The sequence below is a fragment of the Ananas comosus genome, linkage group 6, assembly GCF_001540865.1.
Source record: "Ananas comosus cultivar F153 linkage group 6, ASM154086v1, whole genome shotgun sequence".
Taxonomy (NCBI): Eukaryota; Viridiplantae; Streptophyta; class Magnoliopsida; order Poales; family Bromeliaceae; genus Ananas; species Ananas comosus.
Genome location: NC_033626.1, coordinates 12,702,668 through 12,767,611, shown reverse-complemented (window position 1 = coordinate 12,767,611; position 64,944 = coordinate 12,702,668). Strand labels below are relative to the sequence as shown.

Sequence of the window (64,944 nt, the reverse complement as noted above, 5' to 3'; positions counted from 1 at the left end):
TATATATATATATATATATTCGAGCTTTTCGAGCCTAATTCGAACGAGCCGAGTAATACTCAAGCTCGGCTTGAAATGAATTTCGAGCCTTTTATTTTGTTCAAGCTCGGCTCATTTAATTTCGAGTCGAGCTCGAGCGAGCCGAATATCGAGCCAAACACGAGTCGAACGCGAGCCGGCTCGCTCGTTTGCCAGCCCTACTGTTCAAAGTGTGTGTTGGGTTCGCATTTTCGAAGAAAGGTAATGAAACTGTGAAACTTTGTTTCGTGGCCCCGTATGAGGCGTAGTATCATATTTACGTAATATCATCAATAATAAATTAATTATATATTTTTAAAAAAATAATTTTATTAGATTTAGTTTGAAATTGCGCGGAGATTGCGTTACGTACGGTAAGAAACAACATAAAAAAATACGATATTTGTTTCAGTACGTAATATTATGTTTCGTATATTGTAGTTACGATACATTTTCTACAGTTCCATCGGAGAACGTAAAAATATATCTCTATATATTTTTTCTCAATTCTATTTTATCTTATAATGTTAAATAAAACTCAATAGTAAACTAAGCCTTAGTTGAAAATATCACATCAAATAATATAACTGGTGTATTTTTTTTGTTTTTTTTCTGATGAGACCTGCAACCTCGGAATTTTTTTTTTTAATTTCTTTCTTTTCTTCCTGTGTAGGGTACTTGTCAAGGTGTTTGTCTCTATCGAAAGTCAATGGTCGGAGAAAAGAAATATTAATGTATGTAGTCTAATGTGAAATGTTAGAAAAAAAAAAAAAAACATTTTGATCCCTTTAATATCAATATATTAGTAAAGATTAGCATATATATATATAGGTTACTTAACAATGTTGAATAATAAATTATCTGGTATAGTGATTTGCTGTCCCAAATATTATTCAGGATGTCATGAGTTCGTATTACTGCAGTCAAACTCAACATATCTTCCAGAACTAACAGTTTTAGGAGCCGTTTGATTAAATATAATTATATAAATTGTGTACAAAGAGAGCTTGCAAGTAGCTGATATTACATGAGTTATAATTATGTGTGCCTTGTTTAATTGGTTAGAGTAGGAATTGTAATTATCAATAACTTATTTGAGTTAAATGTTGTAAAATTATATCACTTTATATATAGAGTGGTGGCATTATCTGGAATATATAAAAAAAAAAGGTTTAAATGGTGATTAGATTGATAAGCTGTATTTTGATGGGCTACTATCGCTAGTAAATAACTCGATTTACTTTCAATAATAAAGCTTTCCAACTGATGATAGGCACTGTTGAATATAATTTAAATTATTTAAATTATATGACTACCAAATTTCATACTTTTTCTATATTACTTGCCGAATGATCAAAGAGTCACAAAATTTATAATTTTAATGGCTACTTGCTCATTTAACGATATAGAAGAGTCCAAATTAGCTGAATTTTTGCTACAAAATTTTTTAAACTATTTAAGATAAGATCTTGACTGTAGATCTTGAATACAAAAACTGTATCATATTTATTTTCAACCATTTATTTTCACACGTGATGGACAATAGAATAATATTAAAAAAAAGTATGAAATTTGATTTGTTAAATGATTTAGACCATACTCAACAGTACTTTATCATCGATTTGAAAGCTCTACTATCGAAAATAAATCGGTAGCAAACCAAGTTGTTTATTACCGATAGTATTCTAGTAAAACCATAGTTAGTTAATTCGCGAATTATTTGCGAATTATTCGCGAATTTTTGGAAATCCGAATTAAACGGCCATTTTCGAATTTTTGGAAAAAATTCGGAAAAAAAGGGAATTTTTTGACGAAAAATACGTGTTCGCGTATTATACGGCGGGCCGAATTATTCGGCCCAAAAAAACGGACCAAGCCTGCAGCCCGCAACCCGCGCGCCTGCCCGCGCGCCTGCCCGCACCGCCCGCGCCTGCCCGGGCTCCCGCATGGGCTCTTGGGCCGGTTGGCCCAAAACAGTAAAATACAAAGAAAAAAAATAAAAATCTTTCCAAATACCTTGCCTAGATCAAAAAAAAAAAAAAAAGAAAAAAATTCTTTTCGAATTTTTACTTAATTAGCTTATTTTGTAGCTATTTATTCTTTATATTTTTAAAAGATATGAATATTTATGCTAATAGCATAAATCTTGAGAAAAAAAATTTATTTAATTGCCGAATTTTTATTCGAATTTTTAATTAGTAAACGTATAATATCCGTATAAATCAGTATCCGAATAATTGAAACTCCGTTTTTTTAGCCGCATTTTTCAACGAATTTAAAAATTCGAAGACGAATTTTATCCGAAATTATATCCATACCGAATTTTGCCGAATCCGAATTAACTAACTATGAGTAAAACTCTAGATAAACAATATTTTACTTAAATTTTCTTTTTAATTGCAATAAAATGTGGTAATTGGGCTGTGATCACTTTTGATATAATTCTAACTATTGTGGGCCTCTCTTGCAATTTCAAATTTGATGATAACTAAAATTTGCTATTAAGTATAGGTAACCAAACAACCCAATATATCACTCTTAAAATCACTATATTATTTTTAAGATTTTTTATATTTTCTATAGAAAAAAGTAAATAATATTCTATCAGCTTTACTCGATAAGTAATATGAACTGGACAACGAGTGAGGCAGCAAGGCTCGAAGTGATTGAACGACAAAGGAAAAGAGACAGAAAAGGAGAAACTATAGAAAAGAAAAAAAAAAAAAAAAAAAAGTTCATGATGACAACAAGTTCAGGATCAAAAGTAAAAACTTTAGTAAGGTAGAAACCTCAAATTCTCTCTTCTATCTTGTACACCTCAAATTCTCTCTGAATCATGAAGGATCATTAAGCTTATTCTTGATTTAGGAGAGGCATTTATTCATGCTACTTTAACCAAAAAAGAGCTAATAACCTCGTTGTCATAAATTGCGAAAGAAAAAGAGGAGCAAAGAAACACAAATCTACAGAAACAGCTCCCTAAGTACATCAACAGGTGCCATTGCACACAAGAATACAACTTCCCACAACTAAAGTTTCTTACTTAATTTTGGCAGGTTGGATCAATCACACTTCTGGCTTTGGCAGAGTTGCTCATTTTTATGCTCTTCCTTTTAGCTGCAACGTTGAGCGGCGCGGCATGTGCTGGATCGGTTGCTGCATAATTCATTATTTCGACCGCTGCTTCAGCAACAATCATTGCTTTAATGATAGCAAAGAGTGCGTTAAACTATCAGAGAAAGATCTTCAAGTCCATGCGATTCTTTATTTCAACTACAAACTATAAAAAGAAGTACAAAGTAGACACCCGACCACTGGTACTGTAGAAGCAGAAAGGATGTTATATAACAACAAGCATGAAGGTGAAGTAAATTGTTCGAGTGATGATCGTTTCACATAACATGGTATTAATAATGGTGTTTTCAGAAACCTACATGGCTTGTGAAGAAATTCGGAAATTTTCAGTTTCTAAACCTAAATGACTTGTGAGATTACCCTGACATCTGCTGCAGGATGGATTGGATTCTTTTGGATTGTTTGGTCATCCGCCACGAAGAGTATGGACCGTGCTAAACAATCAATCACTCTTACAAGTTCAGCTACTATATCTTATTTTGCCGCTTGGCGGGCACAACATGATCCAAACTCGAATTTGGCAAGCTAAAGTCAAATTGAATTTCTGCTTGCTTACATGAGCCTTTGCACAAATATATTTTTGTTGTCCATTTTGGTGAGAAATGCCTTTGTTTGTAACCACTTCCTTCTTACCATCTCTATGATACGACAGAAATTGTTAAAGATCAACACCACATAGAAAAAAAAATTAATTCCTTCAACAGCAAAAGTCTGCAGCAAAAATTGGCGAAGTTCGCTGTAAAGAAATGTTCACCGCAGCCCGCGTTACTGCAAATGATAATTTCACAGGAACATATTTAATAGCTAATAATTGAAGATCAACACCGTATATACTGTAAATTCGAGGATCCGTTTCCTATGCTTGTGGTAACTATAAAAGCAAGGGTAATTTCTGATGTGTTGATGCTAACTATTCAGTTGTTCTACTAAGTAGGCCATACACTATGGCAATCTATAGCATTTCGTACCCATTAAAAGCTCAATGATAAAAGGAAGAAAGAAAACAAAAACAAAAATAGTCTTATAGTCATCACTTGGATATGCTTTGCGACATGGTAAACAGGCATGGGAACAGAAATCAAGTTTGGTAACAGGCACGACAGGCAGCTGCAGAATCCCATACATGATATATGATATCATAACGTAAAAGCTCAAAGACTAGCATAGATAAAAAGATTTTCTCCAAAGAGCGAAAGACACATCAAGACCGTTAGCACGATGTACACAAAAGTTCCGCTTAAGACAATTCATAAGATAAACCATTCAAAGTCGACAAGGATACTAAGTCATGTCTTCTCTGGATAATATGACGTTTAGAACTTAAACTGTACACTGCATATGTTTGAAGAGAAGATGAAGCACCAAGCAACTCGATTCCTTGTGTCAACCAGAGCTCGCAAAACCTAGAAAAATAGCATCATTTGATTCATAAAATCATATAGTAGAACAAGAATATTATTCCTATATTATTACTATTCATCTATTCACGAGTCATGGAAGCATTCAGTGGGATTAAAATACCTAATCAACTTCTGATTTGATTTCCTCATGTTGAGCACTTGAGATTGATGAAGAATCATTGCTCTCAAAAACCCGAGCAGTAGAGCCATTAGATTCCGATCCATCAATAGGGTCATTAGGCACCACATTCATTTCCTTAGAATCATGTGAGTGCAGATTACGTATGACACGGTTACTTGGAGCCACATTAAGTGATTGAGATTGACCAGGCACCATACTCCGAACAACATCAGACTCGCCAAATTTCGTAATTGGTGCTGATGTACCATTAGCTTCCATTTCCACACTTGTAGAGAAATCAGGACTTAAAATTGGTGTGGAATGAAGTTTAACTTCTGCATCGTCGCGCCACAATGATGGCTGTAATACGAAAATTACAAAATTCTTAGGTCATAACTAGCAGCATATGTAAATTTGTGTTTGCCACATAATGGCACTAGGGTCTATTGAAACTTCCAATTTTATATTATATATAAAACTGACTTACACTACGCTGAAGTCTTGTCAATGTAGATATTAGTAGTTTGTCTCCCACAAGTACTCTTATGTTTTTGACTAACTGCTCCCGAGTAATTATTTTCCTCTGGAAAAAAAACCAGTAAATATATGTATACTACACAAGGTGTTCAAATAAAAAAATTTTGCTAAACAACACCTTAAACTCTTCATAATGGTGAAACAGTAGTTCTCTTGCTATAGGTGAGATACTATTTTCAATTTCTGCAAAGAGTACTGTGAATGGCATCCATGGTGAGGAAGGTCCTTTTGGTGATTCACACTTTACCTGTGCACAAGATAGTTTAGTAAAATATAAGACAACTGTTACCTGTACGAGATACCTAAAATCCTTTTTCAGGACAAAAGCACAATAAAGCAGCAATTCAACTGCAAGTTGAACTTCTGTGAGAAGCCGCTTTTCCGTTTTCCGGCTGCAATTGCTGAACAAGCATCTCAGTAAGCAGATAATCACTCATACAAGCCAAAATATATGTTATCCAACAAGAGAGAAGCATAAAATTAAGTAAAAAAATTGTTAAGGCATCACATAAACTATAACACATTTTGAAATGGTTATCTGACTTCTAAAAATATTGATTTTACTACCAAGACTTTAAACTGTTTAATCTGATGAAGTCTGTCAGAACTTAATATTTGTAAATTTTTCTGACAGAATATTTATGTAATCTAACAAAATATTTCGGTCACTTGATCAAAAAATATATTACTTTTTTCAGGGAAACCATGAAGTTTTGACAGATCTTGACAAAATTTCTAAAATAAAAGAGCTGAAGATCAGTAAAACTAAAATTTTCAATCTCAGGTATCATTTCAAGTTGTGCTATAGTTCAAGCTATCTAAAGATGATTTTAGCTAAGGAGAATAACAAAGATGTTGCCTCACAGGACGAGTTTCTTGTCTGATTTTTGTTGGTGGCACATGAAATGGCACATCCTTCAAGCCAAGCAAATATTCTGAAAATGAAATTCCCAAGAAGAGCAAATTATTAATCACATCACGACATAATGTAAACCCAAGTGGCTCTATTATTTCTTTATTTACCTTGAATGGTTGGTGATAGCTTAAAACTCACGACATATTCTGGATGAATATGTGTGTTTAAGTAGGATGACCACACCACATAGCGCTTTGGGTTTAAGCAATCATCCACACCAGAATCATATTCGTTACTACTAGGATATTTCTGCTGTGAGCCGGGAGACACTTGTTCCATGTTGCCCAGAATCACTCGGCATAACAGCATGTAATGTGTTCCTTTTTCGTCAACATCACAAAGATTCACACTGCACGTAAGTGGTCAGCATTAGACAGCTTATGCTGGAAAACAAAGCATATCAAATACATTTCTTCGCAAAACCGTAGGGACACCCCCACCCACTCAATTATGGTCATGTCGAAACAGGTGCTTTAACCTCTCTTCTTCTTTTTTTCCTTTTCATTTTGGACCTCTGCACTACAGTGTTATTTGATTTCAAAATACAAAAAACAAAATCCATGAGATTCTTTAGTTTATAGAATATTCCATCAAAATTAACAATGTTCATGGATAAAAATAAAAAAAGTGAAGTTCACCGACCTGTTTCCAAATTACCATAATTTGGGGGATTCACTTTTGCCATATTTCTATAACTTATTCTCCCACACTATGTAGAAAAAGTCAGATATTATAATTTGACAAATTCAGAGGGGAAAATACGGATAATAGAGACTAAAAGCTCTGCAACAAAAATACACATAGTGAAACTGCAGTAGTATAAGGAACCTGGCAAAGGCTCGATTTTCAGGCGTGAGATAGACGCCCTCACCCATGGGCTTCGCACCCAGGCCAAAACCGTGAATTAAAATTTCAGCAATATCTTGCTTTGTTGAACCAAGCCATCCATACCGTACGTTAGCATCCCCTCTCTCCCCAATCTTTAACCTAACCTGTCTCTCAAAAGCCGCAAGTCTATTTTGCCCAACATTATCGCTTGGAGAATAACGATGAATATTTAGTATGTTATTCGACATTGCAAACTGTCCCATTCCAGAGAGGAAAAGCTTCTGCACAAAGAGAAAGCTCTCACTGTCCTTCTCCACAAGCGTAATTTTTGTGCGTAAAATTTCTGCTGTAGAAACTCGTTTAGAAACCGAAACCCCAGTTTCCATAACAACTTGCTTTACAACTTCAGGCGGAGAACCAACTACACGTTCCAATTTGGTCGACCCCTCAGCTTCCTCGTCAACAAAGAAAGAGGGAAAGAAGCACTTGTTATTCTCGTCGATCCATGCAACTGAACGCAGTTTCTTGGTTCTCAGATTTATCAAAGTCATCGACAAGAAATCAATAACAAGCTCCTGACCATCCAGTTTGACCACATTGCCTGATTTATCCTTTCTAAATCCTTCAACGAGAGTCTGCATCACTGGCTCAGGAAAATCTGACCACTCACAACGATTGTAGAACATAATGCGGCGTGGCAGCCCACTGTTTAAAAAGTTACAGCAGTTGTCGACATGTCTAGGCTGAACAAAGCGGCAGTGGCAACTGTGGGCCCGCGAACAGAATGAGGGCCCACATCCTACCTCAATACGAGCAGTTTTATAAGCTTTTGAGGGACAACATTCAGTTAGCTTGCGCTTCAGTCTGCAAGCACGGGATTCATTGGGCGACGCCATTTGGCAGACAGCTCGGTAGGTAGTTATAATTGGCAGGAGAAGAAGAAAAGGAAAAATGAAAGAAACGCAAATCCTACTATATTACAGAATTTACAGATTTCCCTCGATTTGCCACTCAAAGCAGAGGATAAAAACCCTGCCAATGCCAACAGTTAATTGAAACCTCAGATATTAGAGAAATATAATATGGAAAACAATGGAAAGATCGAAAGATTAACAGTTGGCCAATTATTTCTCATTATAAGTCTGAAAGGAAGATGATAATACGAGAAATGCACAGAACAACATGCAGGAAAAGGCACCACCAGATCTGAACCTTTTAGCAAAGTTTCAGTTAAGTGCTCAACCTTTTTCTTGGAACAGAATTTTATAGCAGGATATCTGAAATAAATCAGCGAAGGTGTTATATGATCTGTATTGGATGTTTGCTGTAGTAACCTCTGCAATTTATGTTGAAACAATCTTGCACAATTTTCTGGTTGTCTAATCCACTAATTACATACTTAACTAGTTGACCTATATCTTTATGAGGGCCCTCTCTGTAGCACACCTTTTATGTGCCTCAATGCCGATATGTGGAATAGTCCCCACACTTTGGGAATTTTTCATTTTTGTCCAAAGCTTTAAAATTGGATACCTAGTATCTGAATCCTATCATTCCATTCCTTTTGTCGAACTTCTCAGTTAAAATGGGACAGCAATTCAAACAATCACCATGCAACTGCATTTAAGCAGCCACTCAGTATCTACTTGCATTTTAGACGAGTTCGACAAACCGCACTAAGATTGCAATAGAATAAACAATTAAAAACCTAAATGCAAAGATATGAAAACAAGAAAAAACAAAATTAGGGGAAGAAACAAAAAACTTTCGAAACCAAAAGAATTGGATACCAAAAATTAGAACTGAAATTTTAGATAACAGCTATATATGCTAAAGATAAGTCATCAAAGATGAACATAATAGGCGTCTCCTCCCAAATGACTCAAGTCACTATTGGAGCTGTACCCACAACAAAAATCTAAACTTGCCTAACTCCAAATAATCTGATTAACTAAGTATCTGATCAAGTAGAAGATATGTGAAAGTATTTTCCATAGCATATACTACTTGAAAACCATTTGCAGCTGCCATCCGTATACAATTTGTTGCTCCCAAAGCTTCCAAGCATCCTCATATAAATAAAATCCTCAAATTACGCTAAAAATGACCCCAATTTAAAATTTAAAAATGACGAGATAAACAAGGCTCGAATTAAAAAAAAAAAAAAAATTAAGACTCGTGACAAAAATCCCCAAAAAATCTCAACAAGTAGAAGGATTGAAACAGAAATAAAACACTCGCCAACTTTTTTTTAAGGAACGAACTAAATCTGATTAAAAAAAATTTAAAATTTCCAATAAAACCAACTGGCTCTCTCATCTCGAAAAATTCTCGACTTGGTTCTATCAAGCTAACTTAGCGAACCCTGTGATAAGGATTCCTCAGAACAAGTCATCCATTTACCAAGTATTTAGCATGCATTTAAAAAATAAAAAAATTGGAAAAAAAAAAAGGTAATTGAACGGACCATGCCTTACAGAGTGAAAATAAAGCCAATCAAACAATACAAAGATGGGAAACTAAGTAAAATATTCGAAACGCTGAGAAGAGTACGAGAAACAGAGCGAGAACTGATACGACCAAATCAAACAAAACCCGTCATTGAATTCAAACACAGACAAAGGAACATAAGTAAAAAACCTAGAAATCCAAAGTTCGCAAGGAACAGCAAATTTGAACTCAAAGAAAAAAAGGATTAGAAAAGGGATTGGAGAGGCTTACGAGTCTTATAGCGAAGGGAATGGGAACCGACAAGCCAAACGACGACGACCGCACAAGAAAGAAGTTCGCAGAGGCTAAAGATTCGGCCTTTATCATGCTCTGAGGCACGCGCGCGATGCTCGATAGTGGGTTCATCTCCGATTCGAAGAGGTTGGGAAAGGATGAGATCGGAGAATCGGGGGTGGAAGAAGAGATCAGATAGGGAAAGAACGTTGATTTGCACGGAGAGGGGAGTCGACTCCACCTGGCCGTGCGGGAGCCCTAGGCTGGCCCTCCTTTGATAGCGAGTTGGACGCCGAGTTTTGGAACTGGGCCTTTGGCGGTGGAAATTACAACGGGCCCACAGTAACCATCATGGAGGCCCATTGTTTATATAACAAGCAAAAGTGAAAGACAAATGTCAAAAATAATTAACCCAAAAATAAGAAGGTTCTCACCCACGTTTTTTAGCATTAGGCAACCAAATTATAAGGGGAAGGGAAAAAAAAAGTTTCTTAAATTTTATTTGACACGTCCCAAACAAGTGATTCAGCATAGAGAACGTATTCTCAAATTAAGCCAATTTAATGATTTAACATAGGCAATGTATTCCAAATGAAGCCTCCGAGGTGTTCTCAAACTTAAATCAACTACTTTTCACAGTGAAGTTGTAAACAATAAACAAAAATTATATATTTCTTGTTCTCTTTCTGAAATTGTTTAAGAAGATGAGATAAATATTTACAGCGTAAAACAAATTGATGACCGGATTTCTACAACCTGTTGTTAAATCTAGTTAACAGGAATCTCCTCGCCTCAACGGAATCTCTATTGAAGTATTAAACTACTGATTGTAAAACTATAATTCTAACAAGCTCGGCAGAAAATCTCTAAATTTGCCTAGTCACCAAACAAAGTATAAAAACGATTACAGCTATAAACAGGAATTGAATTACAGTAGCAAGTAGTACAACCGAAATTAACAAAACAGATGTCGCCAATATCCCAGTCCCACAAACATGAAAACAAAAAAAATAAATAAAAAAATAACTCAAATGGCATTTGGATGATAGAAACTCTATATGCTTCAAAATGACTGTAAGAAGACAACAAAAACTGATGAATGAAAATGTAATAAGAAATATTACATCAACAGAGTCGGGGGGCATAATTACAATAAAGAGACCAAAAACAAGAGCAAGAAAGTTTTTTTTTTAAAAAAAAAAAAAGAAAATCTGCGGCCTGCTAGACTACCAGGCATATATAGATCCTCCATTGGCACCCCAAGGAGCTGGGGGTAAAAAAAGATCTACATACTCCTATCAACAAAAATAGGGCTCCTATGGGTACACAGTTAATATGGTTTCTCGTTAAAGACCTATTCTGCAAAATACTAAAACATCTCATCAAAGCACCAAGAGCAGAAAAATGAATGTGGTGCACCCGAAATTAATATAGGATATATGGGATGCCGATCAGCATGCCCTAGTATCTCTGTGGCGGTGGGGGCGGTAATCGATTAGGCGTCCGACGGCTGCTAGAATTTGGGCCAGAGCTAGGATCACCATTTTGGGCCGGATCACTATAGCGACGGCCATGGCCATTTGCGCTGCTGGACCTCGACTGACGGGAGTTGGAATGGTCTATAGGCCCATTTGCTGCCGCATCAAACGCGGACCTCCAATCATCACCAGACCGACCAGGGGTTCTTGGGCTTGGGCTACTTTCTGCAATAAAAAATGAAAAATAATAACAAAATAAAATTTGCGATCAATCAACAACCTTGAAGAGTACTATTTTTGTAATATGTTCAAAATGCATCAACTTGTAGCCATAATAAAGAGTATTAGACGGTAAATTGACTTCGTCGTAGTTTCGACACAGATTTTGCCAAATCACCTCAAGCAGAGAAGGGCTAGTTGTCATGGAACAAGAGGGTTTGGTATTTCAAAGTCAGCTCAACAACAAAAATGGCAAAACTAAAAACGTAGGTCAAATAAAAAATGCCAATAAAAAGTCTTAGGATGTACTGCATTGCATCAAGTCAGCTTAAGACAAAGGTAAAATGCAAGAAAAGTTAAATGAACATGGCTTAACAGAAAAACGAATACAATGCAGTACATCAAGAAAGGAATGCCAATCAAAACCAGGACAAAATCACATAGCATACTAAGTTACTAACACGCGCTATTTCCTAATTTCAAAGCTATGACACTATTCACACTGTTGCTTATTTGAACAGTTCGGGTTGTTAGTTTGGAATGTTGTACTAGATAAAGAAATTTCATTAATGGCTAGGTCAAATTCACATAACAGACCCACAAAACAAACTTCTAGTAGATCATGAACAGGTGGCCAAATATGGGCATTTCACCTATCAAGCAGGAAAAAAGAAACAACGTTCAGCTCACCAGCTTCAGTGCTACCATTGGACCAACTAGAAGCAGCTGCTGCACGGTTGTCGTGGATGCCAAGCTGGCGAGTGAGTTTTGAGAGGAGAGACGACTGCTTTTGGAATCGTTCCCGCCGACGCTTAACATTCTGGTCCTCTAGAAGTAGTTCTTCAATCCTTGCAGTGCTTTGACCACTAATCATAAGGCAAAAGTAAAACTATGATTAAGATAATTTGGTTGTAAAGCCCTATCGTCTAAAATATATGTATATCAGAAAGTGTCCTTAATTGCATTTTGGAGCTTAGACTAATGAAATATGCTGCTACAAGACAACAAACTCCAGTGCATAAGCAAGTCAATAGGGGCCAGAAATAGATAATTCAAGACCACGGAAAGGTGGTTGGCCCTTTATCACCTCCTAATTTTCTCCAACAACCTTCCTGAATCAGATTAGGAAAGTTTCGCGTAGTAAAGGTGAAAGATTATTAATGGAAAATTGGATGCCAAAGACTGCAATTAACAAATAAATGTGGGTAACCAACTCTTGTTATATTTACTTCATTCAATTCAGTCGTTCAACTGCAACTATGAAGGACTACTACAGTAAATATATCAAGGAACCAGCATATTACTATAGAGAAGCCCCACACCAACATCAAACCAAAGCAGAAAGTAAAGCCTTTTCAGATGTGATGTCACCTATTACCAACCTTACTGAGCTGTAAAGTTGATTTAGCATGTCCTCCTTTGCTTTTTCGACTTGACAAAGCACAACAGCCTGCTTGAACAACAAATGAGTATTTTATTAATAACATCACAAACAAGAAGAAAATAGTCATAGCTTTATTTCTATTATGAACCTTCGGAATATTAGCGGCGAGACTGTTCAAAACAGCTTCAACATAACCACGAACTTCTTGAGACATCCACCTCAGCTCTTCTTCAGGATCAGCAGGTCTTCTAACCATTGTGTCCTAGTGGAAAAATATGCATAAATTAATCAAATATCTAACGATAACTAAGATGGTTTTAATGTGTCCAAAAGAGAAGCAATGGCACAATAATGAGTTATTCCATTTCAGTTCAAGAAGCATTAAGAGGGAAAGAGAGATAAAAGTGGCTCGATAGACATAAGGACACAATATCATTTAGTTTAACAGGAGACCTTGCCAAAGATAGCTGAATAGTGGACAAAAAATTGTCTGCCATTATATGGATCATAACTAATTTATACCCATAAAGTTTAGCAGCACCAGTTACAGGCAGGATGCCAGACATGCTATGTAACTAGGCATGTATAATTGCATGCATGCACTGAGAAAACAAAAAAAAGAAGTGGTAAATGGCACTTTCTACAGACAGCAGCCTAATCTTCATGAGGTTCCTCATAGAGAAGATTTAAGGATGAAGAATATAGGGGAAGAAAGATCAAACAAAGGAGAACAAGGTGACAGTCAAAACAGATGAAGACAAACTGAAAACAAATGCACACCAAAATTCAAAATTCTAAAGGTTTTAAAGCCCCTTTAGACATCTAATAAAGAAAAGCAGCATAAAGTTCCTAACAGAAACAACTAGTGTCAGGCTTGAACTCACAAGGGAACCATCTGAAAGGCTTTGCCTTACGGATGGACCACCTTCAGAAGCATTTGTGCCCTTAGCAGGAGGTCCCTTAGATTGAATAACACTTCTGATCTTATTCACCCACTCAACTTTGTCAGCCATACTCTCAGCCTTCAGTAATACCGCACTGTGAGCTGCCAAGTAAAAAGTAAATGTGCTTACAAGGGACAAAAATAAAGGAAAATGCTAAGAGTGACTCATAAGTTCGAAAATGTGAAGGAGACTCACCTTTTAGAACAGTTTTATATGCAACCTTGTTAGTTAACTTAAAGACAAGGCTTGAGGATTTCCCAGAATCTGGTCCATTTGCCTTCTTTGATTCCTTCGAACTTTTGGGAGGATCTCCCTCGTCTGAAATTTCCTCGATATTACACTCCTAGAGAACACATGATATATGCAAAAAGAGACCGGCAACACATCAATCTTATGGCCAACAATTAAAATGTCTCAAATTCAAAATCATTTATATTTGCTTGCTTTGAAACAATTTTGTAGCATAGTTAGAACTGTTCAAAATAAAATAGAAGACATACTTGAATGATCATAACGAAAAGCTCATCTAAACATAACCATATGGGCACACTAGAGCTTAATTGGGAGTGCATTCTCTAAAAGCAACTGCTTTCATGCTTTGGGGCTCCAATAAAATATGAAAGCAATTAAGAGTTCTGCCTGTATGGTGCTTCAAAATGGTGTTTGGAGCCACCACCAGATAAGTACCTAGCCATATACTTCTCGACTGGCAGTTCCAACCACCAGTTTTGAAGCATGAAATGGCATAGCTTTTAAGTACTTTCGAGTATTTTGGAGCTTCAAAGCACGAAATTAGTTGCATTCAGAGAATGCATTCCCCAAATAGCTCTATGAATGCAAGTGCACCTAATCCCAACAGATGCTTAAGCAGCAAGCATCAGAACCATAGAAACATAACGTATAGCACTTGAAACATTTCAATTTTGGTTCCAATCTTTCCTTTTTGTTGCGAATAGGGGGTGGGGATAAGTATGGAAGTCATAACTTGAGAAGAACAAATAAGTCATACCTCCAAAGTGATGACACCCCGAAAATGTCTCTCTTCTTGTTTCTTAGTGTACCCGAGCTGAATCAAAAATTTATTCATTCAATATGTTCCGTCAGACAGCAAAAACAAAAAGAATTCCAGAAGAAACAAGTCATCATGTCTTAGAGAAGAACTACATCACGAAGAACCACATCATAACTGCATGCATAAACTAAGACCAAATTACTAACCTTTCCACTTTTCTCATTTAGAACAAACCATCGCCTACTCCAGCCATTGGTTTTTGCACTTTTTTTCAATAAAAACCCTGAAAAAACAGACTAAAATAAGCAAGAAATATATTTTGCAATCATCGATATAACCCTCAAGTTAGATGAATATGTTCTGGAAGCGTTATTCTGAATTTACTAATTCAGATTAACACCCATCACAAATTAGAAAGATCAATGTAAGTAAAAAAAATTTGATCAGCCAGAAGGATGACTTCAAAATAAAGCCCTAGTAGTAACAGTTTTGACTAACCGATTAGGCAATCTACATAAATATATTTTCATTTCTCAAAGGATTCTTAACTCCTGATAACTGCAAAATACAAAATCCAAAACCCAAAGACAAAATGGCAAGGTGAGAGCTTGAGAAACACTTATTATCAGCAAAGATCACTGGAGTCCTCCAAATTTTCACTTTCTCCAAATGGTGGCAACATATTAGCAATTCGATTAAATCAAGGATACAAGGAGAATGATAGATCACCATAACAAACTTTAAAACTTGACAAACATGTAGTAGAAAACGAAGACATTTCGTCCATCTGTCAAACATATTCATCTTGATTCTTGAGTTTCCGATTTGACTATATATATATAATATTTTGAACAAAGTTTACATAACCAACTAGAAAACAATATTTAAGATCTAATAGAATACCAGCGGTTATTTCGCCAGCAGGCCCAGCAACCTGTAGATTTGATCCCTCTTTTGCATCTTTATCTTGCTGACCGGACTTTTCCTTCATAGATTTTAAGCTACCGCCGGCTTGTTCTGATCCTGGTTGAGGGCTTGTTGCCTAAAAAGTATTGAACAGCTGTTAACCGACGAAGTAAGAAAGATTCATATAGACTAAGTCTGCACAAAACAGTACAACAAAAACAATTTTTTTTTCCTTTCTAAAAGATGGTGCAGAGCACAACTAATATAATTAAACAAACAAAAGAGAAAACATACTCTGTTCAAAATGGATTGTTCAGCCTCCTGCCCCTTCTTAGAAGATCGGGTCTTCAGCTCTTCCTCGCGACGCTGCCTCTCCATCCTACAAGTAGTGGTATTTCAATAGTCAAAGTTGTTTTAAAGCTGTTTCTTCAGTGTTAATATAACAAACCGCATCATGCTCACCAACAGTTTTCAAGAGAAAAGGAAATAAAATCCAACCAACCTTCTCTGCACTAAGCGGATGAAGTGCTGAGGAGGAACAAAGGCACGCTCCATATCAACGAGGGCAACTACCATCTTTTTGGCCTCATTTTTAAACCCCTCCAATGCAGCAGATGCAATTACAATGACCTTGCAACAAAATGGAAGAATTTTAGAGTTAGAAACCATATTTAAATTATCTCAATTGATGGGAAGAGGAAAGCTTTCTTTCTGACAGCATCAGACAAAAGGATTACCTCACGCTTGAAGGGGGGGTATCTTCCAAGTCCTGGCGTTGCATTTGCAGCAGCAGATACTATATCTATTAATACGCGGTGCACCTAATGGCACAAGTTATAATAAGGAATTATGAGAAAGAAAGATCAGTAACTAAAATAAACCAGATAGTCACATTTACAGCAATACAAGCTACATAATGTGAAATATATGCATTGTGTGCCAGAACTTAAGGGAAAAATGGAAAATGGCCCAAACATTGACAAGTGCACCATGTTTTCCTCCCATTCAAAAACTGAAGGATGATATCAAAAATGGAAAATGGCCAAAAGATTGACAAAAGTATACGATGATTTCTTTCCCGCTACAAAAAATGGAAAATGGCCAAAGATTAACAAGTACACCATGTTTTCTTTCCCACTCATTTGATAGGTCAACCGAGCAGAGTGCACACATATATATGAAGCATGATACTTGACTGGCAGCCCTAAAAGATTAACCATTTGATAGGTCAACCGAGCAGAGTGCACGCATATATTCAGCTCAATGCAATGGGAACGAGGAAAGAAACAGCCCTTACAACTGTGATTAACAAAGGATAACAAAACAGACACCTTTCGCAATAAGAGCATATGGGTACGATTAAGTATTAACCATTCCAAAGCTGAAATACGGGGAAAAAAGAACAAAAAATCAATCACATTAACAGGGAAGCATTTTCTAAAAGCATAATATTGCTGATAAAAAGAAACACTTACAACACCAGGAAAGCAAACAAACAAATTAACACTATCTAGGCTTATGCCTTGAAAATAGAGATAAGATACTATTAGATACAAAAATGCTTCAAAAGTCATAACTTTACCTCATCCACACAGAGGCGTGACGGTTCCTTTGCCAATTCTAAAACACCCTTTATCAAAGACCTTAAACCTTTCTCCGGAGAAATCAGATATGGTTGATAACCATCAGCTTCCAGCACAATCTAGAGTGCCATAAAAACCATTAAAAGAGGTTAGTCATAATGTAGGACAAAAATATTAGAGTAAGAATGAAGAGATGGTTAAATTACCCTTTTGACATTATTAATATCAAAGTGCCTGTCCAGTGGAAGTTGTTTGATCCTATTAGGGAAGTTCCCCTCAAAACTAGCAACAACTTTCCAACCAGCACCCTGAATATGAAAGGTACAGCTCTAAGTAGCATAACCAATGTTCTTCTTACAACATCAAAAGAAGAAAAAAAACAGTTCAAAATACTGAAGAAAGATATATGGCAGCTTTTTCCCATTAAACATTTCAAGTTGCTGGAAATGATAAATATAGCAACACTTTCTTCTTGTCATTCTTGGCATTCAAGCTCTAGTAAATTACAAAAGAAGCTGAATAAGATGGGCCCAGAAAAGCAAATCACACTGAAAAGCATAGATCAAGTTTTGACTCTTATGAGGTGGAACAATACAAGTCGTTGAACACTGCCACATCTGACACAAGCATGTACCAATCTGTTAATCGACAATTACCTCAAGAATAGCAAATTGAACAGCGAGTAGAAAAGCAGAATCCAAGTCTAAAAAAGATTAATGATTAGATTATTAACCTCTCCAGTCGCAATATGCTGAAGAAACTTATCTTCAAATTCTCGGCAAAGCTCCAGAGCTATTGCCCTGGTTCCTTCAGCGCTATGTACCATTTGCTCGCCAAGCCTTACCAATTCATCTTGCACAATCTGAGATTTACCCTGAAGCCTGCAATGTCACATAACAAAAAAAATGTAAGCATTAGCTCCACGTTAAACACTAATAATAGCATAGGCGTATACCATCCAATAATGAATTTCTCATGATGTCAACTATCACCACTTCATCAATAAACTATTTGTGAGGAAAAAAAAAATTAAATCATGGGAAAAAAATTTGCTAGCTGCAGTCATCCACGCTCATGTTTCGAATAATAGTCACCCAAAGTAATAAAAGAAGATCTAGAGACATTAATGGGCAAGATAAACTCAGCGTACTTCTTTTAACCATCCTTGCTCCTAGAGCCAAACACATGGCAAGCTACCATTCACCTTTAGAAATTCTTCGTTCTCCATATCTCAAGCCACATCATCTCTGTCCGAGCCACTCCGCAAACCGCTGACAGTATCACATGATTCCTTAAGCAAAGTCAGCTCAGAAGTTGCATACTTCAATCAGATGTGACCCACCCAATGTTATTCTTTTTTGAATGATATTTCGTACCTCAAGCAGTGCTTATGTATCAACCTTATGGATGAAGGCATTACCAAACAAACTGCAAGTCTGTCTACTTTCCAATTTAGCACAAACTACAGGATACATGGTGTTAAGATCCTCCTGATAGTAGTGTTCTTTTAATAATTGAAGGAGATACGTGACACTGAATGCGGCAGCTAGCAGGACAGAACATGTGCTTTTTTATTGCACCAGAGCACATGACCGAAGCAACTTTAGTTTCTTGTAGGCTCAAAAAGGTAGGAAGAAAGATCGATGGAATAAATAAGGAACTGCAAGGAGCAGAAGTTCAGGACAAAAAAAACCAAACACAAAAGAAGGGCAAAAGAAGCAGCTACATAATAGGGATTAACTGATTTACAGGGAAGTTAGCAAATAGGTAGCATGAAATAATTGGACAAGAATTTCTACCCAGTCAGGAGGTTCGGAAGCCTGACTTTCATCCGCTTACGTATCTGTTTGGCAAGAGTATCCACCAAAGCAACTCTACCAAGCTTACTTTGGGGAGCTCCAGTTAGTATAGATCTAAGGCTTTCAGTCTCAGCACGCCAGGCAGTTTCCAGTGAGTTTTCAGAACCTACTGATCCAGCTTGTGCTGAAGCAATAGAAACAGATTGGCCAATCAAAGCAACCCACGGAATATCTGCAGCATTTCGCGGACCTTGATTCAGTAGAAGGGACAGAGCAGCCGCAAGGCTTTTCTGGTCTCCAGATGCTTGATCAATTTTGCTCACAACACCGATGGTTCTGGTTCCTGCAATAAAGTGAAAGAAGGAATATATTACAAAAGACAACTTAACACGCTAAAGAAATGAAAAGAAACCGAGAAGTGTTGTACAAACAAGCCTAGCAATGATCATGTCACATAATTATGCAATTAAAGAGGCTAGTTGATTTATGATTATTAGCACAAACCATCTGAATCGAATTCCTTTGCCAGCCTAAGAGCTCGAGATGATGAAATTTCAGGTGCTTGGGAAGCCGGTATAACGATTAGCAATATTGCATCATTATGTGCAGCATATTCACTGATCTGGAACAAGGAAAATAATTGCGCCGCAACCATTACAGAGAACCAAAAAAAAAAAAAGAAAAGAAATGTTAGCATTGCCGCAAAGCACACTAATGACATTGGCAGTGAAACTAACGGGAATTATATCGAGAAGCATTGCAACATAACAATTTATATTAGTGGGCTGCAATGGCATTATATGGCTACAATCCATGACAGTAATCAGTACCTACAACGAACAATAACTTCACTGGTTGAATTATAAAAAATAAACAAAAAAGATATTTGCTGGATACTAACCACTGATTCATCCATAGCTCGCTGGTCTAATCCAGGCAAATCAATTAATTTCAATGGAGGAGCTGGAAAAAAAAAATGAAAAACAGTAATAAAGGATAAATATAAAATCCCTACTAAGCTTAAACAAACTATACAGAAAAATGTAAAGACATAAGTGTTTGTCACCGAAGCATATGCACTTGTCACGCAGATGCTACAATGATCTTACTGAACAATACTGATCATAGTGCATCAAGTTTTGGATAAATAATGAAAGATGAAATCCAATACACAAGAAAAATTGAAAACAGTGTTCTTTTTTTTGGGGGGAGGAAAGATGAGAATACATATTAACATACAATTAAAAAACAATTTGATGTAAACAAACAAGATTAAGAAATTATCAAGGTTTATGCATAAAGATTTCATGATTTAAAGACATTATTCTCTTTATCTCGCCTTAAACTATGGCACTCTAAAATATAATTAACATAAAAGTCTGGCTAACTTTCCACTCAGTCGATAAGATAATCCAATTAGGTATTAACCTTGAATTTTGACAAAAGAGCAATAAAAATACCTGTGCTAGTCTGTAGCTTCAAATATATTTCATCAGCGTGGCCCCTTCCAGCTGCTCCCTTACTTAACCTGTCTTGCAAAGAATGTCTAAGAGCACCTGAAACATACACAAGAAACCAAACGAACAATCAAAACACGCACTCTGCCTAGATTAGGTTTTCAATTGTAAGAACAATAACAAACTACTCAGCAACGTTTAAGAATGTCCACAGAGATCTCACTTGCAGAAACCTGCTGGGACTTGTTGTCTATTTGCAATATGATGGATTTGCTACTAAGCGAGCCATCCCGCTGAAGACCGATGCAGATGGGCGCTCGAGTCGCGCCATTCTCTCCGGTAGGCTGCAATTGAAACACAAAGACAGGTCATGGTTCAAATTAACCTCCAGTCGTAATCAGGAACGGCAAACTCGTGATGAAATGCGGCGTACCAGTACTGGGTGTCCGATCAAACTGTTCAGCACGGCCGATTTGCCAGCGCCCTAAAGAAGCAAGAAAACATCACAAGGAGAAATAACCTTCCGAAAATGAAAATGCAAGAACAGTTCTGCAACAAGACGCGATTATCCGAATACCATCATATTAATAATGGCCTTAATATCTCGCACCCTTTCCCCATCAACAGACAAAAAGATTCAAACAAGATTACGGGGCGACGCAATTGTACGAAAAGAACACCGACTTACGACATTGCCGAGCGCGACGACGTTGAGGAAGGTCGAGTTCCGCTTCGACGAGGGCTCGTCGACGTCCTCGTCGGCGAGAAGAGCGGCGGCCTGCAGCATGGCCTCGGACAGCTGGGTCAGCTCCTCCATCGCCTCCATTGCGCCCTCCGCGCACGCGAGATCTGGATCTGCGCCGAACGAATCCGAATCCTACGCGAGGGTTTTCTAGGGTTCCGCCGACGCGGAAGACGATGAAGGGATGGGGAGATCAATCCAAGAATCCCTGAAAGAAACCGATCGGGGGAGAAGATCGGATTAGGGCGAACATGTATCGGGATCGAAGCGATGGAAAATGAGAAGGTGAACGAAAATCACGAAGAGGAGGATCGTGTTTTGAGGGGGAAGAGGAGGCGAGGGCGAGAGAGGACGTGGGAGGGGAGCCGCGGGGGGGTGTTGTGNAGAGGTGATGAATCGGACGAAGGTTTGAAATCAGGTGAGGTGGCGTATTCTGGTTGGTGGGGAGGGGTAGATGGTGGATGGGCCTGCGTTGCGAGTAGATCTCTCGAGTCTCAATCAGTTATACAAAAATTCGGAGGGCGTGTTTGAGATTTTGAATCAATCGCGATTCACGAGCGATTCCAACAGCGGGGGGAAATGCTTTTTAGCAATTGCAAAGTTACCAACGGCACCTAGGGCAAGTGACAACAAATTTATTGATTGATATTCAAAATTTTAATTTTAAATTTTAGTTGACTTGTATTTTTAACTAAATTTATTTTTTTTTAAAAACAGATAGTATGTTATTTTAAAAAAATAATAATAATTACAAAGTTTTGATATACTGCTATGGTAATAATAATTTATTATAATTATAATGATATTTCTCTCTCGATTACAGAGTATTATTTTTGGGACAATTATATGCTCGTACAATTTTTCCAATTAAAGGCCCAGCGCCAAAGATTATTACCGGAATACAGTCCTCTGACACACAATTTGAAATTATTTTATAATTCTCGTGATTGAAATGAAAAATAAACAATATTTTTTAATATTTTTTCAACTCATTTTGATCTAATAACCTAAGTATAATACTGGGTTTTTTTATATAATGATCCTCCAAAATTTTGAAATTTGAAAAATAATTCGGTCAAAATTTTATTTGGAAAAGTAATCCTCCTCTTACCACGTGGGCACCACGTTCACCGTCTTTATAATATATATAATGAAAACGGTGAATAGTTCACAGCCTAATGCAACCCTACACTCTTCGAAATCCATTTTTATATATATATATATATATATATATATATATATATATATATATATATATATGTGTGTGTGTGTGTGTGAAGACGGTAAATGATTCACCGCCTTCATAGCAAAATCCCGACGTGGCGCCCACATGAAGAAAGAAGGATTATTTTTCCAAATAAAATTTTGACAGAATCATTTTTAAAATTTTAAAATATCATTTTATAAAAAAGTCCTATAACACTGCTCTCCTGCACACTTTCCACTACTCCCTAGATGTAATCGTTGGCTGAGACAAGTTTAATGCGTATTATAGATCGTGATTCGAAATTGCCAACATGGTTATTAGCATATATATTACATCCTTGAACGCACAGGTAGAACTCCTCGGCTATTGTTCGCAGCCCAATGGCACGCAACGGGAAATATGATGCAGCCTAAAGCTCTTTGGACCACTGGATATGATTTTTATTATATCACAAAAGCAAATGATTAAACAATAAAATAGCGAAAACATAATTCCTAAGCATAAAGTAATATGATTATCAATGCCCAACAAACTGAGAGGGACAAAAACCGCACATTAAAAAACACAAAAAGGATTTAATGACATCGCACATTCACCGACACATAGGATAAGAAAAAAGGCTTTTCCTTTGCATTAAAGCATTATTCAGAACAATACCAGCACAAAAAAAGAGCCTTTTCCTTCGCATTGAAAGAATTATTCAGTGCTCCGAATTTAGAGCATCATTTGATCAAGGGCCCCTCCCCTTGGCCCAAGGAGTGAGGCTCCAGACCAAGAGGATGCCCGAATTTGGAGAACCCAGCATTACTCACTAAACAACTGCTCCCATCCAACCATGCACAAAACAAAGATAAGCAGTTACTTTCACCCAGCTCCGTAACACACGCTTGAATCATTCAAAATCAAACCCTAAAATACAACAGCAAAGTAGCAAAAAGGATCTCTCTCGGGGCGGGGTGAACGGAGGGAAAAAGGGGACTGTTCTCCGATATTAAGTCACCCTGTTGTCATGAAGATTCAACACCACTACATTGCGACAACCAACTTTCTCAGCTGATTAGCCGATTCATGTTTCTTTATTCTCAAAGAACAAAACATTCTTACCATCATCAGACACCCTATTGCAGACAAAATTAAATAGCGACTACATGTAAGTAAAACTTAAACAAAATAACCAAACAGCACGCAATATCCTCTTTTGATCAGAACCGATACACCTGATGAAGGAATTTGGGATTGCATAAGCCATTATACAAGGGATAGACCCAAATAACTCCTATGCGGCTTGGACTGAATCAGATGGCAACCACCAGTGATTTCATTTTCTGTTATTCATCCTTCTGGAATTTGATGCTTAGTATGATGCTTTCTACTGGTATAAACATTGGCAGAACAAGAATTTCAATTGAAATTCTGGGGTAAAAGAAAAAAGATATGTATTTCTCATAAAACCGTATTTGTCATGCATCATCAACCACAAAGATATACCATACAAAGGTACTTTCCAACTTCATCAACATTATATCGGTGCCACAGATCTATTTAATGGGCAACTAAGTTATACCATGAGATAATGTTTGACAGGGAAGGAGAAAAATGAATTTAACTTCATTACTATATAAAAGAATTTCACAAATTCACCAACCTCTGAACCAGTAGCATATATGTAATTAGTGATTTTCTTCTTTTTTTTTGACTGTCAAGTAATTATACTGTGCCTCATAGAAAAATAGGGTAATTCTTTGTTCCCACGAAACAACAGAGGCTACAAATTTTGCTGATTGGATTGCCATCAGTAATGCTACTGCAAATGAAAGCTGATCAGGAATGTTGCTTATGAATGAGAAACTGATAGAAAATAGGCCTTGTAGAATATCAATACAAAATAGTGCACAGCAAATTGAAGTGCTTGATTGTAGTACCTGTTTGAAAGCCGTCTCCGTAGCTTGAATTGTACACGTGTGAAAAAACATTGCTGTAATGTACCGGACCTGTTAGCAACCCTCGATGGAGATGGATGGCTAACCGGGATGATGGCGTGACCAACCTGATCCCAATCGCGATCCGATGAGACCTCGGATTGAGGAGCGTGAATTGGGAGATGATGGGAATGAGGGAGAGACAGAGAGAGATACAGAGAGATGAGGGTAGGGATTAGAAGTAGAGAAGAGAGAGGAGAATTAGGGAGCTTAGAAGCAAAGAAGGGTTTCGAGAAGGATTGGGGAAGAAGATAAGCAATATTTCATTTCATCGATAGATCCCTGTTCACATTACACTTTGATATTTATACTACTTGGTGACTTGAACTGAAAGGAAAATTAACTACTATCTGAGGCCTAAACAGCAAAAGTGCTAATATGAGATATGGGCCTGATGGGCTGCTAATTCTGTGGTAATGGGGCCTCCGTTGGCTTGACAAGTCCATGAGCATCATGTAATCGGGTGATTGGATATCGGGCTCGACCTTATCCGCATCATCCGCTACCCGGCGGGCCTTGGGTTCGCTAATTGCACCCGATCCGAGGTTCGGCCCGCCCGATCCGCCTATAAACGGGCAATCGGCGTCGGACTCCTTCTTCTCCGCATCATCCGCGACCCTGCGGGTACTGGGTTCGCGTTTTGCCTCCGCTCCGAGATCCTGAAGCTTCGATCCGCCAGTCCTCTTCTTCGCCCCAACTCCATGGACTCCATCGGACATCCCAGCGCCCTCTCCGAGCTTTGAGGATGCCCTAGCTCCGTCGTCCCCACCAGAGCTCCGCCCGGACCACCTCTCGCCCGACTGTTCCGTCAAGCTCGCCTGAGCCCTTCGAAGACGCTTCTCGTCGGCCCACCTGCCGCACCTCCTCCTCTCCACCTGCTGCTGCCACTTATTCTTCTTCTAGCTAGTAAAACTGCTACCTTTACTCCTCTTCTACATCTAACTACTAATGCTACTACTACTTCTACCATTTATTCTTCAGGGTTGTTACAATTGCCACCTGAGCAACTTCACACAAAGACAAAAGACTAAAAGAAAGGAACAAAGGAAAATATAAAACACTTCATAATCAGAGAGGCAATAGGAGTTAACAATGTGAATTAACAATATAATGGACTTCAAATGATAATAGAGCCATAAATATACTTAAAAAAGTTTGCCGACTACAAATTGGTAGATCATCTTGACAAAGAAAAAAAAAAAAAAAGAGTAGAAACTCCACTTAAGGCGAGGAAGGGAAAGCAGATATCGCACTAATATTGTATAGCTAAATTTTATAAACTCCATACTATTAACAAGAAAATATCCATTCTGCAAACATATGCACCACATATCATGTAGGAGAGCACCTACTAGCACACACAAGTTACTAATAGACCACTCCATAGAGCTTCAAACCCTATGCATATATTCAGTCTCTTTTTCTTTCCTAAAACCAGAAACTTTTGTAGTTCTAGTATACTGATAGTACACATCCCACACAACAGCCCAACAAGAACAACTACGATACTAAATCATATCCCTCAAGTTTTAGTATCTAGCATTCATGCTACAGGATCGGAGCAATTGCATCGGTAATATAGGCACTGCTGCATTAACATCAATCGACCCACTCGGTATGTGATCATACTGTTTCCTGCACCCAGGGCACCGCCCATCCTCCTCGAGAATCCTCTTGTGACAAAATAGGCAGAGGCGGAATCCACAAGAACATGGGCAGAAGCTCGAATCAGTCAAATCAAAGTCCTCGCAGCAAATGGGGCAAGACAAAGGCAGAGGCAATATGCCCTTCTCACTAACCGCTCCGCGAAGCCTCCCCATGCTTGAAGCAAAGCCTCCCTGTTTCAATATACTGGGCAAGCTCTGAGGACGGAAAGCATCGTCGGGCCTCCACGCTCCGGGTGCGCCCCACACAGGCTCTGGCTTCAACGGGGGCCGACCTGAAGGAGCACATATGGCGACATGGGAAGCCGTGGGCCCTGTGGTATCCACCGCGACGGTGGCGGTTTGACGGTTTTGGCTGTTGATGGCTGATAGCGCATCTGCGACCGCTTCCCAATTGTCACCATTCCCTCCGTCCTCGTCTTCGAGAAAGTTAATGCTTCTCTGGCTGGACCAGCTGCCGCTGCTCCCACTGTTAGAACCATCGGCGGGACTTCTCTTACGAGACCGATCATCATAGGATCGAGAATTGGGGCTTTGGATCGGGGAATCCAAATCACTACTCATTTCCTGTGGGAGGTCCGATCCGTCCTGCTCCTCCTCTCTCAACCTGATCGCCAAATCACTCTTCACCATTTGCGGGCGGGGCGGAGATGCGGTGGAGGCGGGAGATCCCGCACTTGATGCTTTTCCATCCTTGCTCTTCACTGCACCAAGATCATCAAAAATTACATCAAAAAAGTCAGGAGAAAAAAATAAAAAAACATTTTGCCAAATCGATCATGAAATTTTCGAAACCGAACAGCAAACCTTGAGAGAGCCACTGCTCGCGCCTCGCATCGAGCTTACATTGCTTCAATTTCGCCGAGCGATTGCCCTAAGAACATAAACAACGAATCGATCAAATCAAGAGATAGATCGAACTAACGATCGAACACATCCTCGTAATGAGATGTTGAGTAATCCGATTCTCCTACCTTCTTCTTCTTGGAGATGTCTCGTGGGATCGAAGCATTCGCCGAGGCGCAGTTCGCCATGGCATCGTACCCCATGATCTCCTCCTCTCTCTTCTTCTCTCTCGCACGGTGAAGGAGATGAATAGAAGCCCTAGACGGAAGGGAGAGAGAGCGAACGACCCAAAACGGATGACACGAAAAATTGCCCTCTTTTCGGTTTCCCCCGCTCTTTAATTTTCGGAGTGGACAGCGAAGGTAACCACCGTGTACCTGGAATTCCGAAATTGCCCCTGCTATTTAGTGTTAATCTTACAAGTTACAGGGTTTTTTTTTTAAATAGTTCTTCTAAATTTTAATTAAGAAATATAATCTTTTAATAATAATTATTTAGAAATATATATTTTTTAACTCATCACGCCAAAATCTTACTGATAGATGTTGCATAGTATTACTTAAATAAATACTTCATAGTGTTTATAATAATTTAAAAAATATAAATAGATAAATGCTAAATATAAATAATTTATCAGTTTTATTATAAAATAAAAAATATTAATAAAATTGTGAATTATTTATGTTTTTTTTAGAATGATTTGCTTCTTTCATTCTATTCTACATAACCTCAAACTTGTAACAACGTAGCACTAATGTGATAAACAATAAAATTAAATTCCAAAATAAATTTTTTAAGAGTTAAACCACTAAATATAAATTTTTCACATTTATTATTAAAAAAACCATTTTGCAAATAGCTTGGTGGGTAGTTTAGTGTGTTAAATTGTAGTTGATCATGAAACGAACTCAAACTCCCAAGCAATGTTAGGATAAAATTTGAAAAAACTGCTATTTGTACACTCCTTCGTAGAGATGTATATCTTACAGATCTAAGAATTGATAAAATTTTTTAAAAATTTAGTAAAATAAAAATTTGATAAAACAAATGAATTAATAAAAACACAAAAGATCTATAGATGCAAACTTTATACTTATAAATGAAATGCATGGATAGCATGGTTCTAAACTTTATACTTTCTTTTGCACAAGTGGAATAAAAATCCACGCTCTCTCTTCTCTCAAATTTTCATAGAATTTTTTTTTTTTTTGAGAAAAAGGTAGCACGCTACCTACTTCATTTATTGAAAAAATGAACTAAGCTACAAGAGTGGGGCAGCTAGGACCCCGGATGCGACTAAAAAAAAAAAAAATGTTAAGCAGGGAGAAGTAAATCCCACTCCTTCACTAACAGCTGAAGAAATTGGATAGCTTGCCCAAGGATTCGGTTGGATCTTCTTAAAGATCGAATTGTTCCTAATCTTCCAAGTGGTCCACCAACAGTCTATTAAGTCGGTTAGTCTGTTTCTTTTCATAGATTTTCATAGATTTTACCAACCGTTCCTAGAGCAAGTGGCAAAGGATCTGGTGGTTGGTACCCGAGACCCAAGTTCGAATCCTAATTAATTCACGTTTCTAGCTAAGTTTATTTCTAAATGAAATAAATGAAGCGGGCAACGTGCTATCTCTCTCTAAAAAAAAAGAAATAAAAGATTTTCATAGATTTTCATAGATTTTTTGGACGCATGTTTAAATAGATAATTATCCTTTTAAATTTAATTTAGATGTGAGAAGTAATGAAATTTAATTCTTGTTGATTTAATTAATGGGCCTCTATTTGGTGGCAAGAATTATATGGTAGATCGGGTCAACCTCCAAATTTAGTAATCCAATTATGGGAGGGATCGTTGCTTGTCTCATTACATCAGATTATGTGTCTTCTCTAAACTATTTGATTGATAGGAAGATTCTAGATTATAAGTTGTTGATTGGATTGTTTATTTGTCCCATGTCCGAGGTTTCGATATACAAGATTTTAGATTAGAGTACCGATTCGATGTGGAAGATTCGAGAATAGAGTATCCAACGTAATGCAATTGATTTGCAATGTAAAATCTCATAAGATTCATACGTTTGTTCTGATCCACTACTTTACTTACTTTTTGTATGTTTATATTCGTGGTTTTACGCCAAAAATATATAGAATGCGTGAAAAGAAGCATTGAAATTACTAGCAATTTTCTCAAGATTTTGGACGTTCTTTATAACTGCCTCTTTTGTAATGATGTAAAATCACTTGTGGATATTGTAAAGTAGAATAATATGCTATTGTATATATTATCACTATGGAAGTGTTGTTTGTTGAAAAAAATAAAAAAGCCCACGAATTATCTTCATTTTGGACCGTTGTATTTTCCGGGCATCTCGAGTTTATAAAGCCCACGAATTATCTTAAAAGAGGGAAAAAATAAAAAAGAAAGCCCACGAATTATCTACGCTTCCTTTGCTTACCACTCGTCCGTCTCCTCTCCCGCCCATGCACTCTCTCGCTCCACCCCCGCCCTCTCATTCTTCTTCTTCCTCCCTCTTCCTCTCTCCCTTCGTCCCCCTCCCCTTCTTCTACCGCCCCTTCCGAGATCTAGGGTTTCGGCGCTCGAAAACCCTCGGACCTTCTAATGCGAGGAGGCTCCTCCTCCTCCCCCTTTCTCGCAAGAACCCCTCCGACGTCGCCTCGCCCCTCAAGAACCAGTTCTCCGATGGCGAAGAGGAGGAGGAGGAGGAGGAGGAGGAGGACGACGACGAAGACGACGACGATGGAGAGGCCGCGGAGGAGTACGACGTTGGCGTATTGCTTGACGGATCGGAGGAGGAAGGCGAGGAAAGAGAAGGGGGGAGTGGCGAGCTCGACGTTGCGCCGGGACCATCCCCTCGATCCGAGGAGCATAAATCGCATAGGGTGGAGAGGTTGATCACGGAAGTGAGAGAATTTGGTCAGGAAATAATTGATTTCGAGGAGCTCGCCGGGATTTATGATTTCCCCGTTGATAAATTCCAGGTACATTTCCAATTACTTTTGATTTGCGATGGTTCTTTTAGGAATAGTTCGTTGAGAATATAATTTTAATTATATTTTTTATTGCAGTTATCAGTGTGTCTTGAATAATGGCATAGTTCAATAGAAAGATTGGCAAATTTTATTGTATAGTCCCTCAAGAAATATATCAATCATCTTTGCCTCTTTCATTTTTTCTTTTCCAATAATTCATCTATCATTCCTATCATGGTTCTCGAGTTGGAGCCAAGAGAGCATAATGTTTAATTATAATTATAATTCTTAGGGAAGGAAGACCGGACTTCGAGTTCTCGATTGCCTTGATTCGACAATCATATTTAGAATGCTGTAGGTTGTGTGTAATAGTTTGCGGACTTTCAAGATCGCTTACTAAAATAATTGTGCTGGAAACCTTTTCTTGTTCTTCTTTAATTTGTTCAAATGACTGTTAATATGTAAAACAAGGACTATTTTCACCAAGTGAGGCTCATCCTTTTCTTTTCCTCTGAACCCTTCCTGCGTTCTTGTGTAGCGGTTGGCAATCCAAGCTTTTCTAAGAGGCTCATCTGTTGTAGTTTCTGCACCGACGAGCAGTGGGAAGACTCTAATTGCAGAAGCTGCAGCAGTAGCTACTGTTGCTAGAGGAAGGCGGCTTTTCTACACGACACCCTTGAAGGCTTTGTCAAATCAGAAGTTCCGTGATTTCAGGTATGGCAAAAAAAAAAAAGAAGAATCAAGGGCGACAAAGGGGCGCAACCTTTGGTGTTAGTTGAGGAAAAAAAAAAGAAGCAAAGACAAGAAAAAAGGACCAAAGGAGCCATACTTTGTTGTTTCAACATATGCCCATTTGCTTTCTCCATATGTATTCCTTACTATTACTTTTTACCAGTAGTTCAGTAGGTCTTTGACCAAAGTAATGGCTTGAAAATGGTAAGAGATTTCAACAATTAATTGATTTTTCTGCAATCACTTCAGGAGGACTTTTGGCGAACGTAATGTTGGCCTTCTAACCGGAGATTCTGCAGTCAACAAAGATGCACCAATACTTATAATGACTACAGAGATTTTGCGCAACATGCTCTATCAAAGGTAGATCGCAGAGTATGTATTTACTTGGTGCTCTGTGTGGTTGATACAGGATCCACTTTTATCGCAATAACAGAAAATAAAGAAGTCTAACTAGAACTGTTATGCAGCAAATTATTTTAATAGTTTTTTTTTTTAATTTTAATCACGCTGTGAAACAGCTTTAGACAACACTAGGACTTGATTTATCCTCCTTTAATTTTTTTTCTTCTGTTTGAAAGAATCTTTGCACAGGCAATATAAAAAATACTTGATAAATGCTGCCAATACAATTTCCTCTATTTTCGTTGCTCTGAAAATCAATGTTTTAGGCTCATAAGTGTTTACTATGAAGATTTCAATTATAAAGTTACTTTGTTAAATCATATAACATGGCTTGTTTTTGAATGAAGTGCATATGCTTTTTGATCAGTTATCATTTTAGATTTGATTGCTCACATCTGCTTGTTCTGCAGTGTTGGTATGGTTTCTTCTGAGAGTAGATTGTTTCATGTTGATGTGATTGTTTTGGATGAAGTACATTACCTCAGTGACATATCTCGTGGCACAGTATGGGAAGAGATTGTATGTTACTATAATCCTCTACTGTCATTATCTCACTATTATTGATTCTTGTTTTAGACTAACTAATCTTTTTATCAAATTGTTTAGGTCATATACTGCCCGAATGAAGTCCAGCTTATTTGTCTATCCGCAACGGTTGCAAATCCTGATGAACTGGCTGGTTGGATAGGGCAGGTAGTTGGATTAATTTTAAATACTTTTATGAAGCAATATCAGCAAATGATGTCTCTCCTCATCGTCATCACCTTGGTGGTTCATTTTATAATACAGCTTTATTATGGAATATATAAACTTTGGTACTTTCTTCTAAACTTTCTTTTATAATCTGAGAACATTATAATATGCTTGTTAGTTAATATAAAGATTAGGTGTACCTGTCCTTATGGTGAGCTATTTATAAGACATGAAACTATAGTCAGCTATGAACTGTGTGGTAACACTATTTCTTCATTTTTACACGAGATAGCAGCCAGGATTTTGTCTTTTTGTACTTTAATATACCAGAGTTTTGGCTTTATGTACTTTAATTCATACATTTCTTTTGGTGCTTCTTGGTATAAGCTGATTATAGGTTTTTCACTTGGGTATCAGATCCATGGTAAAACAGAGTTGGTGACATCCACCAAACGACCAGTTCCACTTATCTGGCACTTCTCATTAAAGAATTCGCTATATCCACTTCTTGATGAAAAAGGAAAGAAAATGAATAGGTATTTTCTTTCATCTTTCTAAGTTTGTTTGGTACACTAAAATGATTTTTAGATACATGAAACCGCATTGAATTTTAGTTCGTTAATTGCATACATCATGTATCTTTCGGACTTGCACTTATCATGCGGGCTTAAACAGCTATTAAATGCACTGTGTAAAGACAGGTTATTTTCCACTGCGCATTTGGTCTTGATCTGATTACTTGCATATTTATATGTTTCCCCCACTATTGAAGTTGGGAATTACATGATCTTATGTTTAATTTCTGGTTTCTTTTGTTGAACGTGAATTTCTGTATCCTATGGAGAAACTGATTGGTAATATTTTCGACTATCCAAAAATGTGTTTGGCAGCGGATATGGATTTTCCTAGCCTCGAGTTTTGGTTACAACAGTAACATGTTCTCTTTTTCATTAACAAAATGGAATTCCTAATGTCCTGACAGCAAATAAAATGCTTGAGTTTGAGATACTATAGACTTCTAAGTAATTTCCTTCTGCCAGATTTTGTAGGAAACTTGATTTGTTTGATCTATCAATTTTTGTGCATTGGATGACTTAGTCTATCATGCAAACAACAAAATGTTCTGTGTTACTATGAGTGTTGCCTTAATGCTTTGTTGACATGTTGGTAGGGTTAGGCAATAAAGAAGTCCCACTTAATACATCAGTTTCTGTAAAAACCTATGCCAGCATTCTATTTGGTGTCATTCATTATATTTACATCAAACTGATCCTTTTGCTTCTTTTCAACCACCTTTTATATGCTGCAGCATTCATAGTAAACATTTCCTCTTGGATGTAGCAATTTAATTGTGCGTTGTCTTATTGTGACTCCTAGTTTCTTATTTTGCTAATAATTGTTTATGGAGTCTGTGGTTTAATATTTGTTTTTGGTATATAGCAGATCAGGCATATTGTAAGAAGATCATCTTATTGGTTAACTTGGAGTAATTTAAATAGTATGTATATCTTCTCTCATCTCAGTTAGAAAGGAACCTACCTAATAATTTCTGTTTATGTTGATATAGGAAGTTGTCAGTTGATTATTTGCAACTTGCTTCTTCAAGAAATGAATCATATGATGAGAAAGGAAGAAGGAGGTTTAGAATGGGTAAATCTGAGCAAGGCTTCAATGGCACCTTTCGCCTATCTAGACAGGCACAATTGTCAAAGAATGACATTAATACTATACGCCGTTCACAAGTATGATCCATTTTCCTTGAAGCTTTTCTTGTCTGATCTTTTATTTAACAGAATTTTCCAATCTTTGGAAAAACAATGTTAATATGCAAAGATCGCTAAGAACGTTTCTTTTTGATCATGTAATTCAGGTTCCTCAAATACGTGATACTCTATCGCATCTTAGGGCCAAGGATATGCTTCCAGCTATTTGGTTTATATTCAGCAGGAGAGGATGTGATGCTGCTGTTCAATACCTTGAGGATTGCAAGCTTTTAAATGAGTGTGAGGTTGGTGAAGTTGAACTCGAACTTAAGAGGTTTCGTATGCTGTATCCTGATGCTGTTAGAGAAGTTTCTGTGAAAGGCCTTTTGCATGGAGTTGCTGCACATCACGCTGGTTGCTTACCACTATGGAAGTCATTCATCGAAGAACTGTTTCAGCGTGGCCTTGTTAAAGTTGTCTTTGCGACTGAAACACTCGCTGCTGGGATTAATATGCCTGCAAGGACAGCTATAATTTCTTCTCTTAGCAAGAGAGCTGAAGCTGGACGCACACTTTTAAGCCCAAATGAACTGTTTCAGATGGCAGGGCGGGCTGGAAGAAGAGGTATTGATAAGGTCGGGCATGCAGTTCTCCTTCAGACTCCATATGAAGGAGCCGAAGAGTGCTGCGAGCTTCTCTTTTCAGGGCTTGAACCACTTGTTTCACAATTTACTGCTTCATATGGAATGGTTTTGAATCTCCTTGCTGTATGTATTGTATTATTTTAAATTTTTCTTCAGGATTCAACCTGTTACTTGGCTTTTGTATAATATGCTAAACTATGTTACGCAGGGTTCAAAGCTTACTCATAAATTGAAAGAGCAAGGTGGAGTGAAGGCTTTGCATTCTGGAAGAACACTTGAAGAAGCTCGAAAATTAGTGGAGCAAAGCTTTGGAAATTATGTTGGCAGCAATGTCATGCTTGCTGCCAAAGAAGAGCTTACAAAAATAAAATATGAAATTGAATTTCTTTCTTCGGAAATTACGGATGATTCCATTGACAGGAAATGCCAAGAGCAGTTATCACAGCAAGAATACTCTGAGATTTCTGTTCTGCAGGATGAAATAAGAGTAACATTTTCTATATCCACTTTGCTACGTTATATTTTAAATGGTCAATTTTATCAATCAATTGGTTGTTTATTTTTCTTTATAAAATGGTAATGCACATGTACTGCTGTTAAGTATTTTCCCCATATGTTTCACCTTTGGATGTATTTAACAGTTAATCTTGCAAAAGAATTTAGTGACACCTGTAAATTTTCAATATCCCTGCACTGTATTTTTGCAGGTGGAGAAGCGATTGCGGACTGAACTCAGAAGAAAGATGGAACTAGAGAGAATGACTGCATGGAAGCCACTGTTGGAAGAGTTTGAAAGAGGCCACCTTCCATTCATGTGTTTGCAGTACAAAGATAAAGAAGCAGTTCAACATGTTATCCCTGCTGTTTTTATTGGACAGTTCAACTCCTTTTCTGCTCCAAAGATAATGGAAGCGGTGAGTCAATATGCATTTCCTAGTACAGTGTATCCATAGTCTTGATAAAAGAGTTTGATGATGTTAATTTGCCTGGTTCGGCTGGACTACCAAACTTCGATGTCGCGGTTGCCTGTTAATTATCTTAACTTGTTGGGGAGTTTCAACATGTGATAGTTCTTTTAGCATTTCTTGTCCCTTTAAAGTTAGTGTTAGCGTAGCTATCAGGTGAATACTTTCTATATTTTGAGTTTTAAAATAGTCATTTTTGGTGCTATATGTCTGTTTGGCCTGGCTTGTAGGACAACTTTTCTTCAAGAAACAGAAGCAGAGTCAGTGAAAAAGTTTTCCGAGATCAATTAGTATGCAGAATCTCATGTTGGGCCAAATAGGACCTAATTAGTATGCAGCTGCGCCAAGGCAAATTGTGATTGAGCTTATAATCTGGTGATGTGCATAAATCTGTTACTAAAACAAATTTTGCCACAATGTTTTGTTTCTATATATAGTTATATATTTTGAAGCATTAAATATTTATGAAAAAAGTATAAAGATTTGGAAACATCCTGAAATCGTGTTTATTCCTCAAGAAGCCTAGAAGCTAGTAATAATCAAGCAAGGACATAAAAGCCACCATAAAAACCTAGTATGTTTATTTGAAAATAACAACAAAAATAATCAGTAAGTTCATACGACCTCCTACTGCTAGTCAAAGTACTAGTTGTAAAGAGAATCACCTTTATATACTTCAGTTTGATTATAAGGCTCCATCTCTCTTGAGGTTTAGCTGAATAAGATAATGAGAAAATCTCTTTCTTGAATATCACAATAATTGCTTAAAAAGAGCTTTCTAAGAATTTTTGAAGATCTTTTAACACTACATTTATTCACCAATCTGCTGAATTATTCACTTCTTTGTTCACTATAATAGTGAGCTCGTCCATGTTTAGAAGCTGTTCAGAGAGCTAAGCATTTCTACTGGAATTTTAATTCACAGACATTAATATTTCTGTTTCCTCAAAATTTTTCAAACGAATTTCATCAATAATAGTCACTAAATATGAATTTCTGTGTGTGATTTTGTTTCTTTTGAGTATCAATCGCCCTTTTCCTCTCTCTTAGCGTAAACAATTTTTGATTTTTGCAGCTCGGTGTAGATTCTTCTGTACCTGATAAATTGGAGTTCGATTCTGGAGACGTAGAGGATAGATATTGCAGGCCAACTTATTACGTGGCTCTAAGTTCGGACAACTCATGGTATATCTTTACAGAAAAATGGGTTAAAATGGTTTATAGGACAGGTCTACCCACAGCCTCTTTGGTTGAGGGTGATCCGTTACCTAGAGAAGCTTTGAAGCAGCTTTTAATGAAGGAAGAACTGCAATGGGAAAGGCTTGCAGGTTCTGAGTTTGGGTCCTTATGGTGTGCAGAAGGATCTCTTGATACATGGTCTTGGAGTCTTAATGTTCCAGTACTAAGCAGCCTTTCAGAAGATGATGAGGTTAGGCTTCTATCTTCATGATGATCTAATAATGTGTTGCATTAAAATAACTGTTTTTCTATAACTGATTGATTATCTAAGAATTAACTTTTTCATATACAGAATCATAGTTTTGAAAGAAATGAGGTTTCCTTTAGTCTAGGTGGAAGGCACCATACCTGGTGCCTTGGGCCTAGGTGTTTGAGGCATGCCTTTTCAAATTATGTTTGTGATATTTTGGTAGGGCCCAAGGAGGATAAGTTTTTTCTTTCAATAAGCCTTTTTCTATAAAATTTACATTAGGATAAAATATTGGAAGTTAATCTGTCACTCTTAATTTACCCATGATAGTGTTTCGTAAATATGATCGATATTGCTAGAAATTAGCCTTCACAATTATGCTGATATCTGAAAGCAGTCTTTTAAGTTCATTTTCTTGAAAGCAGTGATTACAACTGGAATTTATATAACAGTTTTCCGAAACTATATATTTGCAATCAATACATATCATCATGTTTTACTGTTTCCAGGTGAGATATTTGTCCCAAGCATACCAAGATGCTGTAGAAAGCTACAAGGAGCAAAGGAGAAAGGTTTCACGGTTGAAGAAAAAGATCACAAATACTAAAGGGTTTAAAGAATTTAAAAAGATTATTGATATGAGAAATTTCACGAAGGAGAAGATTGAACGCTTGGAAGCTAGATCCCGTCGTTTAACTAGAAGGTTAGAGCAAATTGAACCTACTGGTTGGAGAGAATTTCTTCAGGTATAGCACTCTTCTTCTTTTGTTGCTTCATTGCCATCCACATTTATACTATTTATAATCCTGTAGGAGAAACAATAGCAGTTATTTCTATTCAATTAATCTTGCAGCATTCTACATGTGGATATATGTTTTGATCGAACCTTATAAACTATGCAATTGTCACTAGCACGCATGCATCTATGTATTATTACAGTCACATGAATGTATGATAGATTCTACATGCATCTACTATTGTCAGGAATTCTATTTACTGCTATATTTTATTGTTTCCTTTTGTGTGCATTTGTTTCTCATATTTTATTCTGCGCCACTTAGAAGACTTATCAGTTTTAGTCTTATGGTTTTATGCACCAGATCAGCAAAGTAATACAAGAAGCCCGAGCTCTAGATATCAACACCCATGTTATATACCCTCTGGGAGAAACAGCTGCAGCAATCCGGGGAGAAAATGAACTTTGGCTCGCTATGATTCTTAGAAATAAAGTTCTCTTAGAATTAAAACCAGCACAACTTGCAGCAGTATGTGGAAGTTTGGTCTCAGAAGGAATTAAACTTCGGCCTTGGAAATCTAATAGGTACATGTTTGTGCCAAACACAAGTTTTCTGCATCTTTCTTGCTGATAAATCATATTATCTGCTAATCTTAGGTTTGCTTTGTCATTTTGTTTTATGTCTTGGACACTTTATTGATTCTATGTGACGTGCACTTTAGCCTGGTAAAACATGGCCTCAAAGTGCTGGTAAAACCATATCATTCACTGTTGATAACTTATGGAAGAGTAAGAGGTAAAATATGATGAATCACCCCCACATTGTTGTTGCTGAGAGAAAAGAAATCTTGGGTAACGATGATAATGATGCCAATTTTTTATTAAGAAAGATTGGAGAGCTTTAATGTATCTTTGGAAGTCATCAAGTGTTTGGAGATTGTTTACATATGATGTGCTTTGTGATATGAGTACAGAATGAAGATGTTTGTTACACTGACAGGATATGAATTAAGCTGTGTTCCATGAGGAACTTATAAAATAAGCAAACATAAAGCATTTGCTGGGGTAGACTCAATCTTTTTTTAGTTATTATATTGCTACATATTACAGGTGCAGATTAAAATTGCCTTAGAGCTGCACAACTTCTAGGACATGAAAACATAATAACTCTTGCAACCCGAACTACGAATGAATATGGTTCCATCACTATGGTGATGCTTTTAGTAACTTCCCATCTAAGTTAAGAGGCATGAGGTGCCATTCTGGAACAAAACTATTTCCTTGTAATCTTTAATGCTTGTAGTACCACATGATAATAGAGTAGGTTATCTTTTTCGGAATATCTTAGTTACCAGGTTAGAGCTATAAATTTATCCCACACCCTTCACAGGATTCTATTCACTAGAAACACCAAATAAGGAATGACTTCACAGTCTAGTCTCGGGGCTGCCTGCCATAGTTATCAGATGTCAAGAGTTGAATGCACTATTGTTTTTAATAGGAAGCATATTACTACTAATGATGCATTTGAAGTTATTTTAAAACTACTTGTTGGATGTTGCTTGCAAAAATTTCAAGAATATCTGGCGAACCCATTATTCATTGAGCAATATGTTTGAGCTGATCCAGCTCCATACTTGCAGCTATATATATGAACCATCCCCTGTTGTAATTGATGTTGTAAACCATTTAGAGGAGCAAAGGAACTCTCTTATACAAATCCAAGAGAAATATGGGGTAAAGGTTAGTAGATAGTTTCTGTCCTTCCTGTTTGCTTTCAGCTTAGCTGTCAATGTCGTTAGTAACAATGTTTCTGATTTTACTTTTAAAGATATCCTGCGAATTAGATAGCCAATTCTCTGGAATGGTTGAGGCTTGGGCCTCTGGTTTGACTTGGAGGGAGATAATGATGGACTGTGCGATGGATGAAGGAGACTTCGCGCGACTTCTACGGCGGACGATCGATCTATTGGCTCAGGTGTGTGCTGAAGATTACTGCATTCTTTTCAGAATTCTGACAATATTTTTGGATATAACCAAATAATATTGGAAATTTTTTTAATATCATTAATGCTCACTATTCTGCATGATGTGATCCAGATTCCAAAGTTGCCAGACATTGATCCGCTTGTCCAGAGAAATGCACTACTTGCGTCAAATGTAATGGACCGCACACCCATAAGTGAGCTTGCTGGATGAAGTATCTAAGGTGAAGTTTACATTGTTTAATGCAAATTATTTATAATCTGTATATGTTGTAATTTATTCATTTTTTTCCGCATTTCAAATTTATATGTTTTCCACGATGAGCAATCTTGATGTAGGCAATAGCAAGGTTCTTCCTATTTCCTTTTCAATTTTGACTTCATGGCTGCTTATGCGAGTTACTGAAAATCTCATACTAGTATTCTGATAGATAAATTTCCGGCTTAGCAGCTGCTAATTGCCATTAGTATTAGCTTACTGTTTATGGAAGTGAAAACATATTGGAAATGCACTGGACTTCTAATGTGGTGTTTTAGGAAGGGTAAAATTCAAATACCACTCATGTGATTTCGCACTTTCTCACTTTAGTACCCTATAGTTTAAAGTGTATTAATTTAGTATGCTGTGGTTTTTTTTTTTTTTTTTCGTCAATCCTTCCGTTAACTTCTCGTTAAATCATATACAAAAAATTTTAGATACCTCACCTATAGTTTATCGAATATTTACTTTAGTACCCTTTAGTTTTAACTTTGTCATTGGTTTAACGAAAAAAATTAGTGAAGTGGATAATGAAAAGAGAAAAATAAAATCACACGGTACGAAAGTGATATACTTTAAACCACAAGGTATTAAAATGAGAAAATGCGAAATCACAGGGATGGTATTTAAAGTTTTTTTCTTTTAGGAATGGATGGGAACGAAAGGCAATGATATTTAGTTTCTTCCCTATGGTTCAGCAATAAGATTTTGTGCTATAAGGAGATTGATTTTTTTCTAACTGTAGGTTTACCAACATTCACCTAGTTACATGGAAACATATGGTGATAAGAAAGATTTACTTCTCCACTTTAGAAATCTTGTTACTCCACGAATGCAGAGAATGTTTTGAAGCTTGAAATTTTAGGGTAACATGGCCGTGCTAGCAATATCCTATCCTGGAGTCAATTAACTATCTCATGCCATTTTCTTATTGGTCATAAAAAAAATAAGCTTCACCAAGGCAGCATTTGGCTTGTTGGATTCAATTGAAGACTAGTGAAAACTGAAGGAAAATTGAAGCCGATAGTGGACATGCACGTAGCGAAGCTTAAAATTTGTCAGAAAAAAATTGTGGCCAAGAAGAAACATCCGAGAGTTTTGTAATCTTAGTCCTGTGCTGGTCGTTTTCCTGCATTTCTTTGCCTATTTGAACGTTGCTCTAGCTCCCCCTGGATTATGTTTATCTTTTAAATGCTTACTTGGTCAATGTCCGTGAAGAAATAAATGATGCAGCTAAGACAGTAAGGTGACTCTGCCAAGTCATCTAGATCATATTTTAATGCAGTCCGAAGGAGAGGAAGAAACACTGGTGAGTGTTCTTATTTGTCCAACTGTTTCATTTGGGTCTATCTGTTTCGTTATTTGTGTGTAGAGAAAGTAATGCCTTACTGCGTTATTTACCAATTGGAACTCGGAAAGTCTTGGAGATATAAGCAGTCTTAGTTTTAAGAAAAATATATTAGTTGTACACCTCAAAAGTGGGTGTTGATCTTATACTTCCCATCCTACATATATCTTGCTGAAATTTCAATATATATTTTTTTAAAGAAGAAATGAAGAAATTAATTGACCTTTGGATGAAAAGGGTATAAAATTTACATAGGTAGTGTTGCTCATTATATTTTATGTAAACCCCGGTGATTCATATTGGGTAGCAAGCTGCTGAGCCTAGGTGGATAAATTTAGGGTAGTATTAGTTGCTGTTGGATTGAGATATTTTGGGTGAGTGGTTTTGGTTCATCAGATTACTGTATATTACATTATAATTAATTAAACTGTGAAAATGAACGGTTGAAAGGGCCCAAGGTGGGAAATTCGAGTTCGAAGGCTAGTGTCTGTAGGAAAGGAAGTCGAATTGAGTATAAATTAGCGAGGTGCCAGTTAAGGTGTCCTCCGAAATTTTATCAGTTGGGAAATTAACCTAAGACCAATTTTATCAGTTGGGAAATTAATCTAAGGCTTCGTTTGGGATTGCGGGGAGACTGCGTTACGTGTGGTGAGAAACGACGATGGAAAAATACTCTATTTGTTTCCGTACGTAATATTGTGTTCCGCATATCGCGAGCTGTTTGTTTTCGTACGTAATATTGTGTTCCGCATATCGCGATGAGTCGGTTACGATATATTTTCTGCGGTCCCACCGGAGAACGTAGAAGCATATCTCTATATGCTTTTTCCTCAACTCCATTTTATCTAATAGCGTTAGATAGAACTCAATACCAAACTAAGCCTATGACCAACTTAGAAAAGTAGTAATCTAGTATTTGCTATATCAGCTATGCCTTACACGAAACAGCTTTAGAGTTGCGCACGTATTGCCCCATGATCAATTAACGGACGAGGTGGTTAGGAACCAAATCCCTTCTTTTGATATTTAGAGGTATGCAAAGAATAACACATTTATGCTGCGAGCTTTATGCAAGCCTTCACCATATCATGGAAATGAAGCAGTGTTTGCACGCTCTGTCAAAAATTATATTGCACAGTAAAAAAAAAAAGAAGAAAAAGAACAAATTCAATCCACAAATTTTACAGAGAAAGAATGCAGCGTCATACTGTATGTACTTAATTTACACATTTATCAAGAATCTACCAAAAACAATCTCCACCTTCCCTCTTCCTCTGAATTTACAGATTTACCCCTCCTCGTCGCTTGAGTCGGATGGTGAATTTTCCGACATGAAATGCGGTGGCAAGTTCGGAAACCTCGCCATGATTCTCCGTGCACTATCTGAACCCTCCGGCATAGCCGTCCCCTTCGCCGAACCCTCTGGGGATGCCGTCCCCTTTGCTGACGCTGTTGCTACCTGCGGCGGTTTTTTCTGTTGCAGACTCCTTGCTATATCGACGCAGGCCTGATCCACCATCCCTAAGAAGTCCCTCACTATCACAAACAGCTGCAGCGGCGGAGCGGATTTGTCCTTCGCCGCCCCTGCCTGGTAGTATTCTGTCGTCCGCTTTACAAGCTCCAAAATCCTCTCCTGCTCCCCTTTCACTGTCACGATCTCTCCGTCTGCCGCCTCTACAAAGCCTCTCATCTCCTTAACAAACCCATCGCTAATGCTGCATGTGCTCAAGAACTTCTTGATCTCCGCCACCCGCCCTGCGAGTGTGCCGCATGTACCAATGAGTGCGTCGTAGTCAATACCTGCAGCCTTCTTCACGCTGGCGAACTCTGTGCTCAGGCCTCCGACTACAGGGAGCCCTAGCTTCATGTACTCTCTCTCCCTTTCTTCCTTTCTCGCAGCTGCTGTGCTGCTGTCGTCGCCCTTTCTAATGCTGCTTCCGGATCGCCGGAGGCTGTAGTTGCGGTTGACGACACAGTGCTTGCCCTCTGACCGCACAACTTCCTCGACAACGAAGTGGAGCAGTGTGGTGCTCCCGTCGGTGCTCTTCACATCCGACAGCTTGCACAGCGCGGTCAGGTTGAAGGCCTGTGCGTTCCCACGTGCTGTTCCGGCATTCATACGATTTCCAGCCTTAAGCACAGCCTCAAGGAGCTTCAAGAAAAGCCCGCGTGTCCTCAGCTCCTTGCATGCTGATTCCAGTGTCTCGAGCGACCGCTTTAGGTGTGCGATCTCGGTCCCGTAGTTGGATTTGAAGAGCATGGCATAGATGCGGGTGAAGGGGGAGGGGACAGCCCGGAGGAGGTGGAAGAGGAAGGACTCAGCATCGGCGAGTTTGGACGGGTCGCCATCGAACTCTCTGACTGTGGACTCTTCCTCCTTCGTCGGGGCGAGGCGTGAGAGCTTCTCTAATGTTTCGAGGCTGAGACCACGGCCTTCGAGAAGAGCATCCAGGATTTCCTGGCGGTTGACGGCCAGCGAGCGGAGGACAATAGCAATGTTCTGTGACTTGCGGGGATCGAGAAGGCAGATTTGAGTGGCGGTGGCGGCAGCAGCATTGGAGGCTGACGAGGCGGGATTCGAAGAGCCGGCCCCATTTTGGGGTTTCCGGTTGGCGACTAAGGTGCCGAAGAGGGCCTCCATGATGTCCTCATCAAACCTGTGATGATCGGGGAATAGTATGAGAGTACGTACAAAAACATTTTGAACAGTAGTAGGAGACGACAATTAGGCCTGGCGATAGAATGAACACGAGAATAGCGACCTTCACTTTACCATGTTAATATTGCTCAGATAATTATCAACACGGGACCCAACAAATGTCCCCTACTTTCGAAAGCTGATAAAAATGAACTTTCGAAAGGCAAAAAAATCATTTGCTAGAACCTACTAGACGAATTACAGACCAAACATCTAATTATTTTCCATTGGGTAGGCCCTGAATCAACAAAATCATCCAGAGACGAAGCAAAATGCTTGAAAATGTTGTTCTCCTTTCTACCATTTTAGTTTACTATGAAACCTTATAGAAAAGAGAAAATATAAAGTAAACACCCTAAAGAGTAACACATACTCCTTTTAGCACATATAAACCGAGGATCCCCTTTAGTTGTAATTTTCTTCTTTTTTATTCGGAACCCAATGATGGTGCCTATTGTTAGGTGACTGAGATCGTTTGACCCGGTTGGAGAAGACGATTGAAATAGTCGCACCAATTTTTTAAATTATTATAATCTTTGGCAGCATCCCTCCAATAAAAGATCCATGTAGACCTTAAAAAAAACTCATTGTTTCTCTCCACAGTAAGATGATAAGGATTATAAAGTTCTTTATTTCAGGACCAGGCCAAACTGCAGAAAAATTCTTCAAGAAAAGCTAAAAAAAAAAAAAAGTTGATCTGTCTTGTCCTTATGATCTAAATCATGAAAATCAACTTATATTCTTCACAAACCTCGAAAAAAATTTTATTCCATAGACTATATTGAATTGCAAGATGAATAAATGGCATTTCAATTCTCTCATATATAATCTTCCATGAGGTGTTTCTTTTTCTTATTATTATTTTTTATCCGGCTAACTAAGCTCTAAAGTCCTCTTATCCGAGTATTTCCTGATAACGTGACACGCCAATTTTGGGCGCTGGGTCATGAACTCATGATATAATTTGTATGTCGCCGCTCCTCTCACACTCATCTCGTGTTAGGTTTCGTTCCATGGCATTTTAAGTATCACGAGGGAAATAATATCATTCTACTATGAAAGGTATTTTTGACCATGTAAATTCAATTTGGGTATTAGTGTATATGATTTTTATTGAAAAATAATTATTTCAATTTTAGTAATGAAGTCTGACTATTATACTCTATTGAGTGTAGGATTTTTTGTACTTATTGATTTGCAGTTTTTATTTTTTATTTTTTTTACCATTCTCAGTCGTTAGATTATATTATTTAACCAACTACTGACTCAATTCTAGTAATGAAGTCTGACTATTATTTTAATTTCAGTAATGAAGTCAGACTATTATACCCTAATAAGTGTAGAATTTTTTGTACTCGTTGGTTTGCAGTTTTTATTATTATTATTTTTTACCATTCTCACTGGTTAGATTATATTATTTAACCAACCATTGACTCAATTCTAAAAAATCACTACCATTCTAATAGGAGATCGCTATTATCCTAATCAAACACTTTGCGCATTAATTAAATTTAATTAATAATAATTTGATAAGAAAGGAATGAGAAATGATTAGGACAGCGCACCTGAAGGAGCCGTCGGTGATCCGGTCCCACACCATTGAATGATCCGCGTTCGCCGGGTTCACCTTATCCCAGTGCAGCGGCTTCAGCTTCTTCTGCGGCGCCCCCGCTCCCGCCCCCGGCCCTGGCGGAGCCGGTGGCCTACTACTAGAAGATGACGCCCCGGCCCCTCTAAGCGGCGGCGGAGGCGGCGCCGCCGCCGCCGCGTTCTTGCTCGCCCCTGATGGTGGCCGCGGCGGCGGAGGCGGTGGCGGAGCCCTAGCCCCTGGTGGCGGTGGCACCCCCGTAGGCGGAGCCCTAGGCCCCGGAGGTGGCGGGGGCGGCGGCGTTGGCGCCCTAGCCCCCGGAGGAAGTGGAAGCACCGGAGGCGGCGGCGGTGGNCACACCATTGAATGATCCGCGTTCGCCGGGTTCACCTTATCCCAGTGCAGCGGCTTCAGCTTCTTCTGCGGCGCCCCCGCTCCCGCCCCCGGCCCCGGCGGAACCGGGCGCGGGGAAGAGGACGAAGCTCGTCCCCGAGTGGCTCAACAACCCCCTCTGGTCCTCGCCGCCGCCCTCCGGAGAGGCGGTGGCGGCGGCGCAGCCGCCGGAGCTGACCTTCCGGGAGGCTGCGGAAGTGGTGGCGATGGCGGAGGAACCACGGAATTGGCGACCCCCGGCGGTGGTGGCGCGGAGCTCGATGTTCGCTCCGACGACGACGAGCGGGCATGCGGCGGCGGCGGCGGCGGCGGCGTCGCCGTCGAGATCGATGAGGTCGAGCTCCGATTCGACGCCGCCAACTCTTGGTGGAAGATCGCCGAGGACGAGTTGAGCGAGCCGGGCGGGATCAGCGGCATCTCCTGATCCCGCACGCGGCGCCGCCGCCTCTCGTCTCGCTCCCCGGCACCCTCCTCTCCCCCAGCTCTCCCCGCTCCCGATGGATCCGAAACCCTAGCGCAGTGCGGGCACCTCTTCGGGTCCTCCCTCTGGAACTCCCTCCAGTAGATCGCGTCGAGCCCGCTCTCGTCCATGATCACGCCCTTGTGCGCGGGGCTCCCCCTCGGCCGCTCCCGCTCCACCCGCGAGCCCTTCTTCGCGAAGGGGTTCTCCCGCGGCCTCACCTCCTTCTTCCTCGCCGTGCACCGGTAGAACGCGAAGAAAGCGATCGCTGAGAGGGCGAAGCTGCTCGCCGCGGTGGCGACCACCGCCTTCGTCACGTCCTTGTCCTTGTGCGTCGGCGCCGGCGGCGGCGCCGATATCGGAGGTTGCGCCGGCGATATCGTCGGAGGCGGAGGCGGCGGCGGCGGCGGTGGGGGGTTTTTGAACGCCGGGGTAGAGATGGCGGGGAAGAAGGTTTGGATATTCGATTGAGCCGCGGTGAAGCATAGGGAGTAGGAAGAGAAGATGAGGAGAGCGAGAAGAAGCCATGGACGAGCTCCGATCGCCGAAGCCATGGAGAAGAAGAGTCGGGGGAAAATGAATTCCGCGAAGAAGCCAACGACAAAGTGAGAACGGGGGAATAGGGTTTTGGGGCGAAAATATTTTTATTTGTGTTATTAATTTGATTTGTTCGCCGCTTTGATTCGGTTGTGTGTTGTATTGTTTTCGTTTCCCACCGTCTCTCTCCTTCGCCCTGACGGGTTCAAAGCGGGACGAGCGCGGTAACTTTGCCGCTGATGAGCCTGGTGGGGCCCACTCCTCGCTTCTAAAATGACGAAAATACCCTAACCGTGTGGACCTATTTGTTAAATAAGGGTGGGGTTGGCGCGGGACTTTTTCGGTCAAAATGGATTGCCGCACGCTCCGTGCAGGTTCCGGATTTTTTGTATTCATTGTTCGGCTCAACCACCCAAAAGAAATCCAATGAATTGCATTTGCATCCAAAATTTTGTGATTTTTTAAACTATAATTAATTATTTAGTAGAGGGAGTCAACACCGGCCTAGATGTTTGGTGGGAACTATTTGTTAATATCTTGTTAATGTATCTTATATCATATATATAATAATTACAACCATGTAGAAACAAGCTTTGATGCAAAGCAAAGGTAAGATTATGCGCCGATTCTTATCAAAGCAATCACATCCAATCTGATTAAACTTATTTATCAATAATAATTGAATTTAATCCGTAACCCGTCTATTTTGAAAAAGTGAAAATTACCGTGAATATAAGATAGCACATCGTCACTTTTTGTAGGCATTAATTAGCATTCCTCCTAAGTACTCTAACACCGTCAACGTGAGATTATTGGTTGGGTACGTTAAATTGTACCCCGAAAAAGGATAGTACCGTACTTAGTCTATTATTAGTCAGAATAAATTAAATGTTCTATTAATTGAACTTTAAACAAAATTAACAATTAATTGAACTTTAAACAAATAATAATAATTCTTAAGAAATTTCAGTCATTTCTCCTTACATTCATGCAGGAGGTAGGTCGAGTTTTACCGTCACGTCGAATGTATTATTGACTTGTACGTAAAATAGTGTATGTATATGTGTGATAAGCTACCGCGTAAACATTTGGCGATAAATGTCTACTCTTTGTATTAATTCATTTTACCCCTTCCCTAATTTGATTCCGACACTATAGAGAATAACCTTATTATTAAGAGCTTTACTCCACTGGGCTAAACTTTTTGTTTGAAATAATGAATAAAATTACGTTACATGTAGTGAAAAGGTATGGAAAAAAAAAACATTTACTTTTGCACATGATTGCACGTTCTTCATAATATGACAATGACGATTCTACTGAAAAATACAAAAGCATAACATTATAAACTTTCGCTCTAAATTGGCCGTCGGCTGGATTTTCTTTTGTTCATCCTTTGTTTATTTTGAAAAAAACTGCATATGCTATTGTACATAGTATTTGCAAATCAATTGTACAGACAAAAGAATTACAATATCCAATTTATTTAAGTTTAATTAAAATGAAATTTAAAAATAACTTTCTAATCGAAATTAAGATTGTTCTCAATATTTAAAAACTAACGTGCGATGTCTATCAAGATTTATAAAGACTAAGATATGAAGTAAGAATGTGTAGAAACTAACTTACAACAATTGAATAGTATACAAACTAGTAATACATTTGTCCTCTAGAACATATAAAAAATTATGAAAGAAAATAAGCAGAGGGAGAACATATTTATTAAAGGGGGAACTTCAAATACCCTTGTGTGATTTCACACTTTTTCACTTTAGTATCCTGTGATTTAAAGTGTATCAAGTTAGTACCCTGTGTTTTCGCACTTTCTCACTTTAGTACCCTTTAATTTCAAGTGTATCAAGTTAGTACCATGTGTTTTCGCATTTTCTCACTTTAGTACCCTATGGTTTCAAGTGTATCAAGTTAGTATCATGTGGTTTCGCACTTTCTCACTTTAGTACCCTGTGGTTTAAAATGTATCAAGTTAGTACCTTGTGTTTTCGCACTTTCTCACTTTAGTACCCTGTAGTTTCAAGTGTATCAAGTTAGTACCCTGTGTTTTCGCACTTTCTCACTTTAGTACCTTGTGGTTTCAAGTGTATCAAGCATGTGTTTTCGTACTTTCTCACTTTAGTACCATGTGGTTTCAAGTGTATCAAGTTAGTATCATGTGGTTTAATATTTCGTTAAATTATATATCTCGAAATGGATAATAAAAAGAGAAAATTGAAACTACATGGTTCTAACTTGATACAAAAATAAAACTACAGGGTACTAACATGATACATTTAAAATCACATGGTACTAAAATATGAAAGTGCGAAACCATAAAATACTAACTTGATACACTTTAAACTAAAAAATATTAAAATAAAAAAATACGAAACCACGGGAAGTATTTGAAGTTTCTCGTTTATTAAACCAAGATGAAAGGACGCTCCATCCACCAACTCTGGTCCCAGAAAATTTTTCCACTAATTCTATTCTATTGTTTTTTTTTATTTTTTAAAAGAAAGTTAGCATACAATTCGCTCCATATATTCATTAAAATACAAATTTAGTTATAAAAATTAAGGTTATTAGGCCTCCAGAGAAAAAATAAGAATAAGAAAACAAGCAAAAGATAAGATTAAAAAAAAAAAGAAATGAGAGAAAATAAATAAGTAAAAATAAAAAAAAAATATTCTATTGCCTCACCAAACTCTATTCCCCCCTTATGTATCGCAAATATTAGATACTAATTTACCCGTTTGAAAATATATTATGATTATTGAGTTATTTTGCACTGTTAATTATACTGTATTATCAACTAGACTATATAGAAAGTAATAAATCAAATATAGTAATCTAAAAAAAAGAAAAAAAGTGAATCAAACAAACCCTATGGTCAAAACAAGCAAAATGGACCGGATCTACGAACAGTTGACCATTCTTAGCACTTGACTATGGAAATTTCACTTATAATAATAAAATAAAATAATAAAAAGAAATATTAGGATTTCAGTTGGACTGGGCGGAGATCACAGCAGTTATTGGCTTTATGAGAGATACAAAACTCTTGTTCCAGCTCAACCAAACAATAAAACAAGATAAAATTTATTTCAAATAACAATACTTTTATTTATGATATGTTTAGCTATTATTTAACTTAAAATTTTGCTCTAATTTCAGTTGTGCTGTTGAAATCGGTATTTCACGATGATACCGATTATACAATTCAAGATCTAAAATTCTAATATAAACTAATATAAAGAAGAGACATTAAAGAAGAAAAATAATTAAATTAATATTTTATTAATCAAAAATTTTAAGTTAAATAATAGCTCTAATTTCAGTTGTGCTGTTGAAATCGGTATTTCACGATGATACCGATTATACAATTCAAGATCTAAAATTCTAATATAAACTAATATAAAGAAGAGACATTAAAGAAGAAAAATAATTAAATTAATATTTTATTAATCAAAAATTTTAAAATTACATCTCAGCCACATTATCATCTACCAACCGCTACTTGGATCGAAATTTTTATTTAACTCTCTGCTTCATTAAGCTCTTGGTTGTAGGTTTTCAAGCCACAAGTCTTTTCATATATATAGACCTCCAAATAATATATAGATTCTAATTCAAATATAACTCCAAATCATAATAATAATTAAACAACAAATTTAAAATTATCTCTAGCTATATTTTGAAATTAAAGTTTGAATTATCATTCTAAAGTGCGATCCACCTAGCAGCTGAGGAAATAGGAAACAATCATTCATTACAATTACAATTATTAAGAAGGCTAAATTACACTCTTAGGCCCAACACTATATAACATGCAACAATGTGGTTCTTAAAATTTAATATATTATAATTTTTTAGTTAGAATTTTATAAATTATTATGTTTAAATTTTACAATTCAATTTAGTTGTAGTATCATTAATTACAACATGCATACACTTCAATATTAAAGACATATTAATAATTAGTCAATTAAATTAATGAGTTAGGCTACTGTACTATTAATAGCACGAAGCATTTGGTGTCATCAAGTTTTTAGCCATTAAATTTACTGCTTTGATCATTTTCACCAGTTAAATTATACTATTTAACTAACCATCTATTCAATCCTAAATGACCACTATCATCTAAACTGCACATCCCTTCATAACTTAGTGTTTATAAAAAAACTTGATTATAATGATAATTTTAAATAAAAATTAGGATAAATTACAGTTTGAAGATCTAAATGATATATTGTTGTGTTTATAAGTTGAGGATCAAAGTGCAATTTGGCATTATTATTAAAATCAAAAGCAACTTCTTTAGAAGATTCGCGATGAGTCGACATCTGAGAGCTTTCTCTCCACCTCATCTCTCTCCGCCGCCTACTCCGCGCCCCATGGCGGCCGCCCCGAGAGCCCTCGCGCTCTCGCGTTCCCGCCAACACCACCACCACTCCCCGCTCTTCCCGCCACCCCAGCGCCCTGCCCTCTTCTCTTATCCCCGCCTCCTCCCCCTCCGACGCACTCCCATCCACCGGCGAAACCCTAGCCTCCTCCTCCTCCCCCTCTCCCCCTCCGAGCCCCTGCTCTGCTGCGTCGTCTCCGGCGGCGGCGGAGGCGGAGGCCTCGCCGACGAGTTCGTCTCCCTCCGGCGACAGGGCGGCGGCGCCGCCTCCCGCCGCGAGTTCGCGGCGCTGCGCGACGTGCTCCTCCGCATCGAGCCCCTCGACACCGCCGTCGTGGGGAAGGGCGTGTCGGCCCCCGCTAGGGATTCGATGAAGCGCACCATCTCGGACATGCTCGGATTGCTCCCATCCGCTCAGTTCGATATCTGGATTAGGGTTTCTAAGGAGCGGCTTCACGACATCCTCCGCTCTTCCATCATCACCGGGTACCTCAATGCTCAATCCGTATCTATCTATCTATCTATCTATTATTTTCGCGTTATTTTCTCCTTCCTTAAATAGAAGCTTAATCTGAATTGGCTTCTTTGTTGACCTTCGTGAAGGTATACGTTGTGGAATGCGGAGTATAGGATGTTATTGACTAAGAATTTTGAGAGCTCTAATGGGAGTAGGGAAGCGACGGCTGGTTCTGGTGATAGTTTTGTAGCGCCGGATCCGGCGAACAAAGATAGGAAAGGAGCGAAAGAGCTTCAAGATGCTTACAGTGGTGATGAGTTGATCTCACGTGAGAGTCTCGGAGATTTGTCTCCGGCTGCTTTAAGCTACATAAAACAGTTAGAGTCAGAATTGGTTAGTGTTGAGAAGGTGAGTATGACCCATTTTGATGCCTAATTGGGCTCTGAAGTATTAAATGTCATGATTCTAGTTTTAATTTATAAAAACGGCAGGAGAATAATTTGTCTTGCTCCAATTATGAAGTGTTTGTTATGTTCATGAATGTTTTTAATCATGTTCAGGAGTTAGGTGCGCAAAATAAGGAGAAGATGAAGCTGGAACGAAGCAAAGAAAACAACAATGACCTATTGAAGTATTTGAGGTCATTGCATCCTGAAATGGTTAGTCTTCAGAGCTGAAGGAATCTGTGTTCTTTGCCGATTTATTTCCCATCAATTGCTGACATAAATTGCGGACTAAAATCAACAGGTCTGTGAATTATCTCAACCTTCATCCGTAGAGATTGAAGAGATTATTCGACGGCTTGTTCAGTGTACATTACAAAAAACCTTTGACGGCGGTGATCAAAGGCTGTCGCAATATTCAAGCATATTAAAAGCCGGCAGTGACCATAGCTGTTTTGTCAATCAGAGTATGGTTTGCACTTCGCGGGATCATCTTGCAAAACTTCTGTATTGGTACATTCTTTTCCTTAGTCTTAAATTTCTTTCCTTTCCATTTCTGTGGCGTAATATTTTAGACTGTGCAAGCTAGTTTGTTTGTTTGTTTGTTTGTTTTTTCCTCCAACAAAATTCATTGGCATTTCTGGGTAGTAAGTGTGTAAAACAACCAAACGTTCCTGTTTTATCTCGAAGCTTGCAAATAAAACATTCAGACACTTTCTCGTTCTTTGCAGCAAAAGGATACTTGATTTTTTCTCATGGAGAAAGGGACAATTGAAGTTTATCATATAATTAGGCCAGTCATGTTATGAACTGTACTTTTTCCTGTTGTTGCATTAAATCTGAATAAGATGTTCATCTTATGCATGTAACGAATGCCTGATAATCTTCTCAACATGGGTTAATTTTGATGCAAAGCATATTGTAAATGAACTGGTGGTTTTGATCCCATGTTTCATTCACGAAAAATAAAAAAGGGATGCCGGAGTTGGTTTTGAGGATTATTTTTGTTTTGGCTAGGGTAATATGTTGTTGGATAGAAGAGATGACTGATTTGCGGAAAAGAATTAGGAAAGAGATAATATCATGAGGAAAGTCCATGATACTGTACTAGCAGCACTGGACATAGTTATTAAATCTGGGATATAAGCTTTGGCGACCGATGTTTTTGCCTCTCTCTGTCCTAGCAATTGATTTAAGTATAGCGCCAATCTGTTGGACAAGTTTATGATATATATCTTGGTACTACCAGTCTCTCTGCATTGTAGTATCACTATATAGATTAAAGCAAAGGAAGATTGGGCGCATTGAAATGACTGCTTTAATTTTCTCCGCCAAAAGAAAAAAAAATGTCACCTTATCTATTCCGGTGTTGCTTTCCTAGGATGTTGCCAGAATATATTGAGTTTTCAGCTTCTATATGATATTTCATGAAGATTTGTGGACCGAATTTTTAACCTATATCAAGATACTTAGATGAAGCTTCAAATCAAAATTTGAAATACATGTTCAAATTAGCTGGCAGAGTAACTGTCTGTACTGTTTGTTACGATTCTTCTAGGCTCTAGCTATCTCAATATTATCATTTTCTATTGAAGCTGTACACTGTACTTTATGTATCCTTTTCTCAGGTGTATGCTACTGGGCCATCATTTGAGAGGTTTAGAATACAGGCTGCAACTGAGTTGTGTCGTTGGGTTAGTGTGAAGAGGCAAGAAGAAGCGGTATCCTTCAGAACCATTAAGCCTGTATAAGTTTTTCGCTTCCTACTCCATTTTGCCTGTATAAATTTCGATGAGAAATGCTATCTATTAATTATTTATTAGTTCTTTTTCCCCTTTTTGTAAAATCTAATCATCAATAAAATGATTAAATGCTTCAGATTAGGTTAGAATTTGCTGATCATTCTAGTTAGGAAGCATCTGCGAGTATCTCGAGAATTTTATTATTAGGAAGCAATACCTTTCAATGCTGAATTATTGTTTTCACTCCAGTTATACTTCTTTGGCTTTGGAAGTAATAATATAATATTTAACGTCATGTTAATTCTAGAAATGATTTGCAGCGCGAACTCTATTATGAGCTCATCTGGAGGCTTGAAAAAGTGAATGTGCAACGTGTGTGGGTGTTTATATTCTCAATTTTAATGCAAAACTGAGCTGCATATTATTGCAATTTTAGCAGTATGAAAATTTGAATGCTGGGGAATGCTGACATGAAATCCTTTAAGCAGTCATGCGTTGTTTGTTGATATACTTTCAGTGCAAGTTAAAGGTTCAAGCAGAACTCAAAACTTTGGGATTATGCTTCGAGTAATTATTGGCAGTAAGGTCTTCAATGTTTTGCACATCCTAGTCTCTGTTTCAGCTCTGAAATTGTATAGTGTCAAATGTCGAGCGTACATCTTGAAACTATTGTGCTCTCTTCATGGACTACATGTAAATATGTAGTATATGTATGTATCAGCATATGTAAGTTGGTGTTCGTATGCATATGTACAGGTATGTGTATGTGTTCACCTAGCCCAAATCTCTAAATCAGCAGGATTTTGAAGGAGAATAAGATCATCTACTCCTTGACGGCCTTTTCGCTCAACCAGTATGCATATTTGTATGATGGAAGGGGATGCAGAGTCTGCCTACTGCATATTCTTCTTTATCAACTTCCGAACATAGCTTACAACTTTTCACTATAATTTCTGGGTTTATACAATCTGGTAGATTCTTTAGTTGTGCTTGAAGACTAGACATCCAAGTATAAGCACTTTCGACTTGCATCATATGCTTCGGAAATTCTTGAAGTGCTGCTGTAGAGCTGGCTGTAGTGATTCTTGTCGTGTCCGCTCGGCATTTGCAGTGATTTCTCTCGTTGTTTCTTTTTCTTAGAGGGTGTTTGGTTTTGCATAAAATGAACAAAAAAATTATTTTCCGTATGAGATATGCTTTTCCATTTGTTTGGTTTGAGGGCTTTTTTTGCAAATAGCCCCATAAAAAATTTTATTTTCGAAAATAGCCCTGTGTAAAAATTATTTGCAAAAATGGCCCTGGTCCCGCCCCGTCAGCGCCACGTCAGCGCCACGCGGGCGGAGCTGGGCCAATTGTATAAGTTGAACACGGTGAACCATTCACCGTGTTCAATACAAGATTTTTGTATTGGACACGGTGAATGGTTCACCGTGTCCAATATAAATACATCCGACTTAGCCAAAAATGGCTAAGTTGTGGGTGTTTGTATTGGACACGGTGAACCATTCACCGTGTCCAATTATTTGTATTGGACACGGTGAATGATTCACCGTGTCCAATACAAATATATCCCACAGCCCCGCCCGCGTGGCGCTGACGTGGCGCTGACGGGACGGGGCCAGGGCCATTTTTGCAAATAATTTTTACACAGGGCTAATTTTAAAAAAAAAAATTGTCAGGGGGCTATTTGCAAAAAAACCCCTTGGTTTGATGTAAAAATATTTATCCATAAAAATATTTTTACGGATTTAGAGAAAAATTTAAGTTTTTATTTTTTGCTATTTTTCGGTGAAAAACGAAAACTCAAGTTGCATAAATTAATTTTATTCATTTTTTAATCAAATTAGAGTGATTTTTTTTTCTTTCAACCAAACAAACAAATATTAATGTAAAATTATTATTGTTTCTACAAATCAAATACTACTATAAAACGTAAAAAAAAAAAATTGCTGAAAATTTTTTACACGAAAAATTATTTTTTATGGTTTTGCATTGAGCCAAACGGACCCTTACCCTTTGGTTGATCCGAAGGTAAATACTGTAGTCATTAAAAAAAAAAAAAAACTACTGTTGAAGATCTGGATATTGGTGCGTTCTTTATACGGGACAAGTGTAATGAGATGTTTACTTCACTTGGAAGACAAGCCGTAATAAGCTTGGTAGCGCGAAATAACATGGCTTCCTTCGTTGGAGATTTGAGTGGAGATTCAACCCTTGCTCATGGATAGAAACGAGTTTAAAATAAATGGAAGTTAAAATGAATTTTGCCAATTTAGTAGATTGTACCTAGTTTTTTAACTTTTAATTTTTTTTTGGGTATGTACGTGATGTTTTTTTGGGTCAAGATTTACGCACATTATTTACTTAAACAGAAATATATAATTACATAAATCATAGAAACTATTACTGACGCACATTAAAATAAATATGAGGTATAGAGCCATAGTTTAGGCTAGTTTCCTACATTTTTTATGTAATAAAAATTGTCGATGTATACTCACTTATTTGTACCAGTCCCTTCTGCCAAAAGGTTTGCTAATTCCGATGGAATTTATTTCTGTCGGTGCACAGAAATTGCAAACATAACAAGTTGAGACCAAATCTCACAGGAAAAAAAAAAACACAAGCATATTTTCCAACGAAGATAACTTAAATTTTTATAAAGAAATTAAAAGAAAAAAACCCTTTCAACGTAGAAAGCAAAGCTAAATAATATATCCACATACTAGTAAGTGGCGCAAGCCATCCATCCATCCAACTGAAGGGCAAAAGTATAGATTAAAAAAAAAGTAGACGTTACAAGATTCTAGAAAGCACGAGCGCTAGCGCTGGTCGCCATAAAGCGTGCAGACGAGTCCACCGATTTTTAGCTTTGGCAACCAGACTGGCATTGCCCTGCCTCCAGCTGGCACAGAAACCCCTCTCCCTCTGCACATCATCGCAAACATGTATCCTTGGATTCCACTACCGCGTAGGGACGAAACGAAGCTTACAATGAACACAAACACAACAACAACAACAACAACTGTAGTTGAGGATAAAAGCAAACTTATTCTAAAACATAACAAATACGTAAGAATAATCGGGCCCCAAAACTCCTGTTCCTTATTCTCACTAAAAGAAATCAATCATATGACCTGATCATTGACATCACAAGTTAGAAGAAGGTGGGTAGGTAAAGGTATTCATTCAATCGCTTTCGATTGCGAAGAAATTAAGAACTATAGAACTCGATTGTATGAAAACTAATCACAGAGAAATGGAATGAAATGGAATAATCTCTTTCTATCTTTTATTTTGTACACGAACGAAGTAAAGAATTTCAATGCAAAACGAATCGAACTGAAAAAAAATAATCCATCTTCCTCCCCACCCCCACCGCAGCCCCCCTCATCTCAAATAACTCTTCACTCCGTTTCTCTCTCTCTCTCTCTCTCTCTCTCTCTCTCTCTCTCTCTCTCCTCCCACCGTTTTCCGTCGTCGTGGCTTTACACTCGCCGGAGGAGGTGACGAAGCGCGTCACCGCCGTAAAAAAAGAATGCGATCTACAGTATCTACAAAGAGAGAAGCAAGGACGCCATTGCCGAGGAGGAGGAGGAGGAGGAGGAGGAGGAGGAAGGGGATGGGGGGAGGAGGAGATCGTAGGGCGCCCAGAGATGGTCGAGAGGGCAGGGCCTCCCCGCGTCGAGGCGATCCCAGGGCTTGCCCTTGCCGCTCCAATGCATGAGGCTCACGGGCCCGGCGTGGAGCGGGCGACAGCTCCCCTCGACGTTGTCCCCGCCGAGGCCGTGCTGGTTCCAGCGGTGGTCGACCGCCTCCACCTCTCCGGCGAAGACCAGCAGGAAGGGGGGGAGCGAGCCCAGCTCGTAGATGCGGCGCTCCTTCTGGACCCTCATCCACTTCTCGATCCGGCGCCGGTACCCGCCGGCGCGCCACCGGCGGAGGTCGACCACCATCACCCCGGTGTTGAAGTAGCAGGGGCGGCGCCGGCGCCCGTCGAAGGCGCGGGGGCCGAGCGCGGGGTCGTCCCAGAACGCGGCGGTGAAGTAGCGGGTGAAGTTGGCGTGGCAGTACTCGGGCGCGGCCACCACGGCGGCGGCGGGGAGGCGCGTCTCCCAGAGCCGGCGCACGTCGTCCACGGCGAGCACGTCCGAGTCGAGGTAGATGACGCGGCGCACGCACGGGGGGAGCAGGTCGGCGAGGTAGTTGCGCGCGTAGTTGAGCGGCGACTCGAGCGCCGCGCGCACCGACGCCGATATGAGCCCCGCCACCAGCTCCTCGCGGAAGGGGTAGATCTCGAAGCGGAGGGACGGGAACGTCTCCGCCACCACTCGCCGGAGCTCCGCCGCCGCCGGCGACTCCGACTCCGACTCCGACGCCACGAAGTGGAAGAAGAGCGAGTCGGGGCACGACGCGTGCTTCAGGAGGGAGAACACCGCCGCCACGGACCCGCGCAGGTAGTGCGCGTCGAGCGTCATCGCGATGTGCACGAGCTCCGGGTCGCACACCCCCCCGCCCCCCTTCCCCGCGCACCCATCGCCATTCCGGAACTGCGGCGCCTCCGCGAAGCGGGGGAGCGCGATTGCAGCCTCACCGCCACCAATCTCCCCGCCGCTCAAGAAGAAGAAGAAGAAGAAGAAGAGTTGGAACCCGACCTGCAGCGCAGGGGACGTATCGGTACGCATTTACACCGCCGGTGAAGGTACGCGCTTCGTCCTCCTCCGCTCTTCTTCTTCTTCTTCTTTCCTTCTTGTGTTGTTGTTCTATAATAATCAAAGCGGATGGAGAGAGAGAGGGGGGATGGGGGAAATGGTCGGTGGGGCATTTTAGGGGAGAGAAAAGGGGCTTATAAAGAAGGGAGTTTTCCTCAGACGCGTATTTCCCTTCTTTTTATTATTTTATTATCATTATTACCGCTTCTTATAACTTAAACCAAGTAATAATAACTCTTGCTTCGCGCACCCAACAACTACCACCGCAGTAGATCCCAAGCGTACGCGCGTTGGATAGGACGGCTCAGATCTCCTTTAAGTGAGGCACAGGGGTATTTCTTTTTTTTTTGGTTTAATAACCGAGTCTAGTTTGGACCCGGTCCACCTACTCTTCGGTTCCGATCGGTTTAAAACCGCGTTAATTAGTAGTCGAGGGTTTTAATAGTTTTCGGGTACGTGCTGGTGCGGCGGATGGACTCGAGGAGTCGTCATCAGATCGATGTTGTATGTCACGACAGTGGGGGGGCTGACACGTGGGCCCCGCCACGTGGCTCAATCTGGTGGTTCCATGTTCGCTTTCCATGTGGGTTCCTTGATGGGGGAAGGGTTCCTCTGTGAAAGGGTAGTGGTGTAATATTTTAATAAGGGATTTTTTTAAAAACTAAAAAAATCGATTGCCATTATGAGTGCGTGGCCAGTAGCAGGGCGACAGCTGGACCGCAGGCTGTGTGGGACCACAAAAAGCCGGCTCACAGCGGTCTATACGAGATCTCTAATAAATAAAAATGTCTTAAGAGCCAATTTATGCACACTACCAGCTGTAATTCATAGTCTTAATTACATCCTATTACACTTAATTTATTATTATTTTTATTAACTATATTGTGTATTCTACTATGTTCGACAAGTTTTTTTTCAAACTTTCATATAAAACTACAGGTTTTTCTTTTTTTTTTTAAAGAGAAAAAGTATAGGTTATTGTTTATTTGTGTATTTTGATTCATATTGCTTTTTGATGTCCATTTCTAAACTTACTATTTTTTATCTGTAACTTATGTAGGAGTTATAAATTAGACTTAGTTACACTATATACTATATTACATTCTAGAGAAATTGTTTTTATATTTTGTACTATTTTTCTTTCATTCTTGATTGAATGTATTAACCGACTAACTGCTGTAAACAGTGTCAGTTAAAATCTGTAAATTTGAGGTTGGATGCTCTCGTGCACGGACCGCGGTGCATCGAACAATTTCTTGGGCTACATGGTTGGATGCGCCGGAAAAGAGTAAGGTATTTCTCCTTCATCATCGTAGATGCCATATCAACTTAGTTTTAATCGAAGCCGTCCATTTGAGCTGTCACGAGACCCTTCCCTTTAAGGATGGACTCGTGATCGCAACTTAGTCTTACGATAAAATGAGAAACTAACTTAATTCATGGGCAAGGCTTGCATCGCTGTTAAGATGTTACCTTATGTAACACTAACACGAGATGTTTCTCAAAAATGATAATAATAATAATATAATAACAACAATAACACGAGATGCAGTTTTCATAGAAAAATAATGTGCTGCGCATTAATTCTCACAAATTTAAATACGACACGTATAGAGAGTCGAATAGAACGAGCCTGCACGTCGGCAGGGTGTACTTTTGTAACAACTATTTAAAATTTTATGTGAACTCTTTAAAGTCTTAAATTAATTGTATTTTTGTGCGTGGGATTTTTTTTTTGGTTAATCATTCTCGCACCACCATTTAATATATATATATATATATATATATATAGAGCAGGGCTACTGTGCTATTAGGAGCACAGTAATTTTTGTGCTCCTAACTTTCTAACCACCCATCAAGTTTGATGGGTGGTACTCTATATTATATATATATATATATAAAATATTTTATGAGTACGTCTTCTATGCTTTTAAAAATACAGAAGCTTTCGTACTTATAAGTTATTTTCAATGATAGAACGTCCGATTTGATTATCGGCTCTATTAGGTATAATTTACACTATTGAAACTATTTAAAAATTAAATTTTATAATTTTTTCACATCATTTATCATGTGATCAAAATGTTACAAAAATTACTATTTTAACGGTCGATGTGGTATGTTTTTAAGTTCAACGGTGTAGAATAACTCAAATTATATAAAACTTTAATAGAAAATTTTACTTGATATCAACAGCAAGATCAATATTTCTGATTTAAAAGTTGAATTTTTTATCAATATTTTTTATGAGATTCTTATTTTCAGCCGTTTATTTTTAGGTTACTCATTTACAAAAAATTATTCAATTTTGTTTCTAGATAGTTTCAATATGTTGTATATTTTGTTTATTAATGAAACCAATCGCTGAATCGAATGTCCCATCATCGAAAACAACCTACAAAAATGAGGACCTCCGTATTTTCGAAACTCTAGAACCATAGCTCTATATTTCATTCCATTAGTGGTATATTATAACTAATTACCTGAAATTCGGCATTGTATATGGTACCTATAAAAAAATTATATCACCATCATGTACAAATTATTATTTCTTCCTTTACGTGTTATTTGATTTTCTATATCGAGTTAGTCATCTAATGGTTGCGTATCCTCTTTCTTTTTTTTCTATAATTATTACCATTCTACAAATATAAAACTCTATGTAAAGATAATATTTACCGAATAATTTACTTTATTCACAAAATTTGGTAAACATTACCTTATATATGTACTGTAAATATATATATTTTTAATTTTTAATTTTTTGAATCGTCCCTAAAAAAATTGGCAAAGGGCTTTGTGGTTAATACTTAAGGTCTCAAGTTCGAATCCTAGTTGATTCATATTTTTAGCTAAATTTATTATTTATAAATAAAATAAACGAAACATGTACCGTACTATCTATCTCTCTAAAAAAAAATTTTAATTTTTCGGACAGGAAGGTTAATTTCTTCTGTCTATTAGATGAGTCAGGAGCCTCGGAATGATGAAAGAAGCAAAACGTGTCAAATTTAAATCTTTGAATTTTCAACCAACGGTCGCTTTCGATTTATTAAATTTGACTCATTATTGAGGAGTGAAGGTTCCTTGTTCGAAAAAACGTGATAGTTTTGAACCCTTCCACATATCAATAGAGGAAATTCGAAATTTCCTCTTAAACAACTCCCCCCTTATTATTATTATTATTATTATTATTATTTTTATTATTTTTAACTCCTCTGAGAAAGTTTGGTTTGTCTCCGAGTGCGAGGTGTGATGATGCGTTTGCATGTTGACATTGATCTTCTAATGCTTGGAGTAAAAAAAAAAAAAAAAAACTTCAAATATCACGCATATGATTTTATGCTTTCTCATTTTAGTATCCTGTGATTTAAAGTATATTATTTTTATATTATATAATTTTATTTTATTTTTTGTTATTCTCTTTTATTAATTTTTTTTATTAAATCAGCGACAAAGTTAAAACTAAATGGTACTAAAATAAATATTGGATAAACTATAGGTTGGATATCTGAAGTTTTTTATATAAAATTTAACGAAGAATTGATGGAAAGGCTGAGGAAAAGAGAAAAATAAAATGACAGAATTCTAAATTAATACATTTTAAATCACAGAGTATTAAAATGAGGAAGTATAAAATCATAAAAATAATATATAAATTTTATTATTAAAAAAGAATCGGTTTTATTTAAAGCTTTATACAACACATGGGGTGCTGCTTCCTCGCACATCTAAAATTTGCTAACGCGACCGCGTTCGTTGACCCACCCAGGTGTCGTTAATCAGTTGCTTTCTTGCTCTCTCGAATCTTTCCCTTGCATGTTAATGTTGCTAAAGAATATGCCCAAACAACGCACATACATACACGCACCCGAAAAAAAAAAAAAAGAAAAAAAAAAAAGCACCGACGATATGGAACCAGGACAAATAAAGTACTCATGTACTCGGTTACTTGAACAGTTCTCATAAGAATAATAGGTGCCATTTCTTGGCCAAGGGGTCGCGCCATTGATTCGAGGGTGCTAAAAACAAATTGGAGCACTTACTTATTACGTACTGTTCTAATTCGAAGCATTTAACCTTTTTTTTTTTCCCCTGGAAATATTGAAATCTTATTAAGGGTTGGACATGAAGCAGAACATAGGTAAGAAGAAGGTTTTAGGATTTTTAGTTAGAAGAGGCGCAATATTTAACAATACATTTGTAAACTAACATAGGAGCATAGGAAGAGCACGGTTTGGTTTTGTTTTTTTGGTCGTTGCAATAATTCCCTTCAAAGAATGCGGAGGGGGGTAAATTTAAGTTTATATTACATTAGTTTTGGTTAGGATTATATAACCAGAACTGCGCAATTTCTTCAGTAAACAGCCACTACATAGCATAGTGATTTATAGGTTGATTTTAAAATTTGCTTTGATGCTATCAGGAATGGTTAATGCAGAAAAGCACAAAAGTCACATTTCTTCTGAGAAAAAAAGGGAAAAAAAAAGGATTCACATTGCTGTTGCTAAACAAGCTTGAAAGCGACGAAGTAGCTACTATCAGGAGCAATTCGAAACACAGTGCGGAAGGCGATGTGTCTATTTTGTATTTTCAAGTTCGAACAATTTGGCACGCGTAAGCAAAACAATAAAATAAAAAAGGTTCACAAGCATAACTAAACACGTGACGTTGGATATGTGGTAGGGTTTTACTCATGATTAGTTAACTACTAGCCTCCAAGGAAGCGACAGAAAACATTGATCGGCGTAGGTGGGGGAGAATAAGGATTGGGTTATCTTCCTCACCAACCATGATGCATGGTTTGTTAAATTCAGGACCTTTCACCTACGGACAATCACTTAGAACTAACACTTCACTATAGAACTAATACTAAAAGCAACGTTGGATTAGATCTTTTCCCTTTCAGCCTTGGAAATTTATAGATTATTCTTTTGCTAAGCTCGGAGAGCTTAAGAAAATTGAACTGTCTCTAATCTGCTTCCGGATGCAGCAGTAAGCGACGCTACCTATACATATAAAGCGTAAATTTTACATCCCGCCCATTCAAAAGCATAGGGTTAGAAAGCATTTTTCAATGGATGGTAGTAAGGCTAGTACCCCAGATATAGGGTGTACAGAAAGTATTTTTCAGCGCAAAACAATGAGCCACAAAAGATGATTCTCATTTAATAATGTAGATGCTGTCAGGAGTTTAATATATAAACAAGAGTGGTCTAGAGAGTTATTCATGGGTTGTGAAGAATAAACAAATGCATAAAAAAGAAAAGAAAAGAAATGTAAACATGGAGCAAAGGTTAGATAAATGCTAACCAGTTTTCTCAGAAAAAGCTTTCAGATGTCAAAATACTTGGCAGTGCAGGCAAAAGAATTGGCTTCACAAGCCATCCAATTGATATAAAGTTTAAATTCCAAAATGGTCGCCATTATGCAAGCATAGCTCCTGGCCGGTATAACAAAACATAAGAAAGACACAAGATTCAGTTTTCCTGAAAAAATAGAAGGGTTAAAAATAAGGAATTCCCTCAATTTTTGAAGATGCGTGTTGCTGCACAAGTCGAATTGCTCAAACAAATACTGACGGCGGACAAAGCCTCTTCATCTTCCCATCTTTATTGGTAAACAAATCAGATAATTAATTCCCCCCAAATGAGGAGAGCACTGAAATTTTAGCTGCTTGAATTCAAGGAAGAACAGCTTTCACCTCCTTCCTGTCTGCACCAAAAGACTGCAAAAAAAAAAGAAAGAAAAAAAGTTATGCATCGGAAGATTTATAGAAAATAAAATAGTTTTCTCATCTATATCTGCTGCTTCTGATCACTAACTAAATAGAAACAGGAAACCCAAAACCTCGGCTATTTAAATGGAAATTCCGCTCATTTGATTAAATATTGGATGAAATATAGAGGTCTAATTTCTTGTGTCCGGTCCACTGGGTTTAATTTGAGCTCCTCCATTGCTTTCAAAGCTTACCAAATTAATAAATAATTTAACAGTAACATTGTTGTGTAATTATCAGCTTACACCACCCTCTGACCTTGCAAGTTTGACCTGTTTTGCCTATGGGATAATACATTTCTCGTACTACAGTCATTAAAAGAAATAGAATTAATTTCATATAGGTCCCTGCAAACATAGTGAATGGCAAATATATTCCTACAAAGTTCAACTTTCATATGTTGTCCCTTTAAAAGTCCTGATATTTTCAAATATATCCCTCTGGTTTGTTACCGTTAGAAAACCGTTTATATTTTTAATTTTGTCATCACAAATATATCCCTAAAAAATGCATAACAGTATAATATAAAGGGGTAAAGATGTCAAAAACTAATTAGGATTAAGTATTTAACCTATGGTTAACTAAATTTTTCTAACGGATTCTAACAGCAAGGACATATTTGAAAACATCAGGACTTTTGCAGGGACGACATATGAAAGTTGAACTTTATAGCAATATATTTGTCATTCACTATATTTGCAGGGATCTGTATGAAATTAACCCAAAGAAATATTAATAGCAGGCATGTTCGTTGATATACTCTCTATGAAGTGTACATTTTCTCCTTTTTCAAAGGTAAGAATGGTGGAAAACATCGGCGTGCTTAATTACTCTTATCAGGGATCAGTATTTGACTCAAAGCATATATATTTAATATGGCAAGCTATGCATACATTATTGGCACCGACAAAGGTAGGCGATTAAAGTAATATCAGCACAATCATACAGAAAAT

The 64,944-nt window shown here is 38.1% G+C and overlaps 8 protein-coding genes and 1 long non-coding RNA gene across 14 annotated transcripts in view; 2 read left to right on the top strand and 7 right to left on the bottom strand.

Moving 5' to 3' along the window:
* On the bottom strand, positions 4,224-9,937 carry LOC109711427 (inactive poly [ADP-ribose] polymerase RCD1-like). 2 transcript variants are annotated; one of them, XM_020234450.1, is made up of 8 exons: positions 9,677-9,933; positions 6,956-7,987; positions 6,235-6,476; positions 6,076-6,146; positions 5,330-5,458; positions 5,162-5,257; positions 4,675-5,034; positions 4,224-4,556 (listed from the first exon to the last, which is right to left on the bottom strand). In XM_020234450.1, exons 2-7 carry the CDS (start codon positions 7,849-7,851, stop codon positions 4,675-4,677), a joined length of 1,794 nt encoding a protein of 597 aa, XP_020090039.1. In that variant the 5' UTR covers positions 7,852-7,987; positions 9,677-9,933; the 3' UTR covers positions 4,224-4,556. The 2 variants fall into 2 exon arrangements, with proteins under 2 accessions (XP_020090039.1, XP_020090040.1); XM_020234451.1 differs by lacking the exons at positions 4,224-4,556; positions 4,675-5,034; positions 5,162-5,257 and adding an exon at positions 5,561-5,612 and having other exon boundaries at positions 9,677-9,937.
* On the bottom strand, positions 10,703-21,586 carry LOC109711734 (dynamin-2A-like). Its single transcript, XM_020234929.1, has 22 exons — positions 21,150-21,586; positions 20,895-20,945; positions 20,685-20,805; positions 20,465-20,560; positions 19,906-19,967; positions 19,509-19,626; positions 19,005-19,347; positions 17,939-18,086; positions 17,412-17,513; positions 17,205-17,324; positions 16,360-16,443; positions 16,125-16,252; positions 15,917-16,001; positions 15,620-15,758; positions 14,923-14,999; positions 14,714-14,770; positions 13,900-14,047; positions 13,645-13,805; positions 12,909-13,022; positions 12,759-12,826; positions 12,067-12,242; positions 10,703-11,382 (listed from the first exon to the last, which is right to left on the bottom strand). The coding sequence occupies exons 1-22, from the start codon at positions 21,285-21,287 to the stop codon at positions 11,141-11,143; spliced, it is 2,778 nt and encodes a 925-aa protein (XP_020090518.1). The 5' UTR covers positions 21,288-21,586; the 3' UTR covers positions 10,703-11,140.
* On the bottom strand, positions 24,000-24,433 carry LOC109711736. Its single transcript, XR_002216674.1, has 2 exons — positions 24,333-24,433; positions 24,000-24,214 (listed from the first exon to the last, which is right to left on the bottom strand). It is a non-coding gene; the product is annotated as an uncharacterized LOC109711736 (long non-coding RNA).
* On the bottom strand, positions 25,635-27,215 carry LOC109711735. The gene is made up of 3 exons (XM_020234930.1): positions 27,028-27,215; positions 26,861-26,927; positions 25,635-26,757 (listed from the first exon to the last, which is right to left on the bottom strand). The coding sequence occupies exons 1-3, from the start codon at positions 27,100-27,102 to the stop codon at positions 25,919-25,921; spliced, it is 981 nt and encodes a 326-aa protein (XP_020090519.1). The 5' UTR covers positions 27,103-27,215; the 3' UTR covers positions 25,635-25,918.
* On the top strand, positions 29,342-39,623 carry LOC109711733 (DExH-box ATP-dependent RNA helicase DExH15 chloroplastic). 4 transcript variants are annotated; one of them, XR_002216671.1, is made up of 16 exons: positions 29,342-29,893; positions 30,423-30,598; positions 30,866-30,979; positions 31,432-31,540; positions 31,628-31,714; positions 32,132-32,250; positions 33,282-33,456; positions 33,585-34,184; positions 34,270-34,548; positions 34,769-34,975; positions 36,102-36,455; positions 36,965-37,201; positions 37,556-37,776; positions 38,835-38,934; positions 39,039-39,169; positions 39,292-39,623. XR_002216671.1 is itself a non-coding variant. In XM_020234927.1 (16 exons), exons 1-16 carry the CDS (start codon positions 29,375-29,377, stop codon positions 39,388-39,390), a joined length of 3,543 nt encoding a protein of 1,180 aa, XP_020090516.1. In that variant the 5' UTR covers positions 29,342-29,374; the 3' UTR covers positions 39,391-39,623. The 4 variants fall into 4 exon arrangements, 1 of the variants encoding a protein (XP_020090516.1); XM_020234927.1 differs by having other exon boundaries at positions 39,023-39,169; XR_002216673.1 differs by lacking the exon at positions 39,292-39,623 and having other exon boundaries at positions 38,821-38,934; positions 39,039-39,164.
* On the bottom strand, positions 41,922-46,640 carry LOC109712145 (formin-like protein 16). The gene is made up of 3 exons (XM_020235569.1): positions 45,576-46,640; positions 45,047-45,503; positions 41,922-43,440 (listed from the first exon to the last, which is right to left on the bottom strand). Exons 1-3 carry the CDS (start codon positions 46,474-46,476, stop codon positions 42,072-42,074), a joined length of 2,727 nt encoding a protein of 908 aa, XP_020091158.1. The 5' UTR covers positions 46,477-46,640; the 3' UTR covers positions 41,922-42,071.
* On the top strand, positions 50,760-53,810 carry LOC109711995. Its single transcript, XM_020235396.1, has 5 exons — positions 50,760-51,344; positions 51,462-51,723; positions 51,876-51,974; positions 52,063-52,271; positions 53,387-53,810. The coding sequence occupies exons 1-5, from the start codon at positions 50,788-50,790 to the stop codon at positions 53,460-53,462; spliced, it is 1,203 nt and encodes a 400-aa protein (XP_020090985.1). The 5' UTR covers positions 50,760-50,787; the 3' UTR covers positions 53,463-53,810.
* On the bottom strand, positions 56,715-58,344 carry LOC109711549 (probable galacturonosyltransferase-like 6). The gene has a single exon (XM_020234667.1). It carries the CDS (start codon positions 58,183-58,185, stop codon positions 57,055-57,057), a length of 1,131 nt encoding a protein of 376 aa, XP_020090256.1. The 5' UTR covers positions 58,186-58,344; the 3' UTR covers positions 56,715-57,054.
* LOC109711548 (pyruvate dehydrogenase E1 component subunit alpha-1, mitochondrial-like) overlaps positions 63,499-64,944 on the bottom strand; it is a 6,800-nt gene continuing 5,354 nt past the window's right edge. For both annotated transcript variants that reach the window (XM_020234665.1, XM_020234666.1), the window contains exon 9: positions 63,499-63,940. In XM_020234665.1, coding sequence (XP_020090254.1) covers positions 63,896-63,940 — 45 coding nt within the window. In that variant the 3' untranslated portion in view covers positions 63,499-63,895. The remainder of the gene's footprint in view (positions 63,941-64,944) is intronic.

Coding starts and splice junctions, on each gene's coding strand:
- LOC109711427 (XM_020234450.1), bottom strand. CDS start 7,851: ATGGCGTCGCCCAATGAATCCCGTGCTTGCAGACTGAAGCGCAAGCTA. Junction 5,459..6,075: donor TCAGACAAGAAACTCGTCCT/GTGAGGCAACAT, acceptor TCTTGTGCACAG/GTAAAGTGTGAATCACCAAA. Junction 5,035..5,161: donor TGACAAGACTTCAGCGTAGT/GTAAGTCAGTTT, acceptor TTCGTATTACAG/CCATCATTGTGGCGCGACGA.
- LOC109711734 (XM_020234929.1), bottom strand. CDS start 21,287: ATGGAGGCGATGGAGGAGCTGACCCAGCTGTCCGAGGCCATGCTGCAG. Junction 20,806..20,894: donor TGATCGGACACCCAGTACTG/GTACGCCGCATT, acceptor TTTCAATTGCAG/CCTACCGGAGAGAATGGCGC. Junction 12,827..12,908: donor TCGCCGCTAATATTCCGAAG/GTTCATAATAGA, acceptor TTGTTCAAGCAG/GCTGTTGTGCTTTGTCAAGT.
- LOC109711735 (XM_020234930.1), bottom strand. CDS start 27,102: ATGGGGTACGATGCCATGGCGAACTGCGCCTCGGCGAATGCTTCGATC. Junction 26,928..27,027: donor ACATCTCCAAGAAGAAGAAG/GTAGGAGAATCG, acceptor TTATGTTCTTAG/GGCAATCGCTCGGCGAAATT. Junction 26,758..26,860: donor CGAGCAGTGGCTCTCTCAAG/GTTTGCTGTTCG, acceptor ATCTTGGTGCAG/TGAAGAGCAAGGATGGAAAA.
- LOC109711733 (XM_020234927.1), top strand. CDS start 29,375: ATGCACTCTCTCGCTCCACCCCCGCCCTCTCATTCTTCTTCTTCCTCC. Junction 34,549..34,768: donor TTCTGCAGGATGAAATAAGA/GTAACATTTTCT, acceptor GTATTTTTGCAG/GTGGAGAAGCGATTGCGGAC. Junction 37,202..37,555: donor GTTGGAGAGAATTTCTTCAG/GTATAGCACTCT, acceptor TTTATGCACCAG/ATCAGCAAAGTAATACAAGA.
- LOC109711995 (XM_020235396.1), top strand. CDS start 50,788: ATGAGTCGACATCTGAGAGCTTTCTCTCCACCTCATCTCTCTCCGCCG. Junction 51,975..52,062: donor GGTCATTGCATCCTGAAATG/GTTAGTCTTCAG, acceptor TAAAATCAACAG/GTCTGTGAATTATCTCAACC. Junction 52,272..53,386: donor CTTGCAAAACTTCTGTATTG/GTACATTCTTTT, acceptor TCCTTTTCTCAG/GTGTATGCTACTGGGCCATC.
- LOC109711549 (XM_020234667.1), bottom strand. CDS start 58,185: ATGCGTACCGATACGTCCCCTGCGCTGCAGGTCGGGTTCCAACTCTTC.